Here is a 72089-nt window from a genome sequence, read left to right as displayed (position 1 = left end):
TCAAACACCCGAAAAAAGGGTAAAGGAATAGCGTTTCATAGGTTTGATTGATTTATCAACTGTACCTATCAAAAATCGGTTCATTCTTCTAGCACTGCTGGGTTGGGGCCATAGAGGTGTATATATTGACTAGAGTGTATTGTGGTCACGTGACCCCCATTGACGTAACGTTAACGCCGTGGGCCATCACTGGAGACTGGCCGCCATGTTTCAACCGGGAAATAGACTGACGGAGGGCGGACAAGCCCATTAAAAATATCAACCAAAAAAAATGATGATTGAAAGATCTTACCTTACTGTCCTAAAAACAAAATCGTTTTGGTCAACTGGCATATTTTTTGTGCTTTATTATTAAGAATAACTCTTATCATAATCATCATCATGATGAATACCGTGGCATGGTCACCATCCATGGTGTAAATTGTAATGCAGAACTGACGAAATCATGTTTATTTTATTAATTGAGCACAGTGAACGTCCTCGAAAGTCCAGATCTATAAAGTGTTCAGCAAAATTTTGAACATTGCTCCTCTGTAGTTCACATAAAACTTTATTTTGGATAGATCTAAATAATTTGTTCAGTTGGACGATTTGAAATGAAAGAATTTCTTGGTTGACAAATAACTAAACTATCTATGTAAAGAAATAAAATCGATTTTAAAAATAATCTATGACTTCTATCATTTACCAGTAGAATATCTGATGCCGATTGGAAATATTTTTTTTTAAAAAAAAAGGAAAATATAAACACGCCTAGCAAGGCCTTAGTAGGCCTATCTATACGGTTTTCAATTTCCATGATCTGGTGTCTGATTTTTCTTTGTTGAAAAATACGGCGGTATATTAAATTTTACAAAAAATAAGACTAACTTAATCATACTTAATAAGATTTTTCAGGGTAAAAAACTGCTACGATACCCCCAAGAGCACGGTGGTTATCGGTGATATATCCCAAGATACTAGTAATAGTATGGGAGATATTCTTCGTTCAGGTGCCTGTAATGTTTTAAATTCCTCGGATACTTCATTAATCTCAACCCAACCATGTTCTGTCAAACTAACTGATATTTTGCATTTTTCACCAGATCAATATAATTGTTATATTTCTAAATGTATGTCTAAAAATTGTAAAACCTGTCCTATTTTGAATAGTAATAATTTTTTTACAAGTTCATTAACTAAGAAAACTTATTTTACACGTGGGTTTGAGAAACTTAATTGTAAAACCTCCAATATTATCTACGGTATAGAATGTACACTCTGCGGACTAGTTTATGTTGGCGAAACTAAAGGACCTTTACATTTACGTATTAACGGTCATCGTCACAATATTAATAAGGGTAGTAACCAGATTCTTTATAGACATTTTAACCAACCTGACTACTCTATACTATCTATGAGGGTGTCTATATTAGAGAAAATTTACCACCAAACCAACAGCCCTACTTTAAGTACTCCCTTTCGCAGAAGCAATGACAATGCAGCTAGTATTGGAAATTTGTCTAGCCCTGCGTGTAGCAATGTTAATGTCATGACGTTATTCCCAAAGTTTCTTCGTCGAAAACGCAGTCATGGACATCGTCGCTACACACCACCCAAACTCAGCACGATTTCACTTGATGCCCTTTTGGAAATTATCCAAGAACCACTAGGGCCACACCATCTACGTACGAAATTATGTTCGATTCCACTTACTGTTTTGAAATTACTTAAATCTGAATGTTTAGATTCAAATTGCACTGATCCTGCATCCACTGAATACAGGGTTGTATCCATTGTTCTTGACATTGCCCACCGTCGTTTGGACATTGCGACTGAGCCTGATGTGTCTAACACCACCAACAGTTCATTTCTAAAACTGAAATTTGCTAATAAAGGCATTGATGCTATCGGGTTAAGCCAAATATTACACCATATTACACACATCCCCCCCTTACTTCAAAACTGTTACTGTTCCTAGGATTTCTTATACGTATACTAAACCCATTGCATCCAAAATATTTAATTACAGAAACGCATTATCTAACATCAATGCAAAAGAATTATGTGATAATCTGCTACCCTGTTATTGCTCTACGGCGTCCTTCATTTACCAACCAGCTGGACATGTAGTCACTGGTGATTTAAACATAGTCCAGAATAATAAGTTACGCAACCATTTTCATGGGATCAAAATTTCAAACTTATTATGGATGCCGTAGAGGACTACGCCAGATCATGGGCCAAGACGGAAGATGTTATCTCTGATACTCTCTCAGATTGGACAACGTCTATCAGTCGTTTACTTAAACGAAAAATTTATATGCAACGTTTGTTAGTTAATACTAGGCCTAAATCTATTTTCAATGATGTTAGCATTGTTGAAAATCTCAACGCCTTACATGACAAGTATGTCATTGTACCGGCTGACAAAGCGTCCAATAACTTAGTGTTTATATGTAAACGATATTATTATGACTGCCTGTTCAAAGAACTTAATTTCGGGAAATCAATCGACAGTGCTACGTATAAACGCTCTACACTTAGTAAGGATGAATTATATCCAATCACAGATCTGTACTCACTTCATTTGGTACTCCATGTGGAGATACCTATACAGATCTGCCCTTGTTATATTGGATACCTAAACTACATAAAAATCCCTACAAGCAACGTTTTATAGCAGGTTCATCCCGTTGTTCCACAAAACAACTTTCAAAAGTATTGACATCTATACTAACGACAGTGAAAGAGGGTATTCAAAATTACTGTGACAAAATATACTCTCGTAGTGGTTTTAATCAAATGTGGATATTAAAAAATTCCAAAGAATTACTTGATGGTTTACAATCTAGATCGCTTGCTTCAATCTCATCTATACAAACGTTTGACTTTTCTACTTTGTACACTAAAATTCCCCATAGTAAATTAAAAGCTCGGTTAAAAGACATTATTCACAGTGTCTTTTCATCTAAATCGGGAAATGTTAGATATCAATATTTAGTTGTTAATTACAATTCCACATATTTTGTTAAGAACCATAGTGATTCCAAAAATAAATTCACCGCCAACAAGATAATTCAGATGTTGTATTTTTTAATTGATAATATCTTTGTTGAATTTGGAGGGGAAATTTATCAGCAAGTGGTAGGTATCCCTATGGGCACCAACTGTGCACCTTTGCTTGCTGATTTGTTTCTCTATCCCTACGAAGCCGATTACATACAGGCACTCGTAAAATCAAATAAACGATTAGTCAGACATTTTAATTTCACTTATCGATATATCGATGATGTTCTATCACTGAATAATCCAAAATTTAGTGATTATGTAGAATTCATATATCCTGATGAGCTCGAAATTAAAAACAATACTGACAGTGACAATTACGCTTCCTCCTTGGATCTGCGTCTCGATTTTGACAATTGCCATAAACTTAGTGTTAAATTGTACGATAAACGTGATGACTTTGACTTTCCGATTGCTAACTTTCCATTTATTAGTAGTAACATTCCAATATCACCAGCTTATGGAGTGTTTGTGTCTCAACTAATTCGTTACGCGAGAGCTTGTTCATTTTATTCTGATTTTTTAAGTAGATCGAGGCATTTATCATCTAAGCTTCAACTACAGGGATACTTGCGAACTAAACTTATTATAACCTTTAAAAAGTTTTATGGGCGTCATATTATTGACTTGATTGGTAAATATAACATGTCTCTCTCGGCTATTATTCTAGATATATTTAATTGACGCGTATACAATCTCCCTGATAATGTCTGTCTACTACATCGTTAACACTGTTCATCACGTGCATTTTGCATACCGATAGTCCATTGGCCAATCACGCTATTTTACCGAGATTTCGCCTAATAGTTTGAATGCAGCTATGGCGGGTGTGGCGCCAGGCAGAATAAGCTTACTGTTCCGGACACCTGTTACCACTGTTTGTCGTGTATTTTGTACACGGTGAACAGTCCATAAGCTGATTACACTATTTTGCCTTATTACACTATTTTGCCTATACCGTTTTTTTATTTTTTTAATTTTTTTTTAATTTTTTTTAGGACTTCGAATTTTGATTAATGGTTTGGATTGTTCGTACATGGTTTTATTTTATTCGTAGTAGCAGCGATTAAAAAAAATATCATTATCAGGCCTATTTTTTTTTTTTTTTTACAAAATTTGACTGGGAATGAAGTTATCAAGACTACTTATTATTATTAACCTTTTTTTTTTAACTAGTTCGGGGGTTTTAAGCGGGTTTTCAGATGACGAAAAAAAAAGAAACATAAATATTGCAAGAAAATTTCACTTTATTCTGTACATCTGTGTACACAATGAATGTCGGCCTAATTAATAAAATCCGAGGGAGTAAAACTAACCGATAGCAAAGCAACTACTGGCCAGTGAGTGCATGTTTGTGACTAAACACTCCACTCCAATAAGTAGACTTACTCCCCGCGATATTTTTCGTACAATGCAAAATGTGTGTATATATATAATATGCGCAATTTCCATAATAATTAAATATACATTAATTTGGAAGTTCGCTAAACGCACGGACCTTGTAATTATTACATAATAAAAGTATCAGTAGGCCTACTAATAATATAGACCCGCCCGGTTTCCGGCCTCAAACTTCCAGTGTTCGACGTCTTCTCGCCGTGTTTATTAAATTATTTTACACAATTATCATGATTATACTATATCTATTAGATCACTATTTCTTTTATAATATATCTTACCTACTTATGAAATGATAATCCACTCCCTTTTCGCCTGACATTAAATTAACCAACTCTCCGGCATGTTGAGCCAACGTAGGCTAAATCTTCCCGGTTGTAAAATGGCTGCCGACCTCCATAGTCGGCACGCGATCACGTGACCACCATACACTCTAGTCAATATACATCCCAAACTTAGGCTGCCTATCTACAGCTAGCTCCGGCTGACGTGGATGGGTCGCTGCGTGCAGTATGGTCAATATATACACCTCCATGGTTAGGGCATAGATAATACCGTATGATTGCCGACTCATGAATTCTCGACGTTATGTTGCGAAACGCGTGAAACGGCGAGAAAGTTGGTTGATCACTTCTGGTCTTTTGTTCTTGCTGTTTGTTTACTATAGGCCCAATAGCGATATTTTTATTTAGCGCTTTCTTGTAATTTTAAATGTGGCATCATCTGGTTAAATGGAAACGTGAAATAGAAGCAATGTTCGAGGTAAGAATAAAAATGAATATCTTATAATTTTGATATTATATTGTATTATAAATAAGTAGCCTATTACATTTCATGAAAATCTCGACACGTGTGTTGCCCAGTTAAGGCAAAGTTTGGCAGCTTTGAACTAGGCTACTTTTAAAAATCGGCAAAAAAGAGTTTTCAATTCATTAATTTGTAAAATAATACTTGCAGATCATTAATAAATCGTAAATATATTAACTACAGTTTGTTATGGAGCTGACGTACCATTAAACAACATTTCATTTGTTATGAATAATAACATTGCTGTGTTGGCTATAAGCTTTTAATTACACAATTTTTTAAAAATCTTTTGTATTTTCAGCAGAACTTTTGTTTGCTACCAAGGGCCCTAGGAGAGTGCCAGCTTGTGAAGCAAATATATTTCATGTTGATTTATTGTGATACTGTTTACTTCTTTTCATATTGTGTGTGTGTGTGTGTGTGGGGGGGGGGTATAAATATTGAAACACTAGACACTAATATATTGATAAAGTATTTTATTTTATGTATCTATTTATTTATATTTTATTTTATTTTTATTTTATTTTTTTTTGGGGGGGGGGGGGGATATTATTATTTTCATTATTTTATTTGTTTTATTTTAATACTCAACAATGAATTTTGTTTAAATTGTTTGATTGTATTATATCATTATTGATTTTAATTTTGTATAGTTGAATTAAGCATAATTATTTAATTTTATGTATTTAAAACATCAGAAAATAAACCATTCAAGCTATGAGCACGATTTGTGGATTTGGCGCTATATAAATGGACATATTATTATTATTATTATTATTATGTGTAATATGTTTGTATGGTTATGTTGATGGTTAAATAGGTTGAGAATTGAAGCCAAATGACCAATTTTTTCGAAAAAGGGGTCTGCCAGTTGGTGTTACAGAATTGAGTCAATTTTGCTCCGATATTGATAAGGTTGGCTTTGTTACAATGCTGAGATGTATGGTTTTTAGGAAATAACAAGGTTCTGGAGAAAAATTAATATTTAAAAATAGCTGCCGGTCGATATTTAAGGATATGGGATTACTGTTCCATGTAATTAAATTAATCATTAAAAATATAACCTACAATTTTTGTTTCAATTAAATAAGTTAATCTTAACAATAATATTAGGCTATTGCATTTTTTTATTTGAATAATGTAATCTTATCAGTTGAGGAAGAAAGAGTTGATATTTCAATCTAATAAGGTGCCTATAAATTATATAATTATTCATCCAATTATATACATTAACATTGTCTGATCGCTTTATTTAATAATACATTTATTAATTTATCATAAAAGTATTGTTAATTAAAGATGCGTTTTTAAATGTTAAACAGGCATTATGTAAGAGCTAAATCTGCTTATTGCAGGCCTTTCTTTGGGCCTTAAATGTTATATAAATTATCAATTAGACATTTATTAACATGAAAAGACCATAATCAACTCTCGATGCCATCTGATTGCTCAGATTTTAAATAGATTAGAACGGTATGGTCGTAAATTTTCAATATATTCGATTTGCATTATCTAAATCTTACATAATTCCCCTTCAAATTTATGTCTATTGTTATTGTATTATTTTAATTTAGGACATAAAGAAATATATTTTGGTTCTCGCCTGGATGACGTGTTTTAATTTTTTTTTTTTTAAAAAACCCTAACAAAACAGTCTTGTTAATTACTGCATGTAAATATGACATGAATGATATTGGATACCGTAATCACATATTCATATAAACAACATGATGAGATTAATGTAGTGCCTTACACTTTTTAAAAACTCATCTGTTTCAAACAAGTTATAACTTAGAGCTAAAGACTTCGTGTAGGTATGTTTTGTCAAGCGCTATGAACACAATTTTTGAAGAGTTTTGGCGCTATAGAAATGGACGTTCATTATATTTATTTATTTGGTTCTTCTGGAAAAATACATACATCTATTTAAACACAAAAAGTACTTGGCTGTTCTGTTCATAAGCTTATAGTTCCAATTTTTTAAACAAAACATCTTTCACATGATTTAATTTATTTTTATATCGAAGCCCGAAGAACAGGAAATCAAATTGGTGTGGCCAACATTGAAATATCATATATCAATGATGAAGTTGCCTTTATCAACTCTTGTAAATCTTTTAATGTACAGGATTCCTGGAAGAATCTATTTTAGAACAAAAATTCCTTTTCATTAATAACTAAAGCAATAATTCCTTTTTTATTTAATACTAATAGTGTTTTCTTTTTTCTTATATATAATTGTTATGTCTACTGAAGCTAATTTAATTTCTCAACAAAGCCTAGATCAAAAAGACTATGAAATAATTGCTTACATTGGGGTGGATTTATATAAGTAAACTTTTTTCCAGTTGTGCAAGCTGAAAATGTGTGGATTTTTTTTTTTTTTTTTTTTTTTGGTGTGTGTGTGTGTGTGTGTGGGTGTGTGTGTGTCTGCATTTATAAAATTAACTAAATTAAATGACAGAGGGGCTTAAAATAAATAAATGGCCATGTTCTAAAATTATTAATTAGGCCTAGATTGGAAAAGAATTTTGTAGGGATATTTACATCTTTATCAACTAAAGTATACAAACAAAGCTGGATTTATTAAAAATGCACATTTGAATATAAACAAGATTTTTAAAACTGTTCTAATATACCATGCAATTGATAATAAAATGCAACATCTAATTTTATTAATCATACTATAGATAGGCCAAAAGGTGCGGGTTAGTTAGCTCGCAATTTATAATCCTTTTCCTTCTGCAAATTAAATTGTAGAACATTTTTTTGAAGTATTAGAAAAATAAAAATAAAGGTGTTTGAAGTATTATCTATACCAAAAATATTTCCTAATTTTAGTGTAAATTGGTACGGTACATGAATGAAGAAAGGCATTTATTGCCCATTTGTAACCTTTTTTCAACTTAACGTCACACAGTAGCTATTTAATCTTTTGCAATAATCTAAAAATATTTTGGAAGGAGATATCTAAGCTTGTTCTTTTTTTTCATATAATTTTTATATACGTGTTTATTTTATTAATTTCATAAACGTAAGTTTCAAAAACGTCAATTTCGCGTGTCACTGTGCGTACGTACTGTGGAAAGCTAGACCGGAAGTAAACATCCCCCCTGCGCAAAAAAATATGCGCACCAACGAGAACGCAACATCACGTAAAGGGCTAAAGACGAGTCGGCAATCATACGGTATTATCTATGGTTAGGGTCTAGCTAAGTTGCCAATGCCCAATCATCAATGTAGGCTAAACGTCAATAACATAACAATCGAATTAATGTCATTAATTTGATGTGAAGGCCTAATCTAAAAGTCATTTTAAAACAAAAAAGAAACCCTTTAGACTAAATCATTATAAGAAACTTAATATATATAATAAATTTTCATGTCATAATATTTTTCTAAACACAAACAAGTTCAGCTAAACAAGCGAAAACAAACAATTTAATGAATGAAGAAATGGGGTTTAACGTCCTAGCGGGATAATAAAGACGGTCATACGCCATACAGTGTGCTATAAGGGAAATTTTGCCCGGACAGCAATTGAATTCCAACTGGCAAGGGTTCTTTTACGTGCACGCCAAGGTGTACACCGGACCTCGGTTTTTCGTCCCATCCGATCGAGACGTTGTCTCTGCAAGGCTCCTGGAAAACAAACACACTCATTACTCAACCTCGCACAACTAGGCCCTGGGCGCCTACCCCCCCCCCCCCCCCCACACACACACACAATCAATTTGACACATTTAACACCTTTTTTTTTTAAAAAAAATGTATTATTAAATTATACAGCCACGGTGAGCCACCATATCTTCTAACTCTTATGAACCTACAGTAACAGTTGTTCTGTTTTTTTCACCTAGGTGTTTTTTTTTTTCTAATACTCTATGACATAGGCCTCAAAAAGTGAAGCAAACTTTATGACCGTGTCTCAAAGTCTGGATCGAAGTTCCAGTCCACCATTCACTGTCCCTCCACCTCTCCTCTGCAGTAAATATTATTTTCTTAAATTACAGATTTCCACTAAAAAACAAGGAGCTTCTGAACAGATGGCTGTTAAACATTAGACGAGACAATTTCGTTCCAAGTACACACCATGTTGTTTGTAGTGAGCATTTTACAAAGGAAGACTGCATGTGGGGTAGGTTTATTTTTATTTTGAAAAAAAAACGACCTAATATTTATCCTTGATACCAGTGGCGTGGTAGTGGCCGGGGAGGGGGGCTGATAAATATAATTTCGCCTGCTTTTTCCTTGTCAGTGGTCCAGGACGGAGGGTCTGGCAATCAACAATGTCTAGTCATTCGCATGGGACGAAAAAAATTCCCGCACAGCACACTGCAGAATGGCCTATGCCCGTTTTCATTAGGCCGGTTGGTGCAGAACAGAAAGACGTTAAACCCCATTTTATTTCGCTCCCTAAAGGATACTTCTACCGATAGCTAGGGATAGAACTGTAACAGCAAAACGGGTTCAAAATTTCAAAACCTTGTCCTCTTCCCCTTGCTGGGACCGGCCCAGCACGCCACTGTTCGAAACCGTAAATCTATTACCTTTTACGAACTAAATGGTATTTTAGTAAAAGGATTTCATTTTTGTTCTCCAGGGATTCACCCTAATGAAGACATCGAGACAACTCGACATGAGCTCAAGTCTACTGCGGTTCCAACCATTTTCCCGAGTCATCCAAAGTATTTACAACCATCTAAATCCAGGAATCCACCTAGGAAAAGAAATTTATGTGATGCCGATGAATCGACCAAGCCGATTCCACTAAAGCGCATTTTTCTAGAAGAACATGGATGTGCTTTAACACATGAAAGTTTGAAAGAACAGTTGATTGAAACCAAAAGTAAACTTGAACACAAAAGAAAAGAATTGAAATCAGTTAAACAGAAAGTAAAGAGAAGAGAACAGAAGATCAGCCATCTTTTAAACGAAATTAAAAACAACCAATTAATAACTTCTACAGAATTTGATTTATTGAACTTAAACTTTGTTGAAAAAGCATTTCGGCTATTTGAACATGAACTTATAGCAAAAGACGTCAGTAAACATGGTCTACGCTACTCAGAGGAATTGAAGAAATTTGCAGTAACTCTACATTTTTACAGCCCCCAAGCATATGAGTTTGTTAGACAGTACCTTCACTTACCCCATTCTGCTACAATTGGGAAATGGAGTTCCAGTTTAAATTGTGAGCCTGGATTCTTAACAGAAGTTGTACTCCACTTGAAACAGATGATAGAGAAGAGGCCAGAATTAAAGTATTGCACGGTCATGTTTGATGGTATGGCACTGAAGAAAGAGACAGTCTATGACCCAAAGTCTGGCAAATATTCAGGATTTGTGGACTGTGGGAACTTTCAACCATCCTGTAGCGACAGTTTAGCAACAGAGACACTTGTTTTTATGATAGTTGGTTTGTCTGGACACTGGAAATTTCCTGTTGCTTACTTTTTGACTGACCATTTGTCTGGGAACACACAGAAAGAAATACTTAAACAGTTAATAATTATTTTAACAGAAAACGGTTTGGTTGTTAAATCTGTGGTCTGTGATGGTTCCTATGCCAATCAAATTACAGCCAGTCTAATGGGATGTTCACTTCAGTCCGAAAACTTACAGCACTACTTTCCACATCCATCTGATGCCACTGATAGAATCCATTATATTTTCGATGCCTGTCATTTAATCAAACTTGTGAGAAATAGTTTTGCTTCATCTCGGAAATTCTTTCTTGAAAAGGAAGAAATTTCCTGGAAATATTTAGAAAGACTTAATGAAATCCAACAGAGAGACAATTTGAACATTGCTAATAAGTTAATAGCGAAACACATTGAATGGCATCAGCATAAAATGAACGTAAGATTAACCGTCCAGACACTCAGTTCGTCAGTTGCCGATGCTATAGACTTTTTGAGAGACGATCTTTGCTTGCCCGATTTTGCAGGTAGTAAGAAAACGACAGATTTCATTCGAAAGATGGACATGTTATTTGACTTTATGAATTCCAGATCACCTTGTGGCAAGGGATACAAGCGTCCAATGAATTTAAATAATTTTTCGCATCGTAAAACCATGCTTTTAGAAATAACAAGCTACATGGCCAATTTGAAAGATAAAGAGGGCAGTATCTGTGCAAAGGGCGGAAAAAAAACAGCTTTTGTTGGTTTTATGATCAGTATTCAATCTGTTCTTGAAATAACCGAACAACTCCTTAAAATTCCATCACCTTTTAGGTATGTTTTGACTTATAAGATGTCCCAAGACCATTTAGAGATTTTTTTTAGTCGGGTGAGAAGAAGAGGAGGGTGGAACAATAATCCAAATTGTCTTCAGTTTAAATGGTCTTTGAGGTCGATTTTAATGAAAAATTCTATCATGCCTTCAAAAAATGCCAATGTTGCGTTTTTAGAACCTACTATGGAGTTATTTGATGACTCTACACCCGCTGCTGTTCACCATACAAATGGGCAAATGTTAAAATTCGCTAGTCTTTTGTCAGGTTCTTCGGAGTACCACGACCAAGTCTTGCATTACACGTCGGGATACATAACTAGAAATGTTGTAAAAAACTGTTCCTGTCTAGTTTGCTGTGTTATATACTCAGCCAAATTAAAAACTTGACACTGATGAATTTCAACAAAAAATTTTTTCTGGTAAGTCAAATATATTTTAAAGTGTTTCTAACAATAGTAAGTAGTAAGAAGCCTTTAATTTCATAAAATTGTAAAGTCACGTGGATCACGTGACTTTTGAGCATATAAAGATGTAAAACCTGAAAAACACGTGCAAACACAAACTCGTGAGGTCAATCGATGCAATTTTGCTTAACCTGAACACGTACACGTAACTTGAACTGGAAAAACAAATTAAAATTGTTATTTTCATCTTTGTTAGAAAATTCCGCGCCTTTCAAATGTAGAACGTCTACGTGCTATAGGTAGGCTCTATGCTGGTCAGTCTGTGGTCACTGTTGCAAGAGCCTTTAATTGTTCACGCCAGACAATAATTAATCTTAGAATGAGAGTGCTTCAAACTGGAACTATTGCCGACCGCCCAAGGGCGGGAGCGCCACGTGTGACGTCCCTCCAGGAAGATCAAGCAATACGATTACGTCATCTTAGAAACAGATTTGTCACTGCAACCTCCACAAGTAGAGAGATGTTTGGTGGAAGGGTAACTACACAAACTGTTCGAAATCGCTTGCAGGCTGCTGGTCTTCGAGCTCGGAGGCCCTATAATGGACCAATATTGACACCTCTTCATCGCCGTAACCGACTTGTGTGGGCCACAAGACACATAAGATTTACTCAAAGACAGTGGAATTCGGTTGTCTTTAGTGATGAATCTCGATTCACTTTGAGGTTTGCCGATGGCAGGGTCCGAGTGTACCGCAGACGAGGTGAACGTTACGCTCAAGTATGCGTCAGAGAAGTTGACACTTTATTCCGATTGTTCTTCAAGTCTGTGAATTTCATTTTGGGGGGTACTGTGACATCACGAACGTTATGAATGTCAAGGACTTTCGGCGAGACGTATTCTTGCTTTCTGTTGATGTCAAGGTCGTCTGTGCACAACATAACACTAAAATAGTTGCCTTAAACCAAATATTAAAAATCTAGTCCCAAAAATCCCGAGTGTCAAGTTTTTAATTTGGCTGAGTATACTTCAAAGTCAAACCGGAACAGTTTCTAAATTTGGATCATTAACAGTACGTAAAGACAGAGGAGGTTTGGTTTACGCCCCAGATGATATTTTTACAGTTGTGAAAACAAATGAAATGAAATGAAATGGGGTTTAACGTCCTACTGTTCTGCTCCTAACGTGGGCTAATGAAGACGGGCATACGCCATACGGCCTACTCTTCTATCGAATTCCAACTGCCAAGGGATCTTTTACGTGCACGCCAATATGTACACGGGACCTCGGTTTTTCGTCCCATCCGAACGACTAGACAACTGTCCTTGTTAGGCCCTCGATCCTGCATCACTGACAAGGGGAAACCGCGCCGGAAAATCTGAATGAACTTGCTCGGCCAATGCAGGGATCGAACACCCGACCTCCAGGCTAGCGAGTTGTGAAAACAGCAGATAGGATTATTAGGTACAAACTACAATTGGTGATATTTTTAATTTTCATTTTATTGCTGTTTTTTCATACTATGGTCGGGTAGTCTTCAATGTACTTGTAAGTTAGGGAGCCGCGGTTTCTCAGTGACATAATAAAGGGATCCAGTGTTCGATCCCGAGAAAGTACTTCGGGATTTTCCAACGGGGCAAGTTTTGGCATTCAGACTCCAAAGAGGTCACCTTTACGGACTGGACCACTACCGCATCGATATGAGCCTATCCCCTCTACACGCTTCCAACTGGCCTAGGTTTCAATCATTTAGTCGTAGCCCTCCTCGGTTTCCCTATCAGTCAAATGGGTTTTGGTAATATCCCTTTGTGTCTTGCCTTGAATGTACAAGGCTTGTTAATTCGTAGTGATTGTTTATTTCTATTTCTCATTATCAGAAAACTGAGTTGCTAAAATTGGCTTATGTAAAGTATGAAGACTGATGTCAATCTTTTTTTCCGGGTATTGCGAAGCAAGCAGTTACTGTAATTAACTGCTGCCTAATGTTATGACTTAATATTTGATGTTTTAGTATACCCAACTGTTCAATATTGATATTGAATTGATGATATTATTATATTGTTAATAACAATAGCTTACTATTCAGTATTTTAACACCTGGTCAAATCAGACAAAAGTTTCTAACCTTATAAAGAGCAAGGGTAAAAAAAAGAAATAAAAGTAACTGTGTATAATGCTGTAATATATTATTGAATAATTATGTAGGCTACTGTACTTTGCTTAAAGCAGGCATTTTAGATTTAAATGTTCTGTACCACCGTACAAACTTAATTGTTTGATATTAATTTGGTAATAATTTAAGTCACAGCCAAACATAATGCCAAGAATTGTACTGTAATAATGTTAGAAATTCTTATTACAAAATAGTACAATGTTATATCTTGCAGGCTGTATACACACTGCATAATTAATAACTAATTAAGTATAGGTCATAGCATTTACTATTTATAGGTCGTTTCATCCTTTGTATTTTATCTATATGGAGTTTGTCGAGCGAACCAGAAGTGCCACCATCTCAAAACGTGAAAAATCCATAAGGCTTTTGCAATATTTTACTTACAGACATAAGAGTTAAATTTTCCGAATCCTTGAAGGAAAGCCTAAAAATCTATCGGATTAGAATTTTGATTTAGGTCAACTGATGGACGCCATTTTGAATTAAAAATGAAAATTAGTGAAAAATCCACATTAATGGGCTTGAAAACATACAGAATTGGTCGTGGCATGAGAATCAGTCTCCTATTACCGAAATTAATACATCTCAGGATAGCCTTGATCATGGTCGAATGTTTGGTATTTGAATATTTCAAAAATTCGAATTTCGCCTTTGATGTTTTCCGTGCCGACAAGGTTGTTTTCGAGTTTAGCTGGTCGGATTTCTCAAAATCTAACCATAGGATCTTTCTAAAACTTTTACCTATCCCCCCAAAAATGTGTGGTGGCTGTTGATTAAATATATTTTCGAAACGTTTTTCGAATCCGAAATCACCGAATTTTACGAACAAATGCTTTTGACCTCCATTTCTGTAACTTTGTGACTATATGACCTATTTTACTAATACTTTTTTCTTTGAGTACCTTGAAACATTTACTTCAAATCTGCAATTTCGGATTTTCGAATGTGGAAAATTCGTCGCTGTGATTTCGAACCGGAAGTTGAGACCAACTTTACAACTTCTTTAATAGTTGCGCGATTTTCATGAAATTTAGCATGTAAATAGATCTTACAGATGCGACTTAAAAGATGTCATTAGAATTTTTCAAAATTATCTCTCCTTGATGAAATTAAGGATCAAAGTTTTCAAAAAAATCGACGAAATATAGGTCAGAGTGCCTTAAATTTTTTTTTTCTGTACTAGCTAAGAAAGGACTGATGTATACACAAAATATGAAGTCTGCCGATTGAACCGGAAGTACAACCATCTTGAAACGTGAACAATCCATAAGGCTTTTGCAGTATTTTACTTACAGACATGGGAGTTACATTTTCTTAATCCTTGAAAGAATGCCTAAAAATCTATCGGATCTGAATTTTGATATTGGTCAACTGATGGTCACCATTTTGAACTGAATATTAGAAAAAGTGAAAAATCGGCGAAATCGGACATGAAAATGAAAACAATAGGCCGTGGTTTGGAGAATATGTCTCCTATTTCCAAAATGAATACATTTCTGGTTACCCGGGATCAGGGTCGAATTTATGGTATTTGAAAATGTCACAATTTCAAATTTTGCGTCTGACGTTTTTCGTGCCGACAAAGTTGTTTACGAGTGAAAAATCGCATTAATTTCGCGAGTTTTTGACCGATTTTAATGATCAGATTCTTTATATGACCCATGACATGTGACAGGAAGTGATTGTAAATATGAAAGCTTTAATATCTGCTTAGCAGATCTAGTTCTTCTTATTATTTTTTTTTCCATTTTGATCATATCTCAGAAACTACTTGTCGGATTGATCCAATTTCTTCGGTTTCAGTGGGAAAGTGGGTGTGACTTAGAGATTAAAGCTATTTTGAACATTCTGTGACAATGCGAAATGTCCGAAATCACCGAAGTGGTTAATTTTTAACATTTGATACATTTTGACATAGGCAGAGACAAGGCACGTAGCTACGGTTCTTTAGATTGTTGATTTTCGATGAATCTTCGGAGATATTAGGCGCCAAATTTTGAAAATTTAAAACTTTTTTATTAATGAATATTTTTTGATGATATTTTATCCAGGGCTAAAGGGTCGTCTGATTTGAGCGAAAATGTCAACAATTTTTGTATAAATAATTTTCCTTGGCCGCTATTGGCTAATTCAGTTTTATGCTCCTAGATTCATTAATGGTCGTTCGATTTGTTTGAAACAAAGTTCATATGCTACGTTTTCCAAAATGTCGATAAAGTTTCCTGTCGACACCGGAAGTGGCATAATTTCAACAAAAACTATAATTTTGACAGTTCGGTACGACTTTTTGAAAGCAAATATTATTTTTTTCAAAATTTGTTAATACCAAATCGATGCGCAATGCAAAGGCGCACAAAACATCGGACTCAGTTTTTTTAATTTCGATTTAGTTTTCGGGCTATTTCGAATAAAAGGTGAAAAAAGGTGTAAAATGAGGCTATTTACAACCCATTCAGCGTCTTAATATTTTAAAATATTTCTTCGTAACTTTCATAAACTCGTAGCAAAAATCCATGCGAAGAGAATGTAGATTCATTAATGGTCGTTCGATTTGTTTGAAACAAAGTTCATATGCTACGTTTTCCAAAATGTCATTTTTTTTTGTTATCGATAAAGTTTCCTGTCGACACCGGAAGTGGCATAATTTCAACAAAAACTATAATTTTGACAGTTCGGTACCACTTTTTGAAAGCAAATATTATTTTTTTCAAAATTTGTTAATACCAAATCGATGCGCAATGCAAAGGCGCACAAAACATCGGACTCAGTTTTTTTAATTTCGATTTAGTTTTCGGGCTATTTCGAATAAAAGGTGAAAAAAGGTGTAAAATGAGGCTATTTACAACCCATTCAGCGTCTTAATATTTTAAAATATTTCTTCGTAACTTTCATAAACTCGTAGCAAAAATCCATGCGAAGAGAATGTATGTGAAAATTAGTTTGTAATATGAGCAGGTGTCGAGAAATGGGCAATTTTGCATGAGTGACTTTTTACGCTAGTTTGCCTGTAAAAGAGTCAATTATTATTGGATTTCCATAAAAGTGACACCTTTTGATGCGTAATGTCAATATTAACTAGGTCAAGCCAATTTAACATTTTCAATGTCACCGGAAATGACGTAATTTGGGCAAAAACTGTATTTAGAGCCATTAAAACCAATAATTTATTCAAATGAGTCGTATTTGTTATTTGTTTAAAATTTTGATATTTGATTCCAATCAACTAATAGAATGAACCCATACGATCATATAGATATCACAAAATGGTTTCTAACTTTTTCAGTTGCGGAGAAACAGACGATTTTCAACAGGTAACTTTTCAAGGTTTTTGGTCCATAAAAGTGTCAATTATTATTCGATTTTCATAAAACTTTCAGTATGTGATACCTAATGCCATTTACGATTTCATACAAGTAATTTAAGATTTTCATTATCACCGGAAGTAACGTCATTTTGGCAAAAACTGTAATTTTAGCCTTCAAAACAGATATTTTATTCAAATGAGTCTGATTTTTAATAGTCTTAAAATTTTGATATTTGGTTCCAATCAACAAATAGATTGAAACCATACGATCATACAGATACAAAAAAATGTACGGTTGCAGAGAAATAGACGATTTTCTACAAGTCACTTTTCAAGGTTTTTGGTCTATAAAAGTGGCAATTATTATTCGATTTACATAAATTCTCACCATGTGAACTGCCATTTCTGGTTTCATAATAATAATAACAATAATGAAGTTTTATATAGCGTCTTCTCCATGTTGACACATGCTCAAAACGCTTTTTGTAATGGCTCTACTGGTAAAACTGTTGAAACAGGAAAGTCTTTAGTGCGGATTTAAATTGATTAAAAGTTTGTTGATTCTTGATCTGTTGTGGAAGTTCGTTCCATAATCTAGGACCAGCTGAACTGAAAGACCTATACCCATATGACTTCAAATTATATCTTGGAACAACTAGTGACTGTTTATTTTGAGAGCGAAGTGATCTAATAGGGTTGTAGTCATATAAGAGTTCAGATAAGTATTGAGGAGCTGCATTATTGCGACATTTATACACTAATGTTAGTATTTTGTATTTGACTCGCGCCTCAGCAGGTAACCAATGTAAAGAAGCCAGCACATTCTGGATGTGATCAAACTTATGTGTCCTTGTTACTATTCGGGCTGCAGTATTAAGAACCTTTTGGATCTTGGCTAGAAATGCTTGTGGGATTCCATAGAGTAAACTATTACAATAATCAATCCTTGATAAAAAAGGTGATCTCACAAGTAGTTTACAAGCGTCAGCAGTGAGATAGTTTCTGATGTTGCATATACAGCGTAGATGATAGTAGCATGTACGGCATACCATATCAACCTGAGCGTCCATTGTCAGAGAAGGATCAAATATCACTCCAAGGTTTCGAACATGTTTGGAGAAATTTATTTCTGAATTACCAATGGTGATTTTAAGATCAGGTAGTAACTTGAGTTGTTGTGATGAACCTACTAAAAGAGCCTCTGTTTTATCGTCGTTCAATTTTAGTTTGTTCGCTTTCATCCACTGTTTAACTGCCAGCGAACAGTCAGTAGTTTTTTGTAAGGCATTTCTGATTAGCATAGGACTAGACACACCAATGAGTTGAGTATCATCGGCGTAAGAGTAGTGCCTCTGATCATAGCCATCGATCACAGACCCTAAAGCGGTTGTATAAAGAACAAAGAAAATGGGTCCTAAAACACTGCCTTGCGGTACGCCACAGTCAAGTTTAAACGGTAGAGATTTAGCCTCACCAAGTAGAACTGTTTGATGTCTATTACTAAGATATGATGTGATCCATAAAAGCGGTGTACCGGAAATCCAAAACTGGTTTTTAAGTCTATTGTATAGAATCTGATGGTCCACAGTGTCGAACGCTGCAGATAAATCCAAAAGAGTCAAAGATGCTACGTTCCCTGTATCCACTGCACACTGTAGGTCGTTGAGGACCCTCAACACAGTGGTCTCAGTGCCATGGTGGGGTCTGTAAGCAGACTGAAACTTATCCAACAACTCATATTTCGAGATATGGGATTGAAGACGGAGATTTACAGCTCTTTCCACAATTTTGGAAAGAAATGACAAGTTAGACACAGGTCTATAGTTTTTGAGAATATTGGGATCAAGAGACTCCTTTTTGATTAGTGGTCTCACCACCGCCTGTTTGAACACCGATGGGAAACATCCAGTACTTAAACTTAAGTTGACTAATAGAGTAATAACAGGAAGTAGAATGTCTAGCAGTTGAATGAGTAGCTTGGAAGGTATTGGATCAAGTGGACATGTCGTTTTGTTGGCGGATTTGATGATCTTTAAAATGTCATCCTGACTAAAACTCTCAAACTCGTTGAGTGGCACGACACCAGTCAAGTTCACGGGTATACACGTATTTGTATCACTAAGGACTCCATGATCAGTAAACTCCTTTCTAATTTTGTAAATCTTTGAGGCAAAGAAGTCAGAGAAAGAGTTTGCCAATTTCTCGCGATCATCTGAATGTGGCTGAGTGGCTGTGGATTTGGTACCAAGCAATGATTTCATGAATGAATGACACTTATCAAGAGAGTTGGCATCTTCAGTCAGTTTTTCAAGACAGTAACGTGACTTGGCCTCTCTGATAGTTTTAGATACTCTGGCTCTTTCATCGTTATATAATTGCCGATGTACCTCAAGATGAGTAGACCTCCATTTCCGTTCAGCCAAACGACGACTTTTCTTTGTATCGCGTACCTCGGTGTTATACCAGTTAATGCCAGGTCGAGGTATAATCTGTTTTGTAACGATTGGAGCATGCTGATCCAGGATAGTGAGCAGCGTCGTGTTGTACAGGACAGCAAGGTCATCTGGATCTTGAGGAGGGTTACAAACTAGGTCAGATGAAGCAAGGTCAGCGCGGAAAGCGTCAAACTGAATGGATCGTATCTTTCGAATAGACTTTAACTGTTTATCGGGTTGGGGCTTTTCAAAATTCCATTTTGAAGATATAAGGTAGTGATCAGCGATCTGTATATCTCTTATTTTGACGTCTTCTATCAAGGTGCAATCTTGGCGAGTGACAATCCAATCAAGGATGTGGCCTGCTTTATGAGTTGGCTGTTGAACATGCTGTTGAAGATCGTGCAGTTTTAAGATTCTGACGATTTTTTTGACAAATGGAGAATTTGGGTTGTCGTAGTGAATGTTAAAGTCACCAAGTAGCACAACATTCCGTTTTGAATTCTTAGAGAGAAGCAAAGATAACTCTTCAACAAATTCATTTTCAGTATGCTTGTTTTTCATAGACGGTGGTGGCCGATAAAGACATATTATATGAACACAAGTGTTGGAGGAACTTAGTTTTAGATTTAATGTCTCAAAAGATTTGTACTCATAATTCTGTAATGTTTCTAACTTTAAACTATCTCTAAACAAAACTGCTAAACCACCACCTCTTCCGGTCAATCTCTCAACATGGCTAATAGAAAACCCAGGTGGGGTTACTTCTGAAATGAGGGATTTATCTGAATCCGGTCGAAACCATGTTTCCGTTAAGAAAATCACATCAATTCCCTCATCAATGACAAGGTCAGCAATATCCAGCACTTTATTACGACATGATTGTGCGTTAAGTAGAGATACGGCTAGGGTTTTATTACACGACTTAGTAAATTTACTTTTTCCACGTTTACCACGTAATTTTTTTAAAAGGTTTAGTTCCTTTAAGTCATTAAAGAGTTGAGTTGAAAGTTTAGCTCTCTGTAAGTGTTGCTTACTGAGTAAATTAGCAAATGAGTAGGTGATCATTCGGGCTAAGAAGGTTTAACAGTAACAGTGTAGTTGTTGGTTAGTGAGCATAGTTCATACTGTTCAACAACAAACCAACTAAAAATAGCCTCAGATGGCCATTTTCTATTATACAATTCTGTTCACAGAAATTTCAAACACAGACTGTCGCATATGTTTAGAATACTCCAAACTATCAAATTTTACAAATAATTACAGAGCCCATTACAAATTGAACATTTTCATTATCACCGGAAGTACTGTAATTTTGTCAGGATTACTTACATGTAACCCATGTATAAAATGAATTGATATTGCTGGATTTGGTTGATTCTGCGTCCATTGTATTTGATGTGTGCAATGCTCATGTGGAAACCTGTTTAATGGTTTTATTGGTACCGGAAGTGACATATTTTCAAGGGTAACGTGGCACTGGTGAAACCCGTCATTACTGCATCGCAGTTCTAGTTAATTTAGAAGCTACACACAGAACGATAACTTGATAAGGCAGAGTAGGCTGAAGCTTGGTGATTTCATTTATATTTTCTTTTCTTTTCTTTTTGTATAGAATTGGTATATCAGCTGATTGGATATGTTGGTGGGACTACTGAACATTATATTAGGTGTTGATTTAAGGAATAAACAGTATGGATTAATTATTACAATAAGTACTGAACACGTCATCACATTAGGTGTTGATTTAAGGAATAATCGGTATGGATTAACTCTGATTGCTATAAAGATAACTAGTAAAGTAAAAACGGCCCGTGTGCCTGTTGTTTTCCCGATTATGGTAGCATATTCTATACAAAAACATTTGCTGATCTTTTTATTGTCTTGGAATAATGAAATATACAGACAAGGGTGTTCTACTTGTCGCTGGTGATCTTAACTTTCGGACAGCTAAGCTGGATGATTTTACTGTTGATGATAAAATAGTAGATAAAAACCCTGGTAGCCTAAGTCGTTTCTATGAATATGCACTTGATATGCAACTGACACCACGCAATAACATGGACGATATAGTCAGCCAGTTTGGTAGGCAGTTAATTAACCTATGTAAAAAAAAAGAAAACAGTGAGACTGATATCCCCCGCCGAAATCCCAAAATAAATAGATGACACATATTAATTAATTGCACGTTTAACTTTTTCAAAAGTATCGAGCAATCAAACTGATTATCAACTATACACTGAGTTTCATCACTCTCTATCAGATAGAATCAAAGTCAAAGAAATTTCTTAGCTCTGCTTAGCTTTAGCGGGTAAACATTGAACTCAGTCAAGACATTCACCTAATGAACATCAACATCATTAAACATTCTACGTCAATTAAAAGCAGAGTTGTTATGTTCCGAAGTCTTGACCAATCAAATTGCTTATCGCTCCTTACCCTAAGCGGAAAATTTTCATTTAACTTAGTCAAGGTAATGATTTGAATCTATGGAGTTTCATAGCTCTCATTTAATTATAACCAAAGTTCTCCTGTCCAAAAGCATCAACCAATCAAATTGCTTATCACTGCCTACAGTAAGCAGACAATGTTCATCATAGAATTTCATCAAGGCATTTACCTAATGAACGCCGACTCCAAGTTTGGACATTCTACCTCAATTAGAAGCACAATTATTGTGTTATAAGGTCTCGACCAATCAAATTGCTTATTGCTTAGTCAAGGTATTGATGTGGGGAAACTATACACCACGTTTCATCACTCTCACTTAATTAGAACTAAAGTTATCGTGTCCCAAAGCATCAACCAATCAAATTTTATCACTTCTTACCCTTAGCAGAAAATTCTCATCTTCAAACTCCATCAAGACATTCACCTAATAAACACTTACACCACTACACCAAGTGTGAAAATTGTTGCTCAGTTAGAAGGAGAGTTATTGTGTACCAAATTCTCGACCAATCAAATTGCTTATCGCTCTGCTTACCCTAAGCAGAAAATGTTCATTATCGAACTTAGTCAAGGTATTGATGTATGGAAACTATACACCACGTTTGATCACTCTCACTTAATCAGAACTAAAGTTATTGTGTCCCAAAGTATCATTCAATCAAATTGCTTATCTCTGCTTAAGGCTAAGCAGAAAATGCTCATCTTCGCATGGGCGTCACACATGGGGGGGGGGGGGGCTGAATATACTTGTGTATATCGGAAATAGACACGACCGACGCACAAAATAGTGCCAAGATGGCAGCCTCTATGAACAATCATTCGCAGTGCGGTCATTGAAGACGACGTCAATTCTATGAGTTGTAGATGTTATTTTTGTGAAAAATCATTGGAAGAAGAGAGAACATGTTGGGACTGGACGAATTATATAGTCTTTATGGGTGCAAAGGAAACAATGTAACGTGTTGTTGACCTCATGACCCATTGACGTCAATGTCATGACCTGTGATGTGTAGATCACGTGATATGGATATCATGGCTATTGACTGTGTCTGAGATACGTCTTCGTAGGTAACGTGTCTTAGATGTTCAGAATGACATTCTCCCTGTCGCGCTACACCGGCGTCACAGATTATCAACATTTCATATAATTTCATTTGCTGACCCCCCCCCCCCCCCCCAATATATATTTCACGGCTACGCCTCTGCATCTTCGTACTCCACCAAGGCATCGACCTAATAAACACCTACACCACGTGTGAACATTCTAGCTCTATTAAGAGAGTTATTATTGTGTCCCAAAAAGTGTGACGGACAGACAGACGGACGGACTGACGGACGGATGGGGACGACGGCAATATACGTCCACATTTCCATGTGGGCGTATACTAATAAAGGTGCCTCATATCCGTGTTTTAATTTACACACCAATTGCTTTCGAAACAAAAACATTTTTTTTTATGGCCTTAGGTAGTACATGTAGTTAGCATTTGTGGAAAATTTGGCGCCTTTGATATGCAATGTTCACATCCATTTTAAATCTACTTGTGTTATTGTGCTACCACGAACCATCAATAAATGACAAACGAGCATATTATAAAGATAGGTTGCCAGGCAACGAAATATACGTCCGGGGGTCAACAAGGGTTATCGCATATTTTTGTTCTTTTGTCAGAACTGAAAACATTTACAACACGCTACGAGTAACAACCCATTTGGCTTCTAGTTCTGCCGTATTCTAACATTTAGCATACAAAACATTTAATATCAATTGCCATAATCATTGGAAATCGTTGGAAATTGGTAGGCTTCTTCGTCTCATATCTTAAACATTGTGTATAAATTTAAAGTCAATCAGATATCAACTTTAGCGTCTAGTGCGTCCAAAAGATATTTCAAAGTGATCAAGGGCAATAACTCTGACAGTAATTATCGGAAATCGTTGAAAATCAATAGACTTTTTCGCCTTATGACCTTAAACACTGCGTATACATTTAAAGTCAATCGGATATTAAGTTTAGCTCATAGAACATCCACAAGCCAGTGTGAACACCGGCCCTCCGGCCCGACAGACCGAGAAGATGACAATATACGACCACATTTCAATGTGGGCGTATAAAAATGCATTTAAATGGACCATGCCAATTTTAACAGAGTCTCTGAAATAAAAGTATGTGTACGTTGTCACGGTCGTATTTCATTAGTGTCACTATCGGCCGCCCAAACTCTGCCGCTTGGCTCGCCCAAACTATTTACCTGTAATATTAAGGCTCGCCCGAACTGTCTACCTTCAATGCACGTGCATGCAGGTAGTATATAAACCTGACAATCGGGCAGGTTTAGGAGATGGATTATGACAGTTGGACTGGAGGACTCGATACTGCCATCGGGTACTTGGGTGAGAGAAATTGTTATGCTATTAATTTTGGGTGTCTTGGTTGTAATTGTAATTCAATTTGGTTCTACATCTCAGTAAACAATGCATTGTACATTTAGGAAAGACCAGCAATTTTGTGATAGAAGTAGGGTATCCATAATGACCTGCAAGTTGTTATACAGTAGTATGTTATCCGTAATGATTTTATCACATTTATATTCATACTCTAAATATCTTTCATGGGCTGAATTGCGCTGAATGTAGAAAGTTTCAAACAATGATGAAATATTACCCAAAACTATAAATGAAATATAAATCTTAACTATAATTTAATAGATGTGACAGGAAAAGAACTCTTGATTTTAATGAGTTTCCGACTATATGCTTTCGTTAAAACATTCCTTACACTGACAAGTCTGGCTGAAAAGGTTAAATAACGTGCTTAACATGGAAATTTTTGTAGTAGCACTTGAACAATTTCCTCTTAATTTTGTCAGTTCTCATATAATTGCTAGTTCTCACTTATTAGTTCTAGTTCTCACCAGAGGTAAACTGTTATACACAAGGAGAAACTATTCAACAATCAAATAGAAATACATGCGTATGATTTTATTAATTCAAATTTCAACTTTATCAAGAGAGATTTACTTTTTGTTGATGAGTAATATTGTATGTTAGTTTGTACTATATATAAGATGAAGACTATAATCTTATCAGTACTTGTTTGTGTTATAAGTAAAACGTTCTGTTGTCCACCAGACTGTTCATGTTCTATACAGGAGAAGAGTGTAAATTGTTATGGTAGAAAATTAACAGCACTTCCGGTCAATATTCCAATGGATACAGAGATATTGGATTTACGAAGCAACAGTATATCTAGAGTCACAAAATCCTCTTTCCAGAATTTTACACAACTGAAGAAACTACAATTGGACTTCAACAAAATAACAAAACTCGAAGCTGGAACATTTAATAATCTACCATATTTAGAAATTATTGGTCTGGGAACTAATTCTATATCAACTATACAAAAAGGTGTGTTTTGGCATTTACCTAGTGTTAAATCGATTGACTTAACTAACAACTTTATAATTAACTTATCTGAGGGGTTTAAGAACATAACTAACATTAATAGAATTGATCTCCATGGAAACAGAATACAAAATATTAAAAATGAAGATTTCCGTGACACTACTAGTTTACTGGATCTTATTCTCTCCAACAACAAGATAACTCAGATTAAACGCAATGCTTTCCGGTCACTGATAAAATTGGCTTACCTCTCAATCAAAGGCAATCCTCTGAAAAAAGCAGACGGGTTGTTCTACAAAAATGAATTATTATTATACATGGATTTATCTGATTGTCAACTAAAGAGTGTTCCAAAAGGACTACCTGATTCTATACAACATTTACAATTAAACCAAAATAACATCACTAGAATAAAATCAAAAGATTTTAGAAACAAACTATATCTACGAATAATCGTATTGGATGAAAATGAAATAGTGAGTATTGCGCCTGGTGCCTTCAGCACACAGAAAAACTTACTACAGTTGTGGTTAAATTCCAATAAACTGACAAAATTTCCTTCACCTTTATCAGCAACGGTTACAAATGTTTTAATTTCTAACAACAAAATCAGTAAATTAGCTCCGAGAGATTTTCCTGAATATTCTATGATGACTGATCTGGTTTTAAATGGTAATCGTATCCAAAGTTTTTTGCCATATACATTTAAAAATCTAGGAAAACTTAGAACCTTGTCGATAAACACCAACAAAATCACCAGATTAGGAAATAAAATGTTTTCTGGTTTAAAAAATCTGAAACTACTTTCCATTTCAAACAATCGAATCAACTCAATACAAACTAACTGTTTCTTTGGACTGTCATATCTCAATGAATTGAGACTAGCATCATTTTTATCGAATGAAGTTTCCATTCAAGGTAATATTTTCAAAAATATTCCAGAATTAAAAATACTGGATATTGGCAGCAGTGAAGGTTTGGTGAAAAACATTCTAAAATCTGTTGAGATGTTAAATTCTATGAGAAACCTAACAGAAATAAATCTGAAAGACAATAATCTGAAAACGTTAACAAGTGACATCATCAATCAATTGTCTAATGTTCAAACAATCAAGTTACATGATAACAGATGGCATTGTGATGGGCGTCTAAGATGGATGAAATCCTGGTTAAAACAGAATGTTAAGAAGATTTATATGATGGATGGTATCACTTGCTATACACCTCGAAATTTACGTAACAAAAAAATTCTAGATCTGAAACCAAACCAATTTGCGGCTGTCACTACACCAGTCTCCCCTCCTACATTCATGTCAACTACTGATGTTTTCCACATCTCTAACCTCGTGAATGTTGTAACTGAACGAGTAACTCAGGCCAGCCTCAACAGGAAAGCAACAACAACAATAAAAACAACAGGCAGCAATACACACAGAAAAACAACAAGACAACCAACTAAAAGAAAGACACATAAAAATGATATGGAAACTTCAATTCCATACACACCAGCATCTTTGATTCCCACCACTTCAATAATAATTCGAGAAATTATCACTGAAGAAAGAAGTATAAAGAATAAATCCCAAACAACAATGGATGTATTAAATGAAGTATCCACATCAACTATTTCAATATATGATTCAGATTCACTATCTACACTATCATTAAATACCATTGACAAAATAAACAGCTCACAAACATCACTGATGGCAGACGGTTACAGAATTAACAATAAAACACAATCCACTGACATTTCAACAAATAATAAAAAGAAAGACTGGGATGGCCAATCTAAACATCTAGAAGAGGCGAAAAATTTTAATCTGATTATAATAATCATTGCCACGTCATTGACTTTACTCTTTATCTTGGTCGTCATAATAATAGTCGTTATTATCTGTCGTAAACGTGAAAAAGTTGTCTATCATCGTGCTGTACAGTATGATAAAGATAATGGAGATGTTTTTTTTGTAGGGGACAACCCATCATGTGCTGCTACTTTAAACAAACAATCTCGCAATAATTCACGATCTCGATCAGAGAGAGGTTCCACATCTTCACGACCTAGTGAAGATATTACTAGTGAACTAGAATCAACAATGAAGATATATAGTTTAGATGAAGAATAGGATACTGTATAGTAATATCAACAATAGTACCTGGATATAATTGTCCTAATTGTGTGAAATACATGTATTTGTTGAACAAAAATAGTAGAAAATATCAAAGGGAAATGAAATGAAATGAAATGGGGTTTAACGTCCTACTGTTCTGCTCCTAACCTGGGCTAATGCAGACGGGCATACGCCATACAGTGTGCTATGAGGGAAATTTTGCCCGGACAGCGGCACTACGGTCTACTCTTATATCGAATTCCAACTGCCAAGGGATCTTTTACGTGCACGCCGATGTGTACACGGGACATCGGTTTTTCGTCCCATCCGAACGACTAGACAGCTTTCCTTGTCAGCCCCTCCGTCCTGCATCACTGACAAGGGAGAACCACGCCGGAAAATCTGGATGAACTTTCTCGGCCAATGCAGGGATCGAACACCCGACCTCCAGGCTAGCGAGCCAGCGTCTTACCCACTTAGCCACGTGATCCCCAATATCAAGGTAAATTCAACTAAACATGAAATGGCAGAATAATCTGGGCTTGAAATTCAAACAACAGCGATTCGTTTATTGGAAGATACATTATCAGAAATGAAAAAAAACCCCAACTAACTGTCACTTAATGCATGATACATTACATGGTAAATGATAGTTGTTCTTAGCCTCTGGTTGTAAATCACATGATCATTTGCCCAATTTCCTAAACTTTTAATGAAAAGCTATACTACCTGAAGCAAATTTAGAAACTGATGGCAAATACCATCAAATTGATATGGCTGTCCATGACCATAAATCTTTCACTTGTCTTATCTTTCACTTGTATTTTTTTTAGTTATTGACAATAGTTTTGTAGGTGTGTTGGAACACTGTATGGTTAATTTATTTAGTGTTACAGGTTATTACATTATTCAATTTTCAAAAATAAAACCACCCTTGATGGAGGAAAATGGATTTGTAAGGGTAAATCAAAGGCTGTTAATTGTATATAAAACAAATATATTCCTGTGAGGTGTTTTTAAAATATTTCTGCCATGAATACCAGTTTCTACACTTGCTCAATTTGAGGATATCAAGCCCTGACTCGAGTTATAATATACTAGAAAGTTAGCACAAGTTCAATATATTGTATATTTCTGTGTACAATATTAAATGTATACAATGTAATATGACACATTAGTAGATTAACCTTTTGAAAATAAAACTTCTACTAATTAATGAATTTCCTTCTTCAAATTATCAAGTGTTTACATCCACTTCTAAGTTAGGAAATTTAAAGTCTAATAATAGTTTCCTGTGTATGATGTATTGAGCCGTGGTTTATTAATTGTCCGTTTCTCATGACCCACTCGCCAGTGCCGGACTGGTGGGCCGAAGACCCACCTGTCAGGTCATTGACCAAGGCCCACGCAAGTACCCGCCGAAGGCGTGTCAAGAGCGCGGTCAGAGGGGGGTCTTTGGGGCTCTCCCCGCAGGAAAATTTTGAAAATTGACAACCGCAAACCCATTTTCCAAGCTTTTCAGACCAAAGCAGAAGGCAAATGTTTGATTTCCTGATACAATTAGATAACAAAATGACCTAAGAGCACTATCATTAGATGAATTTGAGAATTCTAGTACACTTCTTTTTTTGTGTTTGTCATTTTTTTTCCCTATCTTTTCTTTCTCCTCTCCTTCATTCTTTCTTTTCTCCCCTCTCCTTTCTTTTTTCTTTCTCTTTTTTCTTTTTTCTTTATAGGCTTAGGCCCACTTTTTTTTAATGAGCTTAGGCACCGGACAGGTGGACAGGTGGGCCCAGTCCGGCACTGCCACCCGGATGTCCGTTTTCATCAGTAATAATTACGCACTTCTATAATTATTTGGTCAAATTTAATGAGGACACAAATTCGCCCTGTATTTGTTTGCCTTCAAATATGAACAATGAATTGACGCATTAAAATCCACTATTTATAGATAAACATGACATTGTAGATGATATGTAAACCAGGCTTGAATGTGAAAAAATATATACGAAGGACATCCGTAAAACCGGAAGTTATGAAGCCCAATCATATCTGTCGTTCAAAACAAGGAATGATAGCTACACCATTGTTTTCTTTCACCAAAGACCACATATATACTTCATAAGGCACTTGTCATTCGTAATAAAATTCACGGAAAGATGTAAATGTCTTTAAATTCCTGCTAAAATATTTTATTTGCTTGACTAGCACTCTGTGACCAACGGTTTCTACGGCTGCCTTGAGATAGCCTCAACCACGAGGTACCGCCTGATTGACACTTGTATAACAAAGAAATAAAGAAGGGTCAGTCTCGGTTACCCAAAACCTCATAGTCTTCAACGTACGGAGGGTCTGGAACCGTTGTCAATATTTGACGAAAAGTCCATTGCCCATGCGTAACCGGGGGTTTGGTTTTTAATGTGGTTGATTAGCCAGTATCTTCTGGCCGAGTCAAGTAGGAGTTGCGCCCCTTCCCGCAATAAATCCCATAATTCTTGCATTAATATAAACAAACATGAATCGTGACGACGAATTAGTATTGATTTAAAAAAAAACAACCCATAGATATGGCCCATGAAGAGACAAATTTTACAATAAAAAAAAATAAGAGTATTGCACTCTTCTTCCCCTGACACCTAGCTATGATGAGCACCACCTTCGTCTTCAAGGAAGGCTACGAAAGGCTAACGTTCCACGTGATACTTGGAATCAGATTATCTTACCTAAATCACACGTCGGTGTGGAGCATATGGTTGCACAGATTAGACAAACGGCTAAGAAAATCATCCGTCAGTGTTTCCTCTGTAAAAACGGCGAGCTTCTCCAAAGGTGCCAAGAATGGCATACCTTCCAAGATGTAGGAAAGACTACTCTGGTCCATTTTACCACACATGGCTTGACTACTTTGGCCCCATGTATTCAACAGTTGGTCGTAGAACAGTAAAGCGATGGGGTTGTTTTTTCACCTGCATGTGTACAAGGGACATACATCTTGAATTGGCAGTATCATTAGAGACCAACGACTTCATCCTCGTGTTTCGCAACTTCATAGGCAGGCGAGGTCACCCGAAGCACATATACAGCGATAATGGGACAAACTTTGTAGGCGCCAACAACGAGTTAAAGAAAGCCTTGCAAGATATTAATCAACGCATTGGAGAGTACCTAGCTCCTCAAGGAATTGAGTGGCACTTCAAATCCCCCTCTCAGCCCGCACTTCGGTGGTGCCTGGGAGAGGTTAGTCCGCTCCACTAAGGCTGCTCTTTATACAGTAATAGGCACCAATCCGGTTCCTGATGTTGTCTTTCGCACCGTCCTGATCGAAGTGGAAGCAGCTTTAAACAGTAGACCTCTCACAACAGTTCCTACCCAAACGATTTTACCGCATTGACTCCTAATCACTTCTTGATAGGCAGAGCCGATTACAGCACTTCACCAAGTCACGTAGAAGACAAAGAAGTCAACAGCAGACGACGCTGGAGACGGGTTCAAGTAATTGCCAATCATGTCGTAAATCAATTCCGCAAAGAATATTTACCTAGCCTAAGTTTACGGAACAAGTGGAAAGTCGACTATCCTCCGCTTAAAGTGAATGACCTTGTGCTTTTCATTGAGGATACTTTGCCAAGAGGATTATGGCCTCTTGGAAGGATTATTGAAGTTTATTATGAGATATAACTGCTATGGACATCAAAGTAAAAACTACCGCCAATTGTATATGACGAAATATGACAATTGTATGCGATGTCCCTTTTAAAAGGATTAAACTAAACACATTATGACAACTAATGTTTCTTTAAAGGCCTAGACTAGAACGCCAATCCACTGACAAGTGGCTGCATGACATCTAACAAAAGCATGGATCTTATAATACATGACAAATGTAAACAAATAACCGTGATAACTAGACTTGCTTGCAAGACTGAAGGCTTTCACCCTAGCCAAGGCGTCACACGGTCGCAAGATGCATGACAAAAGACTATTCCCACCACTTCCCCACCGACTAAATAAATACACACATTTGCATAATTCAGATATTTACACGTTATTTGCATGCGCATTACGATAGAAGGAAAGTGAAAAATATAGTTGAACAATTCACAGCATGATAATCTTTGATTGGTAGAATCGGACAGACGCCGGCAATCCAAATATGTAATCGAAAACTAAACATTCCAAGAAATAACAATTTTAGTAAATTTTCAAATTTTGAAGAAAAAATGAGAACGACATGGTATCTCAATTCGGCCGTTATCGCATCCGCAATAACCCCAGCTGTACAAAAATATAACTTTTTCGAACATCGGTTGGGAATTGACATACTTAGGGTCGGTTTTCAATTTTCGTGCACGTTAAAGATTTACAACACTTCCGGTCTGTTCACAAATTTCGCGATAGTTATAAGTAATAATTGCTAAAAACAAGGGAAAAATCAGTATTAAGAACTCTATCTGTTAGTTTCAGAGATCTACACGAATTGTAAATGGAATAAAAAAAAAACAGTTTTCCGAATGGGACAAAAACAGTCTTTTAATTCTCAGATAACAACTAAAACCCTAAATCATAATTATCAACATTTACTTTTTCTTTAATTATCTATAGGGGCGACTTCCTTATAAATAGTGCTGTGTACGTTACCGCTTGGAAATATCGTGTTTCCCACTAGGAAATAGTAAATACCACACTTGTCGTGTTCGGGTGCACAAGTGGGAAAATCAACATGGCCCGCTGTCATTATCCATTCAAGGAGTATTAATATCCCTATAATCACTATTTGTGAAATTTAAATCGTTAAAAGGAATATCAGTCCAAAGACGTTTCAGTTCGGTTCAGTATTTACAAAGATATGATGAATTGAAAATTTATCATCGTTCGGCATATCATAATTGTATTGTAGGTACTATCCCATTCTGTCGGTAGTATTGTATCTATCATCATAGCTACCTAATTGCTTAACTATACTCAATGGCTACTCTTCACACTTAATTAGTTTTTTGTAGAATAAACCCCTTTGATCTTGTTGTTGTCCTGTATGGTTTCATGAATTGTTGTTACAGTTTTCTGTATATATTGATCTCATAATTCTTGTATTACTGTATTAGCTTGATAACGTTGAGAGAATACTCTTCGAAACGTCGCCCAAATAAATAAGTAGCTGTTTTTCCATAAGTATGTTTTTTTTGTGTATTGATCTAATTAATTGTTACGGTATGTAGACATTTGAAATTCAAAGAAACGTAAAACGTTAATACCGAAAAGACGTAGTTTGTGTCGAGTGGGTGTTAACCCACAGTTACTGGAACATTTTTGTTGATATAGTCCACAATGTCCTAAAACCTGAACTGCCACACGGTACAATAACAAGTTAGTACAAAATGGAAAGCCGGGTATTTTTCTCGTTTTCTGTTTAATGTGTTTCTTGCCATTGTTCAGAAAATGTATCCCAATATGTAAAATTCTATAAATCACGTATTCAGATCGATATGCACATCCAAAGCAAACATATAACTACAAAAATAGTAATTTACCGTTCAAAACGGTCAACTTTGTAACTTTGGCTGCCATATTGTTACGTCATATGTCGTGAACTCGATATAATTTTAGCTACCCCAGTTCTCCAGTAGAAATCACGACTTTCGAGCCAGTTTTTGTAGTTACGAACGCTATTTATCAATTCGTTAGTCGTATTTTCCATAAAACCGAGGAGTAACGAATACAGCAATAGCTGCAGCAGGGAGCGTTATTTTAAATGGTATAAAGAGATGACGTCATGTACACAAAAAAAAAAAACTGGGATATTAATTCCAGGAGCAACTGTTAGAAGTACCAGTGCCAGATATTGGTTAACAGTAGAACACCCTTAGTTCAAATATTGCCACTTTGAAAAATAGCTCTCTATATTATACGTATCGGACTTTTGTCGATATACAGTGCCCTTTGTTTGGCCACTCTTGTTACTTTTGACCGTGGTTTCATAGGGGGGGGGGGGGGTAATACGGTCTGTATCATACGGTCTGACATTGAATCAACTGGCGGGGTTTCGATTCCCCGGTTGTACGTGACAAGGAGTAGGGTCGCCTGTCCAACCTCGTGGGTTTTCTCCGGGTCCTCCGATTTCCTCCCACTGCTAAAGACCCCTACGCGCAAGGGAATTATTGAAATAAAAAACAATTAAACCATATGTTAGTCCTGAAATGACCTAGTTTGTGTCGAGTGGACGTTAAACCCCATTTCTCTCGCTCTCTTTTTATACAGATATATCAATTAGGCTCTCTATAGAAGGAGTTCCCCCAAAAATATTAGAATGCCTTTTTGAGAAAAAGACCTCTAAACATGCTCGTACAGCGGCGCTAGTCTACTTTTAAATAGAATTCCAACTGCCAATGGATCTTTTACGGTCACACCAATGTGTACACGGGACTTCGGAATCGCGTTCATGTCAGCTACTCAAATATGTAACTGGTTCAAAAATTGATTGAATATTCAATGAAACATCGCTAATTTTCTGGTTTCGTGCACGTTAAAGATTTGACATCACTAACATATTTAATATTAATTACAGATAGAGTCCATGCTCAAACAACTTCATGCCTTTTATCACATGTGCAATATTATTTTTTTATTTTTTTTATTATTATTATTTAAATCCAGTTACACACATTCAAATGTGTCATACAATATAAAAATAAAACATTAAAAGACAATTATATAACAGACTGAAAATAAACGACGTAACTAGAAAAGTAGATAAATAATAAATATATCACAATATCTTAACAAGATTATTATCTAATACAATAGAAGGGATAAAGGAGAAAAACTTTCCATGAAATTCCATATGTTTAGATTTAAAATATGTTTGAACTTCTTCTAAAGCTAATTTTAAAATCCTTTTAAAAAGTTCTATTAAATTAACAGACACATTCCTATTCATCATTAAATTGCGACGTCTATAAACAGCTTGTCTCAAACAACTAAAAAGTAGATTTAACAGTTCATAAGCAACATCTTTTGACTGAACACCAAATAAAACCCAAGTCTGAAAATCTAACAAAGAAAAGCCATTATGAAACACATCAATAAGCAAATCTTTAATATACAAATAAAAAACAGTTAATTCACTACACTCTAAAAATAAATGAATTATACTTTCTGACTTGGATTTACATACAGGACATATATCATCATCAACTTTATGTATTTTAAATAATCTATCCTTCGTCCATAAAACATTGTGACTATCTTAAAATCGAGATTAGTTAAATCAGGATTCTTAAAACTAATAAAAACACCCTTCCATACTTTCTGCCTATCTAAATTATAACCAAGTTTCTCCCAATAGCCATAACTAGTTGGAGGTCTATACATACTATTTAATAAAACATTATAACAAAACTTAGCAGTAAAAGAATCAACTGTACAAACTGTGTCGTCATATAAATTAGCGGGTACTACGTCAGAACTGTAATCACCACACGACGTCTTAATAGTATCACACCATTCAACTGGAATACAACTAATCAATAAATCATACAATGATTCTAGCTTATCTACGTTAATATCAGGATTAAAATCTAATATCATATCCTTAATAGAATGCAATGGTAAAAACCCAGTTTTAACAGAATATACCTGAAAATCAAGAAACATGAGACTAGTACCATTATGCAATATATGGCGATTATCAAACAGTGGTTGATTTAAAATATCGTTTAAACTATCTATTTGTATAAGATTAACACTTGAAATATCCTGCCAGGCACTGAGCAACGCACTATAAAACACTGGTAATTTGTTTAATTCTGTTTATAACTTATATAAAATAATTCATTTACAAATCCATAATTACAATACTTCTTTAAAAAATAAGACATTGTATCTTTCCATAAATAATGATTAGAATCATCATAAAAACGCTTCAGCCACTTCAAGCATAATGCTTTGCCCTTTAAAACTAAGTACGGGACTTCCCCCCCCCCCTCACATACATTACCCATTAAAGTCGACAGTTTTATAAGCGGTCGTTTTTTGCACCATAAAAAGTTATTAATTATGACGGTTATCTCCCTTTCCGCCCATTTGGGAATAGGAACTACTGCTAGTGTATACCACAGCTTGGACATCATTAAAGATTGTACTAAGGTTACTTTTTCAATTAACGTTACATCACGTGTGAGCCAAAGATCACACAACCGCCTTCTACTTTGTACCTTATCTCTCCAATTACGTTCTTCACACAAGTTTCGAATCAGGCCCAATAAAAACACCCAGAATCGTAGTACAACCTTTAATGATTTTAACAGGCAAGTCCAAATCTAATATATACTATTCAAAAAAAGTAGGGGATATTTGATTTTGGGGGCATAATACTAAAATATGCAAATGACTACGAAAAAAGTCACTATAGAACCTAACAGAAGAAACATTTCCAGTTACATGTGACGCCCAAACGCACCAATAGCTACCGCATGGAATGCAGGTGATGCTTGGGATCATCATGGGGGTCCAACCCAAGATTTGCACGACTCTGACTTTGAATGTTACAGTCATTGTGGCATTGAATTCCAGGGTGGAAACATCAGTTTAATTGTTTTAGTGACCAGAAAACAAATTTTGATATGCGTCGGCTTACCCAAAATGAAAGGTTACGTGCCCTTGGCATGCTACAGATCGGCACAACACAGGCGGTTGTGGCGCGGACGATGAATGTTTCTCAGTCTGTCATAAGCAGGCTATGGTCCAGATACCGTGATACACAATCTGTACAGGACAGACCACGCTCAGGTCGACCAAGGGCGACAACTCAAGCCCAGGATCGATTTATCCGTACCTTGGCCTTGAGAAATCGTGTCATCACAGCAAATCAGATCAGCGCTCGTCTTCAAACAGACACTGGTGTGAGAGTGAGTGGCCAGACGATTCGGAATCGACTGCATAGGGGTCACCTTCGCGCCCGACGTCCTCGCGTGATCCCTTGTTTGAGAGATCATCACATTCAGGCAAGACGTCGTTGGTGTAGGGATCGTCAACACTGGGATAATCGACGCTGGAGCAATGTGATGTTTTCAGATGAGTCAAGGTTCACTGTTGATTTTTTGGACAGACGTAGGAGGGTGTGGCGTCGTCGAAACGAGCGCTTCCAAGACGTTAACGTCATCAGACATGATCGATTTGGGGGTGGTTCTGTTATGGTGTGGGGAGGCATCACTGTTGCTGGAAGAACGGCTTTACATGTTGTTGCGGGGCGTGTTACAGGCCAGTACTACCGGGACAACATCTTGGCAGTCCATGTTGTGCCGTTCGCACGACGTCATGGCCGCCGTTTCATCTTCCAGGATGACAACGCAAGATGTCACAGGGCGAGGATCGTTACAGGTTACCTCCAACAACATAACATCACCACATTACCTTGGCCAGCACTGAGTCCCGACCTCTCCCCCATCGAGCATGTCTGGGACATGCTTGAACAGAGGTTACGTCAACGTCAACAACGTCCTGCCAATGTCCAAGAACTTGCTGCTGCGTTGCAACAGGAATGGGACAATCTGGACCAAAATGACCTTAGACGTCTCATTAGGAGTATGCCACGTCGGATCAATGCTTGTTTGGCAAACAGAGGAGGATTTACCCGTTACTGACTTGGTTGTGATGCTGTGGTAACTTTGCTGTTTGACCCCGGGTATCATTTTACCCTTATAATGGTCAGTCTGTGCCTTAATTCGTCTAACGATCATTTGGAATAAATCGATGAATGTGAACTTCATTTCATTTTGTCATTTGTTTCTTCGTCAGTTTCATTAGGTGACTTTAATAACACTTAAAAATCAAATATCCCCTACTTTTTTTGAATAGTATATTAAATGAAGCTGTACCAAATGGTAAGAGCTCTGATTTTTCAACATTCATCTTGGCACCAGATGCCCTACAATATGTTAAAATAGTCTTAAAAACAGACTGTACTGAATTAATATCAGGTAGCGTAATATTCGTGTCGTCAGCATGCTGATATATTAAAGAAACAGTTTATGAATATTTAATTGGAATTCCCCTTACACCACTATCTTTAATCAATAAATTTAAAGGTTCTGCAGATAATACATATAACATGGCTGAGAGAGGACATCCTTGTCTCACAGATCGGGTTACGTTAAAAAAAGCGTGATAAATGCCCATTACACTTAATACAACTTGAAACATTAAAATACAAAATCTTTATCCAGTTGATAAAATTATCACCAAACCTATAATAAGATAAAAGTTTAAATAAATAATCATGAGAAGTTCGATCAAAAGCTTTCTCACCATCTAATTTAAGTAAAAAGGCATCAGTCTGCTAAAATAAACACAACAGCTACGTTTCAACAATGATTCTCTTGTCGTTATCAAGCACAATACTGATACAGACATTTAACGTCTGCTTCCACATAAGTGATATCGCAGACAAGACATAGGAGAGCCGAAGCTGATTCCTGTTTTTTAGAATATGATTTTGCAATCTTTCCATTTGGCCTTAGGCCATGGATTTGGTTAAGTGGGAAGTTCTTCCCTTTATTTAATACTAGCAGGATACCCGGCTTCGCTCGGGGATCATAACTCCGAAACTGGAAGTGGTAGACTAACGCCACCTGGCCTATGTTACTCCCCGGTCCGAGCTACCCCTATACCCCAAATTTCAGACTCGGGGCAGACCTAGTGTAGCCGCCAACCCCGAACAGACCGGCTTGGCTCGGGGGTCATAACTCCGAAACCGGAAGTGGTAGACTAACGCCACCTAGCCTATGGTACTGCCCGGTCCGTGCTACCCCTGTACCCCAAATTTCGGACTCGGGGCAGACCTAGTGTAGCCGCCAAACCCGAACAGACAGACAGACAAACGACAGTCACAAATATATATATATATAGATAGATAAAACATATCGTTTGGTAGATGATCTCGTCTGCTTCTGGATTGGTAGATGTCATCGTTTTAGTGTTTAGGTGCCAGACCCGTCTTATCGTGGCCTCCCCTTCCTCCACTATCCCACTCTCTGGGTTTGGTATCAGTTTTATTTGCGGAATAGTGTTTAGGTGCCGAGTTCGTCTGACCGTAACCCCCCCCCCCTTACTCCACTATCCTGCTAGTTTGGTAGATGTCATCTTTGTGGGGTTTGTGTTTAGGTGCCGGGCCCGTCTTATCGTGTCCCCCCCTCTCCCTTACTCCACTATCCCACTCTGTAGGTTTGGTGTCTGTTTTTGGTGGAATAGTGTTTAGATACCGAGTCCGTCTGATCGTGACTCCCCCTTACTCCACTATCCTGCCAGTTTGGTATAAATCCCCTATGTAGTTTAGTGTTTAGATGCCGGGCCCGTCTAACCGTGACCCCCTCTTACTTCACTATTCTACTTAGTCCAACTGTGTCCATTAGGGCGTGGATTTGTTCGATCTGGTCTCGGGAAGAGTAGGTTCTTAGTGTTGAATTTGTTTCAGATCTGGTCTCGGGAAGAGTAGGTTCTTAGTGTTGAATGGTATGTTGTTGGTCTCCATTGTTCTCACTAGTTCCCTTCTCTCCTCCTCGTATACCTCGCAGTCTACCAGGACATGGTTGGTGGTACATTCTTCTCCGCACTCACAGATGATGACTTGGTGTTTGTAGTCTCGCAGCCCCTCTTTCACCCTTAGCTTCGATATAAGTCTACAAATATCTCTTCTAGGGTGATTGAGTGTTGTCTTTGTGTAGATCTTGTCATCCAGCCGGAATCTGTATGTGTCAAGTTCAACGAGATTTAATTCACAGATTGAATTGACCTGTCTTTTGACCATACTGTAGATTTCCGTGGTGCTGTAGTCTATGGTGCGGAGTGGTGCTGTGTCCTTGAGACCTTCATTGGCGAGTCGATCTGCCTCCTCGTTTCCTCTAATGTTGACATGTGATGAAATCCACACGAGTTCTACTTTGCTTCCCTTCTCTAAAACCCTCTGGTACAGCTGCCTGATTTCCAAAATGACTTCTGGTCTTGAGTCCGAGTTGTCATTTTGGATTGAAATCAGACTGCTCAGAGAGTCGTTTGGAATGACGAACTTACTAGTCTTTTGATGGGAAATCCATGATATAGCGTCACGAATGGCCACAAGCTCTGCAGTGTACACCGAACAGTTATTGGGCAGTTTCCTGCTTATTCCCTGTTCCCCGTTTGGCAGGTATATTCCAAACGAGCCATCCGTGTACACATGGTCCCAGTCATCAGACGGCCAGTTGTCTTCCAGGTGTTCTAGAGAGAAAGCACGTGCAGCAGTGGGGTTGTTTTTCTTGTCGGTTTTCTGTAGTAGATCGAGATTAACCGGCGGTATAGGGAGCGTCCAAGGGGCGATCGCTGGGGCTTCGTGTTCATTTATCACGAGCTCCCCAAGTCGCAGTTCCTTGATTGTTTCCCTGATACCCTGGCCGAAGCTTTCCTTTCTAGGATCTCTCACATATCTTGTATTTTGTAGACTGGCAAAGGTTGGGGATCTTTCGCCCAGATGCGAGATCTTAGCCCAGTACCTTGTCGCAAGTTCTTTTCTTCTTAGGGATAGAGGCAACTCCCCGACTTCTTGCAGTAGTGCCTCTCTCCCAGTCCCTTGCCCTACGCCAGTCGCAATACACAGAGCTTTGTAATTGTATTGGATGGTGTCAAGCTTCCTTAAAAGTAATGGCGCGCAGTTCATCAAGGCCAGAGAGCCGTAGTCTAATACAGATCGTATTAGAGCACGATACACCATCATTAGTGTGACTCTGTTGGCCCCCCAAGTGCTGCCCGTTATTTTCCTCATTAAGTTTAGGATTTTGGTGCATCTATCTACAGTCTCGTCGATGTGCGGTTTCCAGGTCAGCCTTCGGTCAAAGATTACGCCAAGGAACTTGGTTTGGTCTTTAAACTCGATGGTTTTCCCGTTCATACACAGTCATTCTGCTTATCCCTCTATCCCTGCTTACAAGCATGCCGACTGTTTTCTTCTCCGAGACTTTGAATCCCCAATCGTTTGCCCATGCCATGAATTTGTCTAAGGCCTTCTGCATGTTCTTTTGTAGTTCACAGAAGTTCCTCCCTTTCCTCCATATGGTACTGTCATCAGCAAATTTAGCTAACTCAGTTTTGGCGTCGAGATAGGAAGATTTCTGTATGTCGTTGATCATGATATTGAAGAGAATGGGACTGATAACCGACCCCTGAGGCGTGCCATTTTCTAATGTTTGCTCGGCACTCAGGAATCTGCCAACATTCACCTGTATCCTTCTATCGCTCAGAAAGCTTTTGATCCACCGAAACATTATGCCCGTTATACCAATACGTCCTAACTTGAAGAGCAGCCCGTCTAGCCAGACTAAATCGAAAGCCTTAGTTAAATCTACGAACACGGCACAAAACAGGTTCCCAGAGAGAGAGGAGTGCCTGTGACATGACTTGCTGTAGTCTCACCAAGTATCCTTTTGGCATTTCTAGGCAGATGTTTGAGCATCGAGTACTTTACTTTGTCCTCACCAGCCGCACTATCCTTCTTGAGGGAAAGAGCCTTATTTAACTCCTCCTCAGAGAAGGGTAGATTGATTGGTTTAGGTTCAATTTCTAATGAAGGGTGCTGTGAGTAAAAGATTTCCTTTCTCTTCAGGAACTCTGGTGATTGGTTTTCGTCCCTGCTTGCGTCAGCGAAAGCTTTTGCAAGTAGATCTGCCTTTTCATTGCCGTTGGTAACGTACTCATCTCCATTCTTTAGGTTTGGTATGTTGAATGATCTGCGCTTCCCGTTCATGGCGTTCAGCTTCTTCCAGACGGCACCAGTTTGCGTGTTTTGATTCAAAACATTACAGAATGTCATTCCAGTGTCCGCTTTGTGCCTTCCGGACGGTGTCTCTTGCGGCGTATTTCAACTTCAGGTAGTTTTGGTGATTGACTTCATTGTAGTGCCGTTTCCGTAGGCGTAGTGCCTTCTTTCTTTCGTTAACCGCCTTCTGACATTCTGGTGACCACAAAGGTTTTCTAATCCTTGATTGCCCTCCAGAAGTCTTGGGAATGGAGTCGTCTGCGGCACCTATAATAGCACTCGTGATGTTGGCTGCGTACACGTCGATGTTGGCATCGATGATGTCTTCTTCTTTCCACCCAAGGCAGCCTACACGGAAGTTAGCCCAATCAGCCTCTTTTATTTTCCAATTGGGTTTCCCGTTATAGACTTCCCTGGTTGTTTCACATTGGATGCAGAGTTCTATCAGTAGATGGTCGCTGCCAAGTGTTTCATCTTCGTGTACTTGCCAGTCGCAGCGGTTTGCCAAGCGTACAGAGCGTGAGATCCAGGTGTGAAGGTGTGGCATTTCCTCCAACCAAAGTAGGGCTCTCGTCGTTCAGTACGCATAGGTCGTTCTCTTCTATTATTGAGCATAGGCTAATCCCCCGACAGTCATTCCTCTGTGACCCCACAGGACGTGTTTTGCGTTGAAATCCCCGCGAAACACAAATTCACCCTGAGGAAGCTGGTCGAGAAGTGACTAGAAGTCAACTGGTTTTCTCTTGACATCTGGGGGTACATAGACATTCACTATTGTCAATTTTGTATTATTGCTCAATGTGATGGCTTTGCCCATTGCTTCTAGAGGGTCCTCTACGTCAAGCGAAACAGAAATATAATTTAAGTTATCACTGACGTAGATGGCAAGACCGCCGCCACGTGTCGTGCTGCCCGGTCTGTCCCTTCGCTGACAAGTGTATCCGGGCAAGTAGATGTCGTTCTTGGTTGGTAGTAGCTTGGTTTCTTGGAGGCATATTACATCTTTCGGGTTGCGGGTGATGTATTTTCTCAGCTCAGCACATCTGGGAGCCAGTCCATTAACGTTTAGTTGTAGAACTTTTACCTGGCCCGCCATGATGACTGTCCGGATGGATGCCTCTCTGTCTTGTCTATTTATTGGTCAATTGGCGTTTCACATTCCATAGGAGGTACCTCATTAGTGTTCGCCTTTGGTGTTAAAACCGGCAAGCAACTGGACATATCGCCAGTGCTGTAGTGACGAACATGAGATATCCTTCTACGGAGTGCGAGGTTTGCCGTTTGATCGCCTTTTGTGGTTTCTTCGTCATTTACCGTGTTGATTGAATTAATCATGACACACAGGACATCGGCGTTGACCATGTGTGTCTTTATTTTGCCGAGTAGGCTTGCCATCTTGGTAGTTTGGTCCTCATTGGACACGGCCACCCTGAGGAACTCGATCATGAAGTTCATGAAGCCACTTTCCGTTTTAAATTTAGGATTGAATTGTTCTTCATGAATCTTCGTTTTCGGTTCTTCTTTCTTCTTGGATGGATTTGTCTTCTGTTTGACCTCTACAGGTTTGGTAGATGTTTTCTTCTCTTTCTTCTTCTTGTCTTTACCTTTAGGGGTGGGGGTTGCATCGAACGTCGAGAGAGTCGGTGCTGGAGCTTGTTTTGGTTCCACCATCGGTTCTCTGGCTACTTTTGCTTATCTCTCCTTGTTCTTTACTTGCTGGGTTGCCTCCCTAAAGGTAAGTTTATCTTTGCTTTGCAGACGTAGCGTTGCTTTGGTCGCTTGTATTTTTGGGCATTGCGGGGAGTTGGCTGCGTGGCTGCCCTTGCAGTTTGAGCAGTTAATTTTGCTACCCACCGCGTGTTCTCCTCCGCATTGGGCGCATACGGTTTTTCCCTTACAGTACTTTACCGTATGTCCTAGTTTCTGACAGTTGGCGCACTGCCTCACCCTCTGAACATAGGGGTGGGTACGACGGTTGAGGTACACGATTTTAAGGGCCTCAGGTGAGGTACCTTTCTTGAAGGATAGGGCGAGGCTTCCCTGATCCTTCCCCTGGGCCACATTAAATCGATATACCTCGGTAGCATGGTACCCCCTCTCTGTAAGATCTTCCAGAATTTCCTCCCCGGTATATTCGGTCGGTATCCCATGAACAACCACCTTATCAATAGACAAGGTGATCGGTTCGGACACCGTCACGGTCATACCGAGAAGTACGTTCTGAGCCAGCGCCAGATCCATCTCAGACCTACTTTTTAAGGCAAGTCTGAGTTGGCCTGACACAGTGATCTTTAAGTCGGGTATGTTAGTAATACCCCACTTACTCTTTAGTTCCTTCCAAACAGCCGTAAGTTTGGCTCCTTGAAAGGACTTGCCTTCCAGTAGCCTCACTAGTACGACGTGGGGCTGTTCCTCTCTCCTTTTTGCCGCAGGAAAGAACTTCGGTGCAGGGCTGTTGTAAAAAGCGTCAGCCATGGACATGGGTGCGCTAGCCTCTGTCGCCATCGTTCTTATGCTGCCGAAAGATACAATGGAAAACAAAAGGAGGGACTGAACAGTGTTGATTAAGGATGTATTCTGTCGTTAATTAATGACGTAAGCTGATATACCTGTTGTTACCCCTTTCCACAAAGAAGCGCTAGTCAATCAGTGTAATTAATACTAATTAACTATGGGTTCCTATTGCCTGTATGAGTGTACCTAACAGTTATCAGGCTTATTAGCTATAGAAATAAATTAGCTTGTTATTGTTTTAAGAAGCTTGTACACTGAGCTTCTTTGTTAGTAGATGATAGAAAGAAAAGTGAAATGATTAAATAGATACAGAATAGAGAAAAATAGAAATAATTAAATAAAGATAGGAAGGTGGTATATAGAGTTGAAAAAAGGGGTAAAAAGAAGAAGTAACAAAAAAATAGATTAGATTAGGAGTGGAGAAATATGAAATAGAAGGAGAATTTAAGAAAATTAGCTAATATCTAATATATATATAGAAATAAGGTAAAAATAATATCCTAACAATATCCTAACAATAAAGCACTGGGGAAGGAGGTAAGGAAAATAAAATAAAGTAAATTAAAGAAAATAAAGTAAAATAAAATAAGATAAATTAAGAATGATAAAATATAAAGAAAATAAACCTTATACCTTGTGAAGGTATAAAAACAAAGACAACCTTAAATCTATTTTGGACTAGATGATCTTTGTAGTATCTAGTGGTCTTTCTGGGTTTGAAAAGTCTTTTTGGAGTCTTAGCTAGGCTACTTTATCTGAGATAAATTTAGTCGATAGCTTTGGAGCTCTGGTGCATTAGGTGTTATCAGTACGAGTACTAATTAACTGATACAGACAGAAGGAACGAAATATATATACAATGTACAATCAAAACATTCAATGAAACCATAAATTAGGAGAACAGTGACCTTTGATCTTATGATGAAACTATATCATTAGTATAAACATCTAATGTAATGTACACATAGATGGAAACCACTTAATTGATATGGGGTTAAAACCCTAGATGTGTGATAAATTACCTTAACTATAGACAACCTATTATTACTATTCAAAAAAAGTAGGGGATATTTGATTTTTAAGTGTTATTAAAGTCACCTAATGAAACTGACGAAGAAACAAATGACAAAATGAAATGAAGTTCACATTCATCGATTTATTCTAAATGATCGTTAGACTAAGTAAGGCACAGACTGACCATTATAAGGGTAAAATGATACCCGGGGTCAAACAGCAAAGTTACCACAGCATCACAACCAAGTCAGTAATGGGTAAATCCTCCTCTGTTTGCCAAACAAGCATTGATCCGACGTGGCATACTCCTAATGAGACGTCTAAGGTCATTTTGGTCCAGATTGTCCCATTCCTGTTGCAACGCAGCAGCAAGTTCTTGGACATTGGCAGGACGTTGTTGACGTTGACGTAACCTCTGTCCAAGCATGTCCCAGACATGCTCGATGAGGGAGAGGTCGGGACTCAGTGCTGGCCAAGGTAATGTGGTGATGTTCTGTTGTTGGAGGTAACCTGTAACGATCCTGGCCCTGTGACATCTTGCGTTGTCATCCTGGAAGATGAAACGGCGGCCATGACGTCGTGCGAACGGCACAACATGGACTGCCAAGATGTTTTCCCGGTAGTACTGGCCTGTAACACGCCCTGCAACAACATGTAAAGCCGTTCTTCCAGCAACAGTGATGCCTCCCCACACCATAACAGAACCACCCCCAAATCGATCATGTCTGATGACGTTAACGTCTTGGAAGCGCTCGTTTCGACGACGCCACACCCTCCTACGTCTGTCCAAAAAATCAACAGTGAACCTCGACTCATCTGAAAACATCACATTGCTCCAGCGTCGATTATCCCAGTGTTGACGATCCCTACACCAACGACGTCTTGCCTGAATGTGATGATCTCTCAAACAAGGGATCACGCGAGGACGTCGGGCGCGAAGGTGACCCCTATGCAGTCGATTCCGAATCGTCTGGCCACTCACTCTCACACCAGTGTCTGTTTGAAGACGAGCGCTGATCTGATTTGCTGTGATGACACGATTTCTCAAGGCCAAGGTACGGATAAATCGATCCTGGGCTTGAGTTGTCGCCCTAGCTATTGGTGCGTTTGGGCGTCACATGTAACTGGAAATGTTTCTTCTGTTAGGTTCTATAGTGACTTTTTTCGTAGTCATTTGCATATTTTAGTATTATGCCCCCAAAATCAAATATCCCCTACTTTTTTTGAATAGTATATATAGGGCCTAAAACATCCCAAAAATGCGTGTACAATTCGGGAGTTAGTCCATCCAAACCGGGGATCGATTCTTATTTAAACATTTCAAAGCATTAGTTATCTCATCATGAGTAAAATCATGACAATTTATCATCCTCAGATAGAGTTGACTGAACTAAAGAAAAAAGCTTATTTTGTGAATCCACATCTACAGATTCTTTAGTATAAAGTTTCTCATAAAAGGATGCACAACCATCTACAGTTTTAACTTGTTTTATCAATTTCGAAGCCTGCCTTTGCTTTTCTAAAGTCAGAAAGTATTTTGTATTTTTGTCACACTCAAGAGCCCATTTCATCTTGGATCGAATAATTGCCCCTTGACAACGTGTTGTTTCAAAAGTATAAAGTTCTTGCTCAATATCCTCAATTTTACAATATTCTCTTTGTAAATCATTTTGAAGATCCCAAAATCTCTTCTTGCGTATCTTAGCCTTTGACTTTGAATAAATAATAGATAATGTTTTAAACTTATATTTAGTATTATCCCACCACACTAATGGCTCACGTTCAAATAATTCACTATTCATTTCATTATTAATACAATTTCTAATTATATTTACATAATCAATATCATTTAAAAGAGATTTATTATGTATCCATACACCAGGCCCCCTTTCACAATTCGAAAAGTCCAATATTAAAGATTCAATGGAATGATCACTAAAACTAGTTTTAGTTATAAAAACATGTCGACAAAATGTAAGAAGATTTCTACTAACAAGAATATAATCTAACCGACTTGTTTATAATTACCGTTAACTGAACACACACGAGTAAATTCCTTTTTAGTAGGATTTCTATAACGGTAAATGTCACATAAATTTGAAGAATTCAGGAATCTATTAAAAGCAATACTAGACGCTTTGCACGTGTCCATACCATAACCCCTATCTAAGCTAGGATCTAAAACATCGTTAAAATCACCTGTGTTAGGGCCAAATTTCGTTTGTATAGATCCGAGTCCATTATTTTGTTGCTATTATATCCAAGTCAATGTTTTAGATATGCATTTCCTGTCTTATCCTAGGGTCAAGGCTGTTAGCCTGATTGTATTTTATGAAGCCATGTGCTTTTATTCATTTTTTCAACGTACTAACGTGTTCACTTATTAACGGTTCATAAACATGTTGTAAACCCCTCAGTTATCTTGCAAGTCGTAAGTACATATAATAGTGATATAAAACCAATATATATTTGTACTTGTAATCCGTTTTAAGAATAATTCTGTAGCCAACATGTATGTATAATTTTCACGTATGTATTTTGTTTATTTGTAGAAAAACCATTCACTCGACATTCACCATTCAACATTCATTCAACATTTATTCATCATTCAACGTTCATCATTCAATTTATTCTGCATTAGTAATAGATTTTATTTCAACTTATCAACGTGTAAACGTGTAATTTCGGTAGAATCATAGAATGTGTGTAATGACTTGTAGTTGTACTGGTAACGAATAACGAAAGTAATAAACGCATAATAAAACGAAATAATGAGTTTTAAACAGAATGTTCTAAAAGAGGGACCCCCATAGCTTTGCAGCTATATTTTAGTTTTTGACTTAGGACTATTACATATCTGTGCAAAACTCAATTTGTATAAAGCAACGTGAGTGATAATAATTAAATATGTGTCAGTAAAAATAATACAACTGTAATATGGCAGAAAAATATCCAGCTAAAACGACAGAACGTATACATACCTGGTTAGAGGAAGTTGATTGGAACGGACATGTGGATGAAGACAATATATCTAGAAAATCATCAAGGTTCTCAAGTCAACATTCAGTATTTTCAGCATTAGCCAAAGAGAGAGTTAAAGAAGCAGAACTTAAAGCCAAAGCTGCTGCATTGAAAAAGAAACATGAAATTAACGAACGCCAACTTATTTTGGACAGAAAACGCGATGAACTAGAGTTAGAAACTGAAATTTCTATGAATCATGCAAGGCGAACGGTATACGAATCACTGAATTTTGATCAGTTTGATCAAGAAAATAATTATAACTATGGAATGTTCTCCACACCTAATGTCAATCAGTGTAGCACTAACCCCTTTGTTTCAATACCTGAAAAATCAAGCCATTCAATGCCAGTTATGAAAGACGTACAAGTGCCGATAGAACATAAGTCAAGTACAACATGAAACGAACATTTAGCTTTATATAAACTTATTGAAAAGCAAACAAATCTTCAAGAACGTCAAACAAATTTAGCTGAAATACTCGCTAATCAACAAAAGAGAAGTCTTCTACCCCTGCCACAACTCTCTAAATTTCATGGCGACCCACTTCAATATCGAACATTTATTAAATCATTTGAAGATAGAGTCGAAACAATGATTACTAGTAAAAGAGATCAATTGTACTATCTTGAACAGTTTACTGAAGGTGAGCCAAATATACTGGTAAAAAGCTGTCTACACATGGAACCCGAAGAAGGTTTAGCAAAAGCTAAACATCTACTTAAGAAGATTTTTGGAGACGAGTACAAGATTACTACAACATATTCCAATAAACTACTGAAATGGCCCCCCTTAAAATCTGAAAACGTACAAATGTTAAATAAGTTTTCTCTCGCATTAAACAGTTGTTTAAATGCTATGAACGATATAAAGTATCTAACGGAGATGAATCATCCTAAAAATTTGAAAGAATTAATGGAAAAGTTACCCTATGGAATGCGAGATAGTTGGAGAAGAAGAGTACAACAAATTAAAACTAAATCTAACAGGCAAATCAATTTTGAAGACTTTGTCATATTTGTGCAATAAGAAGTAGATGCTCTGACTGACCCAGTATTTGGTAGAAATTTCGAAACCGGGCCTTTAATTAATAAGCCACCACCTCAATATTTTAAACCAAAACAAACCTATGCAACAAACTTTAGTGATATAGGTTGGAACAGACAATCCTTTTCGAACATTAAAACAAAATGCCTTAATTATTCCAAAGACAATCATTCTATGGATTCCTGTTTTGAGATCATGAAAATACCATACGAGCAACGTCGTGAATATCTAATGTCTAAGCAACTTTGGGGGGTTGGATGGCTGAATGGTTAGCGTGCGCGCGCTGTATCATAAAGTCTGTCATTGAGTCGACTGGCGTGGTTTCGAATCCCCGGTTGTACGTGGCAAGGAGTAGGGTCGCCTGTCCAACCTCGTGGGTTTTCTCCGGGGCCTCCGGTTTCCTCCCACTGCTAAAGACCCCTACGCGCAAGCGAATTATGTAAATAAAGTTAAACCATATGTTAGTCCCGAAATGACCTAGTTTGTGTCGAGTGGACGTTAAACCCCATTTCTCTCTAAGCAACTTTGTTTTGGTTGTCTTGAACCTGGACATGATTCAAGAGAATGCAGATTCAAGAAAACCTGTCGAAAATGTGGTAAATCACATCCTACAATAAATCATATTGACGGCTCATATCAGCAAAATGAACAACATGCAAGTAAAGTTATGCCATTTAATGCCCACAACGCTTATTCACCCAACAACGCCCACAACGCTTACTCAGCCCAAAACACCAACTCAATCAACAACGCCCACAACGCTCATCCTTTCACCCAAGCACGTTCAACAAACGCCCACTTATTCACCAACGCCCACAACGCTCGCCTATATCCTAACGCTAAAACCACCCAGCCATTGTCCCATGCTTATAAGCCAACTAACGCTTTCTATGCTCACTTATCACCAAACGAATTTAGCGATAATAATCCTTTAAATAGTGGTTTCAACGCAACGCCAAACATCCTCAACAAGCAATCTTCGAATTTATTAAATGGTAATCCTTCATTTATTCATCACAACATGCCAACATTAATTAATACGGAAAACGACTGTATTTCCAACAACGTACATCCAGGTATCCAGTTCCAAAGTACAGAACTGTCTAATAATCAAAACGTTGTTAATAAGTATGTACCTGCAAGTAATCCTCAAATAAGAAACGGTTTTGTTGGTTTTGTTGACAACGATGAACAGGACTTTGTGCTGCCAATTTTATTACTTAAACTTGAAAGAAAAGACAATAACGACTATTTGTTTACACTAGCATTTCTAGATAATGGTTCAACTGGATGTTTTATTACAGAAGAATTAGCTAACCGTTTAGATTTAGAAGGAAAGGACACCACAATTCTACTTGGTACAATGCATGGACAATCTTCTGTTAAAAGTAAAATAATTTCTGATTTAGAAGTGTGTGACATTGGTGAGAATAACATTATACAGCTTCCTAAACTGTACACTAGAAAAGAAATTCCCGTTGAATATATTAAAAAAGGGGAGCATTTGAGATCCATGTGTTTACCCGAGTTACCTCCCTTTACTCATGTCGGACTACTAATTGGTACCAATTGCCCTCATGCACTTCAACCCATAAAAGTTATTCCAAGCAAGAACAATGGACCATACGCGGTATTAACTAGACTTGGTTGGACAGTTATTGGTCCAGTGAATACATGTACCACAGTTACTAAAATGATCAGCTGTAATAGAATTTCTGTGAGTGAAATGAACTCTGAAACATGCCATCAGCTGGTTTTTAATGAAACCGTTCGCGAAGTAGACAATTCACAATTAATTAATTGTTTGAAATAGAATTTCCTGAAAATAATCCAAACTCATCAGAGCTAGGTCATTCACAAGAAGATAAGCTGTTTTTATCTGTTGTTGGTAACAGCATATTTCATGAAGACGGTCATTATCATATACCACTACCTTTCAGGACAGAAGATACAATGGTGCCTTTTAATAAAGAACAAGCAGTTCAACGAATGTATTGGTTAAAACGTAAACTTTTAAAGAGCCCTGAATACATGTCGGACTATGTCGGAAATATTAACACCTTAATTAGTAGGAATTACGCTGTAAAAATTCCTAACGAACTTTTACGCACCGAACCAGGCAAAGTGTGGTATATTCCCCACCACGGTATTTACCACCCACGATAGCCAAATAAACTTAGAGTCGTCTACGACTGCAGTGCGAAATACAAAGGAAAATCACTAAATGACTTTTTAATTCAAGGACCAGATTTGACCAATTCTTTACTCGGTGTTTTGACAAGATTTCGTGAAAGTCCAATTGCTTTCATGGCAGACATCGAAGCAATGTTTCACCAAGTTAAGGTTTCCCAATCACTTCGTAATTTCTTGAGATTCCTATGGTGGCCAGAAGGAAATCTTGAAAATGATCTTGAAGAGTATCAAATGACTTCGCACCCCTTCGGAGCAATATCGTCGCCAAGCTGTGCAAATTTCGCTTTACACAGAACAGCAGAACAATATAGTGGTCATTTACTGAGTGTTGCAGATACTATAAATCGTAATTTCTATGTTGATGACTGTTTAAAGTCCTGTGAAACAGAATCAAAAGCCATTGAGCTCGCGAATAATCTTATTAGTGTATGCGCTAAGGGCGGCTTTAATTTAACCAAATTCATTAGTAACAGTCGATTATTAATTCAGAATCTACCAGAAGATAAACTTGCTAAAGATGTCAAATGTCTTGATTTAGATTACTCTGACTTACCTTCAGAGAGAGCTTTAGGTGTAAACTGGCAAATAGAAAGTGATAAATTTGGATTTAAAATCGAATTAATAGACAAGCCTTTAACGAGACGTGGTATTTTGTCAACTGTTGCTTCCTTGTTCGATACCCTCGGTTTTGTTGCTCCTCTGATATTACATGCTAAAAGAATTCTGAGAAATATTTGTGAAGAAGAAAAGGGATGGGACGACCCAATTTCTGATTATCACAAGAATGACTGGCTAAAATGGAGAGCTCAGTTACCACTTCTGGAAAACTTTTCAATTGAAAGATGCCTGAAACCTGTTAATTTTGGAAACGTGATACGACGTGAAGTACATTTATTTGCTGATGCAAGTTCCGTCGGTTATGGTTGTGTGGCATACCAAAGAATAATTAATGACCAAAATCAAATTCATTGTAGTTTTTTATTTGGCAAAGCAAGATTAGCACCCCTAAAAACAGTTACTATTCCGCGTTTAGAGTTAACCGCTGCTACAGTGGCAGCTCGTCTGAAATCTGTCTTAATTAAAGAACTTGATTATTTCCCTGATACCATTTCATTTTGGACCGACAGTATTACCGTTTTAAGATATATTAAAAATGAGAAAAAACGTTTTCATGTATTCGTGACCAACAGAGTTACAGTTATTAGAGAACTTTCATTGGTAAATCAATGGTTTTATGTTTCATCTGAAAATAATCCTGCCGATCAAGCATCAAGAGGACTCCAAGCAACTGATATGATTAATGATACAATGTGGTTAAATGGGCCGGATTTCTTATGGAAGCCACAGTCATATTGGCCAGAACAGCCAGTATTATCTGAAATAGATCCGAACGACCCAGAGGTAAAAACGCAAACTACCGTTCTGTTAACGAATTGTCAAGATAAGCTACTGGACCCAACGACACAACTTTTTGAACATTATTCCGATTGGCATCGACTTAAAAGAGCTACCGTTCTCATTGTTCGTTTTCGAAATAATTTAAAGAAATGGTCAAATTTTCGAAAAGATTTAAACGAACGACTTAAAGATTTGCCCAAGGACATTAAGCAAAAGCAAATCAATGAAAAAATGAATAAAACTCGTATATCTGATTCCAGAGAACTTATGGCACTTATAACTGTTGAAGAGTTAAACTCAGCTGAACATTTTGTACTTAAATTTGTGCAACAAAAGTCTTTTCCAAAAGCATTTACTGCTTTATCAAGCGATAACACTAAACGTTTAACCAAAGATAACTCAATTTATCGCCTTGATCCAGTGTATAGTAATGGATTAATTAGAGTCGGTGGTAGATTACATCACGCAAACATCATTGAACAATCCAAGCATCCGATTATTTTGCCTAAAAACGGACACATAGTCACTTTAATCACAAGATATGTGCATAAATTATCGGGACATTCTGGTCGTGGTCATGTCATTGCCAGATTGCGGGAACACTACTGGATAATTAACTCTAATTCAACTGTTCGTTACATTTTATCAAAATGTGTGTATTGTCGTGAACTATATGGTTCGGTGTTAGACCAAAAAATGGCTGACTTGCCAGCAGATAGAGTTAATCCTTCTCTCCCATTCTCATCAACGGGTATCGACTTATTTGGACCCTTTATTGTAAAAGAAGGTCGAAAGGAACTTAAACGATATGGTGTGATTTTTACATGTCTTGTTATTCGAGCAGTTCACATCGAAATAGTTAATTCACTTGATACCAGTTTTTTTATTAATTCGTTAAGAAGATTCATTGCAAGACGCGGTCCTGTTCAAGAGATTCGCAGCGACAATGGTACAAATTTCCATGGTGCAGAACGCGAACTACGTCAAGAAATAATTAAGTGGAACCAAAATCAAATACATAACGAACTGTTACAAAGAAACGTAAAATGGAACTTTAGTCCACCTACAGGAAGTCATCACGGTGGCGTTTGGGAAAGACAAATAAGAACAATACGTAGAGTTTTAAACGGTTTATTACAAGGCTCCAATACTGTCACTTTAAATGAGGAGTCCTTGCGCACTATTATGTGTGAAGTTGAATCAATAGTAAATAGTCGCCCATTAACATTTGCATCTAGTGACCCAAACGATCTTAATCCTCTAACACCCAATTCTTTGTTAAACGTAAAGCCAACGACATGGTTATTACCACCTGGCGAATTTAAACGCGAAGACATGTATCGAAGGTATTGGAAACAAGTTCAATATCTGGTAGATTCCTTCTGGAAACGATGGCAAAGAGAATATCTCTTAACTTTACAACAACGTTCTAAGTGGACAGTTTCGAAACGTAATGTTTGTATAAACGATATTGTGCTATTAGTGGATGATAACGCTCCGCGAAACCAGTGGAAAATGGGACGTGTTACCAAAGTGTATTATGACTGTAAAAACCTAGTTAGAAGTGTTTGTGTTAAGACACAATTCTCAGAATTTCAAAGACCTATCTCAAAATTAGTACTCATTTTGCCCTAATATGTATTTGGTTAAACCGTACGTTTAAGGGGCCGGAATGTTAGGGCCAAATTTCGTTTGTATAGATCCGAGTCCATTATTTTGTTGCTATTATATCCAAGTCAATGTTTTAGATATGCATTTCCTGTCTTAACCTAGGGTCAAGGCTGTTAGCCTGATTGTATTTTATGAAGCCATGTGCTTTTATTCATTTTTTCAACGTACTAACGTGTTCACTTATTAACGGTTCATAAACATGTTGTAAACCCCTCAGTTATCTTGCAAGTCGTAAGTACATATAATAGTGATATAAAACCAATATATATTTGTACTTGTAATCCGTTTTAAGAATAATTCTGTAGCCAACATGTATGTATAATTTTCACGTATGTATTTTGTTTATTTGTAGAAAAACCATTCACTCGACATTCACCATTCAACATTCATTCAACATTTATTCATCATTCAACGTTCATCATTCAATTTATTCTGCATTAGTAATAGATTTTATTTCAACTTATCAACGTGTAAACGTGTAATTTCGGTAGAATCATAGAATGTGTGTAATGACTTGTAGTTGTACTGGTAACGAATAACGAAAGTAATAAACGCATATTAAAACGAAATAATGAGTTTTAAACAGAATGTTCTAAAAGAGGGACCCCCATAGCTTTGCAGCTATAACCTGCTATAATAAAATGTTGATTCATATCAATAAAAGTTTTAATATATTCAAAAAAATTAATTCTTTCTTTATACTCATTTGGGGCATATATGGAAATTATTGAAATAAGCTGTTCATCAATATTTAGATCTACTCCTACTATTCGGTCATCATTATCTTTCTGTGTATTCACAACACATTCTTTAATATCATTTTAACCATGATCGCTACACCCTTCCTCTTTGCAAATTGACAATTCGAAAAAAAGAGTGGGCCATCCCATAATCGTTTCACCGAATCAACAAACGAGTCATCCCAAAATGTTTCCTGTAAACAAATAATGTCAGTATTCTCAAAAGTACTAAATATATATTTAACTTTATTAATATCTAGGAGGTCATTTACATTTAATGATACTACTTTAACCATAAACAAAAGGCTAAGAGTTATGTTTAAAGAACAATTTATTTTAGTTATTGCTACCGTGAACTTTTTTTGTTATACCAGTAATCACATCCAAACCGTAATCTTTAAGCACGTTTTTAACAGCTTTCAGCTTTTTCCCTTTATCTGTCACCGTTTTCTTCTCTTTATTACAACCCTTTAAAGCTTTTGTACGCCTGCTACGCCGAACAACATCGTTATTGCCATGAATAGGTGTCTGACCTATTGCGTTCTCATCGTCATCAAATCAATATCTTCATATTCATTATTATCACCTTCAGGATTCATATTTTCTCCACCTTTTATTAACATCAGAAATTATTACATCAGTATTCGACAAATCACCCGGTTTAGCCGTCTCTGTTATACCACTTATTTCACCAACATCAGCCTGGTGAACCAACACACTGTGAGTATTACTTACATCACTGTTGTTATTGAGATCAGGATCTAAAAACACACTCGTTTCCGAGTGTGGTTGATCAATATTAGGTGTGTCGCAAATTTGTTCATCCAGTTTATTGTCTGATTGTACAATACTGCCGCATTCACAATCGTCGCCACATTTATCACAAATCGAACATGGGACACCTTTACAATTATATGACACATGACCAAAGCGTTTGCAGACTCTACATCGGGGCAGTTAGTGATAATATGATCTATTGAATAACATTTCCAACATACCCGTTGTTGATCTGAATGAATTACACGGAAACTCTGCATACCTTCTACAGTTTCAAACTTCATTGCATACGGCAAAGATCTTATATGGGGTGGAAATTTACAACGCATAAATCTGGTGCCATCACAACACTTCGATCTCGCATAATATCTTCTATTAACTTCTCCTATCACTTCTATTCCATGTCCGTTTAATCTTGTAATATACTATTCAAAAAAAGTAGGGGATATTTGATTTTGGGGGCATAATACTAAAATATGCAAATGACTACGAAAAAAGTCACTATAGAACCTAACAGAAGAAACATTTCCAGTTACATGTGACGCCCAAACGCACCAATAGCTACCGCATGGAATGCAGGTGATGCTTGGGATCATCATGGGGGTCCAACCCAAGATTTGCACGACTCTGACTTTGAATGTTACAGTCATTGTGGCATTGAATTCCAGGGTGGAAACATCAGTTTAATTGTTTTAGTGACCAGAAAACAAATTTTGATATGCGTCGGCTTACCCAAAATGAAAGGTTACGTGCCCTTGGCATGCTACAGATCGGCACAACACAGGCGGTTGTGGCGCGGACGATGAATGTTTCTCAGTCTGTCATAAGCAGGCTATGGTCCAGATACCGTGATACACAATCTGTACAGGACAGACCACGCTCAGGTCGACCAAGGGCGACAACTCAAGCCCAGGATCGATTTATCCGTACCTTGGCCTTGAGAAATCGTGTCATCACAGCAAATCAGATCAGCGCTCGTCTTCAAACAGACACTGGTGTGAGAGTGAGTGGCCAGACGATTCGGAATCGACTGCATAGGGGTCACCTTCGCGCCCGACGTCCTCGCGTGATCCCTTGTTTGAGAGATCATCACATTCAGGCAAGACGTCGTTGGTGTAGGGATCGTCAACACTGGGATAATCGACGCTGGAGCAATGTGATGTTTTCAGATGAGTCGAGGTTCACTGTTGATTTTTTGGACAGACGTAGGAGGGTGTGGCGTCGTCGAAACGAGCGCTTCCAAGACGTTAACGTCATCAGACATGATCGATTTGGGGGTGGTTCTGTTATGGTGTGGGGAGGCATCACTGTTGGTGGAAGAACGGCTTTACATGTTGTTGCAGGGCGTGTTACAGGCCATGGCCGCCGTTTCATCTTCCAGGATGACAACACAAGATGTCACAGGGCCAGGATCGTTACAGGTTACCTCCAACAACAGAACATCACCACATTACCTTGGCCAGCACTGAGTCCCGACCTCTCCCCCATCGAGCATGTCTGGGACAGAGGTTACGTCAACGTCAACAACGTCCTGCCAATGTCCAAGAACTTGCTGCTGCGTTGCAATAGGAATGGGACAATCTGGACCAAAATGACCTTAGACGTCTCATTAGGAGTATGCCACGTCGGATCAATGCTTGTTTGGCAAACAGAGGAGGATTTACCCGTTACTGACTTGGTTGTGATGCTGTGGTAACTTTGCTGTTTGACCCCGGGTATCATTTTACCCTTATAATGGTCAGTCTGTGCCTTACTTAGTCTAACGATCATTTGGAATAAATCGATGAATGTGAACTTCATTTCATTTTGTAATTTGTTTCTTCGTCAGTTTCATTAGGTGACTTTAATAACACTTAAAAATCAAATATCCCCTACTTTTTTTGAATAGTATACCTTATTTTTCAAAGTCACATAACTTTTTTATTTTTTGATAGAAACTTGTCGCTGAAGTACCATCTGATAGACAATTCAACTGGCTATTAAACGATATAACACTTTAACTAATCGACAAGAACACAATTGATACATCGCATTTTCCGCACAGGCACCCACTTTTCTGAATTTTGTCAAAGTTTGGGTACTTTTTTTGACTACTTCCGTTGATTAGAGGATTTTCATTTATAGTTCATGGACTGGTTTGGTCCTTCCACTTCATATTCCTGAAGTTTCAGAAAAATCGTTGGAGCCGTTTTAAGAAAATAACTCTACGATTTAACCAAAATGCGAAAAAAAGTGAAAAATCAAAGTTAACATTTTAGAACAAAACTTATATTGTTGGAATCGGATTGATGCCAGCTATCCAAAAATATAACTGAAATTTCAAAATTCCCCAAATATTGTAGAAAATATTGAAATTTTCCATTTTTCACCAAAAAAAAATGATTTAACCAAAATGCGAAAAAAAGTGAAAAATCAAAGTGAACATTTCAGAACAAAACTTATATTGTTGGAATCGGATTGATGTCAGCTATCCAAAAATATAACTGAAATTTCAAAATTCCAAAAAATAAAAATTTTAGAAAATTTTGAAAATTTTCCATTTTTCACCCCCCCCCCCCAAAAAAAAAATGAGAGCGACAAATTTTCTAAATGCCACAGTTTTGAACTGCTGTTTGCTCAGAAATGTCTCCAGCTATCCAAAAATGTAAATATCTGAAGAATCCATTGAGAATTAAGGGAATAATGGCCGATTTTCAATTTTCGTGCACTTTAAAGATTTGACGCATTTCCGCTATGCGCACAAATTTCAAAATAGCTTTAAGGAGTAGATGCACACCACTTTTCCAACAGAAAATCAAACTTCAAACCTATAGTTGCTGAGATCAAGCTTCCTCAAATAAAAAAAAGAATAACTAGACTTGCTTGCAACAGAAAATCAAACTTCAAACCTATAGTTGCTGAGATCAAGCTTCCTCAAATAAAAAAAAGAATAACTAGACTTGCTTGCAAGACTTAAGGCTTTCACCGTAGCCAAGGCGTCACACGGTCACCAGATGCATGACAAAGACTATCTCCGCCACTCCCGCACCCCCCAAATAAAAACACAAATATGCATAACTGAGTTGAACAATTCACATCATGATAATCCTAGATCGGTAGAATCGGACAGACGCCGGCAATCCAAATATGTAATCGAAAACTCAAAATTACAAGGAATAACAATTTTAGTAAATTTTCAAATTTTGAAGAAAAAATTAGAACGACATGGTATGTCAATTCGGTCGTTATCGCACCCGCAATATCCCCAGCTGTACAAAAATATAACTTTTTCGAAAATCGGTTGAGAATTGACATAATTAGGGCCGGTTTTCAATTTTCGTGCACGTTAAAGATTTACACCACTTCCGGTCTGGTTACAACTTTCGCGATAGTTATAAGTAATAATTGCTAAAAACAAGGGAAAAATCAATATCCAGAACTCTATCTGTTAGTTTCAGAGATCTACATGAATTGTAAATGGGATAATAATAATAAAAAAAAAACAGTTTTCAGAATGGGACAAAAACAGTTTTTTAAGTCTCAGATAACAACTAAAACTCTAAATCATTTTTTTTTTATTATTTACTTTACGTGCAAATAAAACTGACTCTTTTTTAATAATATATTTAAGGTTGTCCCACCAAATTAGAGGATATTCTTTGTACAGACTACAGTTTAGTTTATCATTAATTATTTTTTTAATAGTTTCCACATAGTTAATGTTGTTTAAAAGCGTGTTGTTAAAAATCCACATACCAGGACCCCTGTCTACCTCATTTAAATCAAAGAATAAAGATACCAAACTGTGATCGGACAATTTTGTATGAGTTGTCCATATATTCATGGTGTGTGTTTTTAGTGGGTGACTAATCAATATATAATCGATCCTACTCATTCGTAATAACCCGTTCACAGTTTGTATCCTTGTAAATTGACGCTTTTCTGGATATTTATCACGAAATATGTCACACAGATTATTTTCTTGTATAAAAGTTTTAAAAATTACAGTAGAACTAACATTTGTATACATATTTCTACCTCTGTCTAGATTAAGATCTAGTACATCATTATAATCACCACATATAACATTCATGCGATTTATATCAACAAACCAACAGTGAGGCTGATGTCCCCCGCCGAAATCCTCGAATAAATAGATGACACATATTAATTAATCGCACATCTATTTTTTTCCAAAGTATCAAGCAATCAAACTGATTATCAACTATACACTAAGTTTCATCACTCTCTATCAGATAGAATCAAAGTTATCTTGTCCCAAAGCAGGAAATTGCTTATCACTGCTTAGCTTTAGCTCGATATGTTAATCATTGAACTCAGTCAAGACGAACATCTACATCAAGTTTAAACATTCTACCTAAATTAGAAGAAGAGTTGTTGAACTCAGTCAAGACGAACATCTACATCAAGTTTAAACATTCTACCTCAATTAGAAGAAGAGTTTGACCAATCAAAATGCTTATTGCTCGTTAGCCTAAGCAGAAAATGCTCATCATCGAACATAGTCAAGGTATTGATGCAATGAAACTATACACCAAGTTTCATCACTCTCACTTAATTAGAACTAAAGTTATCGTGTTCCAAAGCATCAACCAATCAAATTGCTTATCTCTGCTTACCCTAAGCAGACAATGCTGATCTTCGCACTCCATCAAGGCATTGACCTCATAAACCCCTACACCAAATTTGAACATTCTAGCTCAATTAGAAGGAGGGTTATTGTGTTCCAAAGTCTCGGCCAATCAAATTGCTTATCGCTCTGCTTACCCTGAGCAGAAAATGCTCATCATCGAACTTAGTCAAGGTATTGATGTAATGAAACTATACACCAAGTTTCATCACTCTCACTTAATTGGAACTAAAGTTATCGTGTCCCAAAGCATCAACCAATCAAATTGCTTATCTTTGCTTATCCTAAGCAGAAAATGCTTACCTTCACACTCCATCAAGGCATTGACGTAATAAACACCTACACCAAGTTTGAACATTCTAGCTCAATTAGAAGGAGGGTTATTGTGTTCCAAAGTCTCGGCCAATCAAATTGCTTATCGCTCTGCTTACCCTGAGCAGAAAATGCTCATTATCGAACTTAGTCAAGGTATTGATGTAATGAAACTATACACCAAGTTCCATCTCTCTCACTTAATTAGAACTAAAGTTATCGTGTCCCAAAGCATCAACCAATCAAATTGCTTATCTCGGCTTACCCTAAGCCGAAAATGCTCATCTTCGAACTCCATCAAGGCATTGACCTAATAAACACCTACACCAAGTTTGAACATTCTAGGTCAATTAGAAGGAGAGTTATTGTGTCCCAAAAATGTGACGGACGGACGGACGGACGGACGGACGGACAGACGGACGAACCCATTTTAATAGTCCCCTGCTTTCTTCGAAAGGCGGGGGACAATAAAAGAAGAGAGAAGATTATAGAAATCACCCCTATCTTTATAATTATTAGGGGCGTATATAGAGAATACTGATATTTATTTCATCTCTAAGCGTAGCATTCGTGAAAATATAAGTTTTCTTGCTTCTCGATGAAATAAAATATGTTATTCCCTCTAAAACGACAAATATCCTCTATGTCTTTATTGTCACATTGAAAATATACTCTTATTATTCGACCCTGATTGTCTTTAAATTCTTGCGTAATGGAATTTTTATAGATGTTTTTGAACAGAATGGTAACCCCCCGTCTTTTATTGTCTTGAAAATTATTAAAAAAGCACGGGCCGTCACATAAATCGGCAAAGGAACGTATAAACTCATCATCCCAGAATGTTTATTGAATGCAGACTATATCATAATTAAAGCTATCCAAATATGCATAAATGTTTTTAATTTTGAGCAAATCGTGGAATCCGTTTACATTGAGAGAAGCTATTTTAGGCATGTATGAGTTTGCGTGTTGAGGATAACATTTCCATCTTTAAAGCATATCTATCTATATATATATTTGTGACTGTCGTTTGTCTGTCTGTCTGTCTGTTCGGGGTTGGCGGCTACACTAGGTCTGCCCCGAGTCTGAAATTTGGGGTGTAAGGGTAGCTCGGACCGGGGAGTAACATAGGCCAGGTGGCGTTAGTCTACCCCTTCCGGTTTCGGAGTTATGACCCCCGAGCGAAGCCGGTCTGTTCGGGGTTGGCGGCTACACTAGGTCTGCCCCGAGTCTGAAATTTGGGATATAGGGGTAGCTCCGACCGGGGAGTAACATAGGCCAGGTGGCGTTAGTCTACCACTTCCGGTTTCGGAGTTATGACTCCCGAGCGAAGTCTGTCTGTTCCGGGTTGGCGGCTACATGTGGCCCGAGTCTGAAATTTGTGGTATAGGGGTAGCTCCGACCGGGGAGTAACATAGGCCAGGTGGCGTTAGTCTACCACTTCCGGTTTCGGAGTTATGACCCCCGAGCGAAGCCGGTCTGTTCGGGGTTGGCGGCTACACTAGGTCTGCCCCGAGTCTGAAATTTGGGGTATAGGGGTAGCTCGGACCGGGGAGTAACATAGGCCAGGTGGCGTTAGTCTACCACTTCCGGTTTCGGAGTTATGACTCCCGAGCGAAGTCTGTATGTTCGGGGTTGGCGGCTACATGTGGCCCGAGTCTGAAATTTGGGGTATAGGGGTAGCTCCGACCGGGGAGTAACATAGGCCAGGTGGCGTTAGTCTACCACTTCCGGTTTCGGAGTTATGACCCCCGAGCAAAGCCGGTCTGTTCGGGGTTGGCGGCTACACTAGGTCTGCCCCGAGTCTGAAATTTGGGGTATAGGGGTAGCTCGGACCGGGAGTAACATAGGCCAGGTGGCGTTAGTCTACCACTTTCGGTTTCGGAGTTATGACCCCCGAGCGAAGTCTGTTCGGGGTTGGCGGCTACAGTAGGTCTGCCTCGAAATCTGAAATTTGGGGTATAGGGGTAGCTCGGACCGGGGAGTAACATTGGCCAGGTAGCGTTAGTCTACCACTTCCGGTTTCGGAGTTATGACCCCCGAGCGAAGCCGCTCTGTTCGGGGTTGGCGGCTACACTAGGTCTGCCCCGAGTCTGAAATTTGGGTATAGGGGTAGCTCGGACCGGGGAGTAACATAGGCCAGGTGGCGTTAGTCTACCACTTCTGGTTTCGGAGTTATGACCCCCGAGCGAAGCCTGGTATCCTGGTAGTAATATATATTTTAATAATGGAATAGTCTACTAAGAAATATTTATACAATGAACAAAGATTATTTTGGCACATTAATTGAAAATATAAAGTCATACCAACTACTAGTGTAAATATTCTTAAGTATATAATAATGATTATTACTCTATCACAGTGGTATAATAGTCTGTAATTGATTAGATTTGTATATAAATAAAAGAGACACTGCACTCTGTACATAATCTGACATGTAGTTTGCGGTGGATATTGGGTCACTTTAAACGACAAGACGGAAGCTGTATAAACATAGCCTCGCGGTGTTGTCAAAACATAAACAGTCAGTCGGTATGTAGCCACGTGACTATTACCGTTATAGTTTCTACAGCGTGCTTTGTTGTTAAAAGTGCAGGAAATTATAAAGTTGTCCCATAAATAATGATCAAATACTTGATTCTCATCAACGAGAATAATATTTTTAAATTTATTGACATATACATACATATTAAAGTAATTTAAAAGCACAATATATTCAGAAATAGTAGAGTTTATGAGGATATTTTTAGGTAGAGTTTCAGCACCTCTACGACTATTAATAAAATTATTCTTGAACACTAGACCGTACCATAGTTTAATAATTTTTAAAATAAATTCGTTGTCCCAGCATAAGGTTATGTTCTGGAGTTTTCTTTGATCTCGTAGACCATTACAATTAACAGAAATTACTTTAATAGAAATTATATAATATAAAGATAGACGGGAAATTATATTTAAAGTACCGTTATGGTTGAAAATCATATCCGTCTCTCGCGAGTTAAACCCGTTGTTGATTTTACTTCCCCTCTGTGCTGTGTAAATAAATCTTGACTGGAAACTGATGGTGGACGTTTTTGTGCACTTTCAGACTGTTGGTCATGGTAGAGATTATATCTAGACTCTCTTCTCCTCGCTAGTTGTTCAAGGCGTAAATTTGAAGCTGGTTTATTACGTTCGTTCGTTCTTGGTGTTTAACGTCTGCTTCCACATAAGTGATATCGCAGACAAGACATAGGAGAGCCGAAGCTGATTCCTGTTTTTTAGAATATGATTTTGCAATCTTTCCATTTGGCCTTAGGCCATGGATTTGGTTTAGTGGGAAGTTCTTCCCTTTATTTAATATAAAACATATCGTTTGGTAGATGATCTCGTCTGCTTCTGGATTGGTAGATGTCATCGTTTGGGGTTAGTGTTTAGGTGCCAGGCCCGTCTTATCGTGCCCCCCCCCCTTACTCCACTATCCCACTCTCTGGGTTTTGTATCAGTTTTATTTGCGGAATAGTGTTTAGGTGCCAAGTTCGTCTGACCGTAACTCCCCCTTACTCCACTATCCTGCTAGTTTGGTAGATGTCATCTTTGTGGGGTTTGTGTTTAGGTGCCAGACCCGTCTCATCGTGACCTCCCCTTACTCCACTATCCCACTCTGTAGGTTTGGTGTCTGTTTTTGGTGGAATAGTGTTTAGATGCCGAGTCCGTCTGATCGTGACTCCCCCTTACTCCACTATCCTGCCAGTTTGGTATAAATCCCCTATGTAGTTTAGTGTTTAGATGCCGGGCCCGTCTAACCGTGACCCCCTCTTACTTCACTATTCTACTTAGTCCAACTGTGTCCATTAGGGCGTGGATTTGTTCGAAGATCTGCAGTTTCAGATCTGGTCTCGGGAAGAGTAGGTTCTTAGTGTTAAATGGTATGTTGTTGGACTCCATTGTTCTCACTAGTTCCCTTCTCTCCTCCTTGTATACCTCGCAATCTACCAGGACATGGTTGGTGGTACATTCTTCTCCGCACTCACAGATGATGACTTGGTGTTTGTAGTCTCGCAGCCGCTCTTTCACCCTTAGCTTCGATATAAGTCTACAAATATCTCTTCTAGGGTGATTGAGTGTTGTCTTTGTGTAGATCTTGTCATCCAGCCGGAATCTCTATGTGTCAAGTTCAACGAGATTTAATTCCCAGATTGAATTGACGTGTCTTTTGACCATACTGTAGATTTCCGTGGTGCTGTAATCTATGGTGCGGAGTGGTGCTGTGTCCTTGAGACCTTCATTGGCGAGTCGATCTGCCTCCTGGTTTCCTCTAATGTTGACATGTGATGGAATCCACACGAGTTCTACTTTGCTTCCCTTCTCTAAAACCCTCTGGTACAGCTGCCTGATTTCCAAAATAACTTCTGGTCTTGAGTCCGAGTTGTCATTTTGGATTGAAATCAGACTGCTCAGAGAGTCGCTTGGAATGACGAACTTATTAGTCTTTTGATGGGAAATCCATGATATAGCGTCACGAATGGCCACAAGCTCTGCAGTGTACACCGAACAGTTATTGGGCAGTTTCCTGCTTATTCCCTGTTCCCCGTTTGGCAGGTATATTCCAAACGAGCTGGTGCCCCTTTCAGGATTGCGTGAGCCATCCGTGTACACATGGTCCCAGTCATCAGACGGCCAGTTGTCTTCCAGGTGTTCTAGAGAGAAAGCACGTGCAGCAGTGGGGTTGTTTTTCTTGTCGGTTTTCTGTAGTAGATCTAGATTAACCGGCGGTATAGGGAGCGTCCAAGGGGCGATCACTGGGGGTCGTGTTCATTTATCACGAGCTCCCCCAGTCGCAGTTCCTTGATTGTTTCCCTGACCGAAGCTTTTCTTTCTAGGATCTCTCACATATCTTGTATTTTGTAGACTGACAAAGGTTGGGGATCTTTCGCCCAGTTGCGAGATCTTAGCCCAGTACCTTGTCGCTAGTTCTTTTCTTCTTAGGGATAGGGGCAACTCCCCGACTTCCTGCAGTAGTGCCTCTCTCCCAGTCCCTTGCCCTACGCCAGTCGCAATACACAGAGCTTTGTATTGTATGGTGTCAAGCTTCCTTAAGAGTAATGGCGCGCAGTTCATGCTGCCCGTTATTTTCCTCATTAAGTTTAGGATTTTGGTGCATCTATCTACAGTCTCGTCGATGTGCGGTTTCCAGGTCAGCCTTCGTTCAAAGATTACGCCAAGGAACTTGGTTTGGTCTTTAAACTCGATGGTTTTCCCGTTCATACACAGAGTCATTCTGCTTATCCCCCTATCCCTGCTTACAAGCATGCCGACTGTTTTCTTCTCCGAGACTTTGAATCCCCAATCGTTTGCCCATGCCATGAATTTGTCTAAGGCCTTCTGCATTTTCTTTTGTAGTTCACAGAAGTTCCTCCCTTTCCTCCATATGGTACCGTCATCAGCAAATTTAGCTAACTCAGTTTGGGCGTCGAGGTAGGAAGATTTCTGTATGTCGTTGATCATGATATTGAAGAGAGTGGGACTGATAACCGACCCCTGATACGTGCCATTTTCTAATGTTTGCTCGGCACTCAGGAATCTGCCAACATTCACCTGTATCCTTCTATCGCTCAGAAAGCTTTTGATCCACCGAAACATATTGCCCGTTATACCAATACGTCCTAACTGGAAGAGCAGCCCGTCTAGCCAGACTAAATCGAAAGCCTTAGTTAAATCTACGAACACGACACATAACAGGTTCCCAGAGAGGAGTGCCTGCGACATGACTTGCTGTAGTCTCACCAAGTGGTCCGTTGTTGAACGCCCTTTCCTGAACCCGCTTTGATTTTCGTCGATCAGTCGGTTGCTCTCCAGATAGAACTGTAGTCGTATGTTAACCATTGTTTCCAAAGTTTTGCACAGTGTGGATGTCAAACTTACTGGTCGATAGGACTCTGCCTTTGTTCTCTCTTTACCTGGTTTTGGAAGAGGGATGACGTTGGCTTTCCGCCATTCTTTAGGTACCTCTCCTGCCAGCCAGGATGTGTTGAAGAAGTTTAGTAGTATCCTTGTGGCGTTTCTAGGCAGATGTTTGAGCATCGAGTACTTTACTTTGTCCTCAACAGCCGCACTATCCTTCTTGAGGAAACGAGCCTAATTTTGCAAGTAGATCTGCCTTTTCATTGCCGTTGGTGACGTACTCATCTCCATTCTTTAGGTTTGGTATGTTGAATGATCTGCGCTTCCCGTTCATGGCGTTCAGCTTCTTCCAGACGGCACCTGTTTGCGTGTTTTGATTCAACGCATTACAGAATGCCATCCAGTGTCCGCTTTGTGCCTTCCGGATGGTGTCTCTTGCGGCGTATTTCAACTTCAGGTAGTTTTGGTGATTGACTTCATTGTAGTGACGTTTCCGTAGGCGTAGTGCCTTCTTTCTTTCGTTAACCGCCCTCTGACATTCTGGTGACCAAGGTTTTCTAAACCTTGATTGCCCTCCAGAAGTCTTGGGAATGGAGTCGTCTGCGGCACCTATAATAGCACTCGTGATGTTGGCTGCGTACACGTCGATGTTGGCATCGATGATGTCTTCTTCTTTCCACCCAAGGCAGTCTACACGGAAGTTAGCCCAATCAGCCTCTTTTATTTTCCAATTGGGTTTCCCGTTATAGACTTCCCTGGTTGTTTCACATTGGATGCAGAGTTCTATCAGTAGATGGTCGCTGCCAATTGTTTCATCTTCGTGTACTTGCCAGTCGCAGCGGTTTGCCATACCAAGCGTACAGAGCGTGAGATCCAGGTGTGAAGGTGGGGCATTTTCTCCAACGAAAGTAGGGCTCTCGTCGTTCAGTACGCATAGGTCGTTCTCTTTTTATTATTGAGCATAGGCTAATCCCACGAGAGTCATACCTCGGTGACCCCCACAGGACGTGTTTTGCGTTGAAATCCCCGCAAAACACAAATTCGCCCTGCGGCAGCTGGTCGAGAAGTGACTGGAAGTCAACTGGTTTTCTCGTGACATCTGGGGGTACATAGACATTCACTATTGTCAATTTTGTATTATTGCTCAATGTGATGGCTATGCCCATTGCTTCTAGAGGGTCCTCTACGTCCAGCGAAACAGAAATATAATTTAAGTTATCACTGACGTAGATGGCAAGACCGCCGCCACATGTCGTGCTGCCCGGTCTGTTTCTTCTCTGACAAGCGTATCCGGGCAAGTAGATGTCGTTCTTGGTTGGTAGTAGCTTGGTTTCTTGGAGGCATATTACATCTTTTGGGTTGCAGGTGGTGTATTTTCTCAGCTCAGCACATCTGGGGGCCAGTCCATTAACGTTTAGTTGTAGAACTTTTACCTGGCCCGCCATGATGACTGCCCGGATGGATGCCTCTCTGTCTTGTCTATTTATTGGTCAATTGGCGTTTCACATTTCATAGGAGGTACCTCATTAGTGTTCGTCTTTGGTGTTAAAACCGGCAAGCAACTGGGCATATCGCCAGTGCTGTAGTGACGAACATGAGATATCCTTCTACGGAGTGCTAGGTTTGCCGTTTGATCGCCTTTTGTGGTTTCTTCGTCGTCGTCTTCTTCTCTTGATCTTTTTTTTTACCGTGTTGATTGAATTAATCATGACACACAGGACATCGGGGTTGACCATGTGTGTCCTTATTTTTCCGAGTAGGTTTGCCATCTTGGTCCTCATTGGACACGGCCACCCTGAGGAACTCGATCATGAAGTTCATGAAGCCACTTTCCGTTTTAAATTTAGGGATGAAGTGTGATTCATGAACATTCGTTTTCGGTTCCTCTTCCTTCTTGGATTTGTTCTTGTTCTTTGGTGTTGGTTTGTCTTTTTGGTTGGGTGCCGTGGTGGATTTTTTCGGCGTTGTTTGGGATGTCGATGGAATCGGCTCCGGAGTTGGTTTTGCAACCGGAGCCCTATTCCTGACATCTTTGGCGCACTGACAGTTGGCGCACTGCCTTACCCTCTGTACATAGGGGTGGGTACGTCGGGCGCTGTACCTTTCTTGAAGGTTAGGGCGACGCTTCCCTGGTCCTTCCCCTCGGCCACTTTAAACCGATATACCTCGGTTGCTTGGTACCCCCTCTCTATTATATCCTCCAGAATTTCGTCCCCGGTATATTCGGCCGGTATCCCATGAATAAACACCTTGTCTATTGACAAGGTGGACGGTTCGGACACTGTCACGGTCATACCGAGAAGTAGGTTCTGGGTCAGCGCTAGGTCCATGTCAGACATTGGATGCAGAGTTCTATCAGTAGATGGTCGCTGCCAATTGTTTCATCTTCGTGTACTTGCCAGTCGCAGCGGTTTGCCATACCAAGCGTACAGAGCGTGAGATCCAGGTGTGAAGGTGGGTCATTTTCTCCAACGAAAGTAGGGCTCTCGTCGTTCAGTACGCATAGGTCGTTCTCTTCTATTATTGAGCATAGGCTAATCCCACGACAGTCATACCTCGGTGACCCCCACAGGACGTGTTTTGCGTTGAAATCCCCGCAAAACACAAATTCGCCCTGCGGCAGCTGGTCGAGAAGTGACTGGAAGTCAACTGGTTTTCTCGTGATATCTGGGGGTACATAGACATTCACTATTGTCAATTTTGTATTATTGCTCAATGTGATGGCTATGCCCATTGCTTCTAGAGGGTCCTCTACGTCCAGCGAAACAGAAATATAATTTAAGTTATCACTGACGTAGATGGCAAGACCGCCGCCACATGTCGTGCTGCCCGGTCTGTTCCTTCTCTGACAAGCGTATCCGGGCAAGTAGATGTCGTTCTTGGTTGGTAGTAGCTTGGTTTCTTGGAGGCATATTACATCTTTTGGGTTGCAGGTGGTGTATTTTCTCAGCTCAGCACATCTGGGGGCCAGTCCATTAACGTTTAGTTGTAGAACTTTTACCTGGCCCGCCATGATGACTGCCCGGATGGATGCCTCTCTGTCTTGTCTATTTATTGGTCAATTGGCGCTTCACATTTCATAGGAGGTACCTCATTAGTGTTCGTCTTTGGTGTTAAAACCGGCAAGCAACTGGGCATATCGCCAGTGCTGTAGTGACGAACATGAGATATCCTTCTACGGAGTGCTAGGTTTGCCGTTTGATCGCCTTTTGTGGTTTCTTCGTCGTCGTCTTCTTCTCTTGATCTTTTTTTTTTACCGTGTTGATTGAATTAATCATGACACACAGGACATCGGGGTTGACCATGTGTGTCCTTATTTTTCCGAGTAGGTTTGCCATCTTGGTCCTCATTGGACACGGCCACCCTGAGGAACTCGATCATGAAGTTCATGAAGCCACTTTCCGTTTTAAATTTAGGGATGAAGTGTAATTCATGAACATTCGTTTTCGGTTCCTCTTCCTTCTTGGATTTGTTCTTGTTCTTTGGTGTTGGTTTGTCTTTTTGGTTGGGTGCCGTGGTGGATTTTTTCGGCGTTGTTTGGGATGTCGATGGAATCGGCTCCGGAGTTGGTTTTGCAACCGGAGCCCTATTCCTGACATCTTTGGCGCACTGACAGTTGGCGCACTGCCTTACCCTCTGTACATAGGGGTGGGTACGTCGGGCGCTGTACCTTTCTTGAAGGTTAGGGCGACGCTTCCCTGGTCCTTCCCCTCGGCCACTTTAAACCGATATACCTCGGTTGCTTGGTACCCCCTCTCTATTATATCCTCCAGAATTTCGTCCCCGGTATATTCGGCCGGTATCCCATGAATAAACACCTTGTCTATTGACAAGGTGGACGGTTCGGACACTGTCACGGTCATACCGAGAAGTAGGTTCTGGGTCAGCGCTAGGTCCATGTCAGACCTACTTTTTAGGGCAAGTCTAACATGTCCCGGCACTGTGATCTTTATGTCGGGTATGTTGATAATACCCCACTTACTCTTCAATTCCTTCCCCACGGCCGTAAGTTTGGCTCCTTGGAAGGACTTACCTTCCAGTGGCCTCACAAGTACGACGTGGGTCTGTTCTTCTCTCCTTTTTGTCGCAGGAAAGAACTTTGGTGCAGGGCTGCTTTTAAAAGCGTCAGCCATTGACATGGGTGAGCTAGCCTCTGTCGCCATCGTTCTTATGCTGCCGAAAAGTAAAATCGAAAACAAAAGGAGTGACTGAACAGTGTTGATTAAGGTTGTATGCTGTTGTTAATTAATGACGTAAGCTGATATAACTGTCGTTAACCCGTTCCACAAAGAGCCGCTAGTCAATCAGTGTTATCAATACTAATTAACTATGGGTTCCTATTGCTTGTATGAGTTTACTTAAGTAAAATCGAAAACAAAAGGAGTGACTGAACAGTGTTGATTAAGGTTGTATGCTGTTGTTAATTAATGACGTAAGCTGATATAACTGTCGTTAACCCGTTCCACAAAGAGCCGCTAGTCAATCAGTGTTATCAATACTAATTAACTATGGGTTCCTATTGCTTGTATGAGTTTGCTTAACAGTTATGAGGCTTGGTAACTATAATAATAATTTAGATTGTTAGTGTTGTTTTAAGCTGGTATAACTGTCGTTAACCCTTTCCACAAAAAAGCCGCTAGTCAATCAGTGTTATTAATACTAATTAACTATGGGTTCCTATTGCTTGTATGAGTTTACTTAAAAGTTATCAGGTTTGGTAATTATAAGAGATTTAGCTTGTTGGTGTTGTTTTAAGAGGTTTGTGAAGAGTTCAATCAGTTGATTGGCTTGTACACTAAGCTCTTGGTTATTAGATGATAGAAAGAAGAGTAGAATAGTTAAATAAATGAAGAGTCTGATAAGGAAAATAATGGAAATAAGGAAAGGATGAAAAAGAAAAATAAATAAATAAATGGAGTTATGAAGTTGGTATATAGGGAGAATGAAAAAACAAATAACAAAAAGTAAAAAAGGGTGAGGGGAAGGTAACTAAATAAAGTAGATTAAATAAAGTAGATTGAAAATGTAGAAAATAAAATAGGAGGAGGAATTAAGGAAATAAGCTTATATCTGATATAAAAAGAAAAAATAGTATCCTAACAATGAATCAAAGAGAAAAGAAGCAAAAAGAAGTGGAAGAGCAAAATAAAATAAAATAAGGTAGATAGAAAAGAAAAAAATGAGAACAGCTTATACCTTGTGAAGGTATAAAAATAAAGACAACCTTAAAATTACTTATGGACTGGAGGATCTTTGCAGAATCTAGTAGTCCTGGGTTTGAGGAGTCTTTTGGAGTCTGGGCTAGGCTACTTTATCTATGATAAACTC

The 72089-nt window shown here is 38.2% G+C and overlaps 1 protein-coding gene and 2 long non-coding RNA genes across 3 annotated transcripts; all 3 read left to right on the top strand.

The window, feature by feature from the left end:
• Window positions 1–25180: 25180 nt before the first annotated feature.
• Window positions 25181–28997, top strand: LOC126820652 (leucine-rich repeat-containing protein 70). Its single transcript, XM_050548747.1, has one exon. The coding sequence runs from the start codon at window positions 25307–25309 to the stop codon at window positions 27794–27796; it is 2490 nt and encodes an 829-aa protein (XP_050404704.1). The 5' UTR covers window positions 25181–25306; the 3' UTR covers window positions 27797–28997.
• An 18424-nt stretch (window positions 28998–47421) lies between these two features.
• LOC126820724 (uncharacterized) lies at window positions 47422–47691 on the top strand. Its single transcript, XR_007680114.2, has 2 exons — window positions 47422–47520; window positions 47642–47691. It is a non-coding gene; the product is annotated as an uncharacterized LOC126820724 (long non-coding RNA).
• A 6350-nt stretch (window positions 47692–54041) lies between these two features.
• LOC126820722 (uncharacterized) lies at window positions 54042–54821 on the top strand. The gene is made up of 2 exons (XR_007680112.2): window positions 54042–54650; window positions 54772–54821. It is a non-coding gene; the product is annotated as an uncharacterized LOC126820722 (long non-coding RNA).
• Window positions 54822–72089: the final 17268 nt, after the last annotated feature.

Source organism: Patella vulgata, chromosome 5, assembly GCF_932274485.2.
Source record: "Patella vulgata chromosome 5, xgPatVulg1.2, whole genome shotgun sequence".
Taxonomy (NCBI): Eukaryota; Metazoa; Mollusca; class Gastropoda; family Patellidae; genus Patella; species Patella vulgata.
The sequence above is the reverse complement of the archived record's forward strand: the minus strand, read 5'-3'. Positions and strand labels throughout refer to the sequence as shown.

Bases quoted from the DNA above. Each gene is read 5' to 3' on its own strand.
- LOC126820652 (XM_050548747.1), top strand. From the start codon at position 25,307: ATGTTAGTTTGTACTATATATAAGATGAAGACTATAATCTTATCAGTA.